This window comes from Gossypium arboreum, chromosome 1 (assembly GCF_025698485.1).
Source record: "Gossypium arboreum isolate Shixiya-1 chromosome 1, ASM2569848v2, whole genome shotgun sequence".
NCBI lineage: Eukaryota > Viridiplantae > Streptophyta > Magnoliopsida > Malvales > Malvaceae > Gossypium > Gossypium arboreum.
In genome coordinates this window covers 24,037,628-24,109,716 of record NC_069070.1, presented here as the reverse complement: position 1 = coordinate 24,109,716, position 72,089 = coordinate 24,037,628, and the positions used below count along the sequence as shown (strand labels likewise).

General features: G+C 35.2%; 2 protein-coding genes across 3 annotated transcripts; both read right to left on the bottom strand.

Annotated features, from left to right (window-relative positions):
- Nucleotides 1-49,967: 49,967 nt before the first annotated feature.
- LOC108465467 (kinesin-like protein KIN-8A) lies at nucleotides 49,968-53,957 on the bottom strand. 2 transcript variants are annotated; one of them, XM_017765787.2, is made up of 8 exons: nucleotides 53,219-53,951; nucleotides 52,767-53,113; nucleotides 52,163-52,436; nucleotides 51,854-51,904; nucleotides 51,672-51,764; nucleotides 51,220-51,585; nucleotides 50,447-51,121; nucleotides 49,968-50,317 (listed from the first exon to the last, which is right to left on the bottom strand). In XM_017765787.2, exons 1-8 carry the CDS (start codon nucleotides 53,612-53,614, stop codon nucleotides 50,279-50,281), a joined length of 2,241 nt encoding a protein of 746 aa, XP_017621276.1. In that variant the 5' UTR covers nucleotides 53,615-53,951; the 3' UTR covers nucleotides 49,968-50,278. The 2 variants fall into 2 exon arrangements, with proteins under 2 accessions (XP_017621276.1, XP_017621275.1); XM_017765786.2 differs by having other exon boundaries at nucleotides 52,767-53,957.
- Nucleotides 53,958-59,063: 5,106 nt separating this feature from the next.
- On the bottom strand, nucleotides 59,064-59,570 carry LOC108465468 (uncharacterized mitochondrial protein AtMg00820-like). Its single transcript, XM_017765788.1, has one exon. The coding sequence runs from the start codon at nucleotides 59,568-59,570 to the stop codon at nucleotides 59,064-59,066; it is 507 nt and encodes a 168-aa protein (XP_017621277.1).
- Nucleotides 59,571-72,089: the final 12,519 nt, after the last annotated feature.

Here is a 72,089-nt window from a genome sequence, read left to right as displayed (position 1 = left end):
AGGTATTAACACTGGATCTGTACTCGGGTATACTTCAATTGCAAATTCTACTTCTCTGTCAGGTGGCAATCTCGGTAACTCTTCAGGGAATACATCTGGAAATTCACATACAGTTCTAATCTGACTACATTGACTTCCGACTGAATCAGAATTAATAATATATGCCAGATATGCTGTACAACCCTGATGAAGCAACTTATTAACTTTAATCGCTGATATGATTCGAGCTAACCCACTGGTACGAATTCCATTTACCTCAACACTATCACCATCTTCAGTCTGAACGCTAAATTTCTTTTTATAACAGTTCAAAATTACCCCATGTTTAGCTAACCAGTCCATACCCAGTATGACATCAAAATTCCCAAAAGGCATTATTAATAAATCCACCGGAAATTTTTTATCATATATCATTAGCGGACATCTCGGGCACACCTGATTAACTAATATTGTTTGCCCCAATAGACTTGATACTTCTATTGAGACTTTAGACATTTCTGTTTTTAATTTCCCCGACTTTACTAAATTTGAATTAATATATGAGTGTGAAGATCCAGGATCAATCAAAGTATAAATAGGCTCAGAATACAGTAAAAATATACCTGTCACCACATCGTGAGCATTGCCTTCTTCCCGGGTTCTGACTACATAAATTCTAGCTGGAGCTCTAGCTTCAGATTGCTGTGTAGCTATATCACTGCTTCTACTAACTCCTTCTCTCCTCGAAACAGAACCTCCTCTGGACATTCCTCTACCTCTGGCAGTCGATACCGATCCCTGAGATGTGGCAGGTGTACTACTCTGAGCTCTCAAACAATTTTTAACAAAGTGTTCAGTAGAGCCACAGCGGAAACATCCTCCTGTTTTCTTCCAGCATTCACCAAAATGTCTTTTCTCACAATAATCGCATTCAGGATTTTCACTTTCCCGGGGTGGAGCTTTTACACTACCGGTAGAGATAATAATCTGTTTTCCTCTGCTTTTGTCACCCCTATCAGACCGAAAGCTTGATCTCCAACCACCTCTTGATTCTTTGAATCTCTTCGGTAATGGATTAGAACTGGTAGTTCCCATATGTTTTCCAGCTGATTTACCAATTTTTGAATTTTTATCCAGGCCCAGTACTTGTTCTATGATTTTTGCTCGCTCAACCAGATCAACAAGTTCAGTAATTCTGAGACTTACCAATTGAATCTTGATTTCATCTCGCAGTCCCCGTAGAAATCGTTTACAACTATTAGCCTTGGTTGGAACATATTCTAAAGCATACCTGCTCAATCTAGATAACTCTCGCTCATAATCCAGTACTGACATATTCTCCTGTTTCAACACTAAAAACTCTTGCTTTTTCTCTTCGATGTACAATTCCCCAATATACTTCTTCTGAAATTCTTTTTGAAACAAGTCCTGTGTTACCCGATCATCCAAGCAAATGTCTAACCACAGATTCCCACCAGAGATACGCTTCTCTTTGTAACAGTGATACAGCACATATCAGATTCTCTCGGGGGGTGCAGTCTAATTGTTGCAAAACTCTTTTTGTTGTTTCCATCCAATTTTCAACAGCGGATGGATCAACTCCTTTTAATCCCTGAAATTCTGTGGCACCATATTTTCGTAGCTCTTTAATCGGGGCCTGTCTAACAGTAGGTACAGATGTAGTAGCAGGTATAGTTCTCACTATATGCTGTAATGCATCAGCTATATCTCTTAACAGTTGTGAGGCATTTCTTTCTCTCCCTACGTTAGGAGGTTGATTATCTAACAGATTCACACTAAGTGTAGCAGATTCAGTTTCTTCTAATTCTCGACTTTCAGTATACATTTCCTGTTCAACATTATCCATTTTTTCATCTGACATTTTATCTATAAAACAAAATCAAAAAATATATTAGCATCCAAAAACCCGACTCAGTTTCGATTTAAATGTGGCATGTACTTCTAGACTCATTTACGAGCTTAATTTAGTCCGAGAATCGGCTAAACTTGGCTCTGATACCAACAATTGTAACACCCCCTAACCCCGAACCGTCGCTAGAACAGAGTTACGAGGCATTACCGGACGTATCAGACAACTTATGAATAATTCACTAATAAAATAACATTCATAGCATAATTTAATTACTAAATCCCTATATTGAACTATTCAAATCTAAATCTTACATTTAAGTGAAACGGGACTCGTTGAAGTATTCCATTTTGTTTTATGAATTTCGACAGCATTTCTGCTTATTTTTACATAAATCCCCCTGCAATTAAAACCATATCCATTTCAAGCATAAGTAATTCAACCAAATTATTTCACACATTCATTTTCTATTCTAAATACCTCTAATCAACTTACTCAACATAATATCAATTTAAATTTATCATTGTACTAATTAAATTGAAATGGATGAACTTTTTTCATTATAATTCTTAGACTTGTAATTCTAATATTTTAAAACATTTATATTCAAAACATAATAACCTTTATACACATCCTATGTACATGCCACATTACCAAAAGAAAATATACATCACCAAAAAGTTTGTGAAGTCGGTTCGGCTTTGGATCTTTGGTTCAAGATTTGACTTCTCCAACTGCAGCATCTAAAACAACCGTCTATTGAGTATGCATATACTCGGTGGTATCACTATAATTCAGTTTATAATTAAATATATTAAATCACACACATACTTTTACATTACAATTATCATCACTTAATGAACAATTCAATCTTTCATGTTATCATTCAATTATATATATATATATATACCATTCTTATTTTTTATTTCAATTCTCAACTTTCACATAGGACATATTATTCAAATATAGTTTTATCAATAGATTTATTTCATTTATCCCTATTAACTTGACTCGGACTCGGTGGATACACGGATTCCAACCAACACACCAGTACGGCACATAGTGCCTCATCTACCAAGCCGAACAAGAAAAGTAACAAGATGGTATACGAGTACCTTATCGGAACAAATCAAACAAGAATAAGAATAAAGATAATAGTAAAGATTCGACACACAAAGTGTCGAATTGGTAACAGTAATGGTAACAGTAACAGTAGTCGGCACATAAATGCCTGATCAGTAAGCCGGCAAAAACCCGTACTCTTCCATATCCTATGGCATGCCAACTTTATCCTATTAGCCCGACTAGTTAATAGGGTATTTAAATCATTTTTTAGTGTAATTTCCGTTTCGATTCAATATTAATTATAATTTATTATTTTGATCAATTTTCACAGTAATACAGTAATTTACTTCATTAGAAAATTTACAGTTCAATGCAATATACGTAACATTATTCAGTAATTTCACAATTTAATTCGGTATTCAATACAATATTCAGAATCCAATAATTTAGTTCAGTATCAATCTCAATTTTAATACCCAATCACAAATTTTATTATTTCATTAAATACTTACCTTAAAATACTTACCACATATTCATATTAAATTAAACACATAATAATTATAAAGCTTGAGTTATAGTGATACAAACCAGAATTCTTTTCGGATTTAATCCTCGACGGTCTTTCCTTTTCCTTTTTGGGCCGATGCTTCAGGCTCGATATTAGCTACGAACAATTAAAAGAATTTCACAATTATTAGCATAACACAATTTAAATGCTGAAATTTTCATCTAACTTTTACTTTAATTCCAATTTAATCCTTTTACTAATTACTCTAAATTAAGCTAAATTTACTTAATTAAAACCTAATTAAACACACTACTAGACTCATAAATATTTTTAATAATTATTTTCGAACTTATTTCACTAAGACGGAGGCCCGATAACACACTTCTGGTGCCCACGGATTTTGGGTCGTTACAAAACTACATTAAGTCTTTATTTTTTATTGATAAAAATGTTGTTATTTAAATAATGTTATTGATAAGGATACTTCATGTATCCATAAAGAGAGATAAACCATCGATATGTATTTTGTCAAGTAAGTGTTTTCCCAAACTATATATGTTGTGAAAAGCATGCTGTGTGATATTGATGCTTATTATTGATTTGAAAAATATATACATCTCATTCTCATGTTATGTGACTATATGGCATACGTAATGTTCGCATGAAAATAAATTGTGAAATTTTGGTACCATGTGTACATATGAGATTTGCATGTTAAACATGCCTATATGATTTGAGTGATTTTGGTCATATCACATGCATGGGGTGGGATATGTAAAAGGTGGAAGTAAGTGGCAGTTTATCTACATTAATGTGACACTGTTCACAATTTTGATTATGTGGCAGTATATCTGTAATGTTGGTGCCTTGTCCACGATATTGATTATTAGCAATTTATCTAAGATTTTGGTGACACTATTCACAATTTGGTGTGTTGGATGGGCAGGTTCTAGGAAACTCAATTTTAGTGTGTAGCGGAGATGGGTATGACCATTTTCATAAAATCTACATCGTTTTACAAAATGTGCATTGACATGATCATGGATAGTATAAGTGTGAAATATTGAGTTATATGAAATTGATATGATTATTATGATTGTATAATATATATATGTTTATATGTATGTGATTGTGCTTATGTTAATCTCACACTAAGCTTTATAGCTCACCCCCTCTTTAGTTTTCTAATTTTACAAATAACCTCAAGGTTAGGATTTGATGACACCATTTGGAGGAGTTTCTTAGAAGCCTTTTTAAATTAAAGTAATGAAATTTTATTTTGATATTTTGGGTTTGTAATAAGTCTGAGTATGGACTGTAGCATCGGACATTATTTTGGGGATTTTTCATTCAGATTTGCATAAATTGCTTGTTTGACATTTAGTTTTAAAAAACTGCATAAATTAGTATTTGATAAGATTTCGCTTGAAACTCGATTTTTAAAATAGAATCTGTCAATAAAACATTTTTCCGCTGCATTTCTAAAAAATGAGTTTTTAAAAAATTAGACTTAGTTTTCAAAATTATTAATGTTTACAAATGAGTTTTCTAAAGACATTTGATTTATGAAGTTAATATTTTTTATTTTCAAAATAATGATGAATAACTAAGTTCTCCAATTTTGAATAGAAAACCAAGTTCTCCAATTTTGAATAAAAAGACAAATGATTTAGAAGTATGATTGAAAATTTGAAATAGTTTTAAATAAAAGATTGAATGTTTACAATTGAAATATTATTTAATTTGATTCTAAATTTGCACGGTTTTTATGAAATTAAAATAAATGGTTTATTTCATTTGTTTTGAATTGAAAAGGCAATAGTTTTAAAATATTTTTTAAATTTCAAAATTTTATTTCAACCATTTTCATGGACAAATGATTTTTAAAATGAAATTGAAAATAAATTTGAACATTTGATTTTACTAGTTTTGAACGAACTAGGCATATGGTTTAAAAAAAGTACGTTTGAAATCAAGAAAAGTTTCTCTAGGTCATTCCGGTAACCAATGTAGCTTTCCGAATTAGGCCATAACGGCTAGGCCGATTTTGGGTGTTACATTTTACCACCAATAAGAGAAACAAAAGCTTGAGAACCCATTGTTGATAGCTTAAGGTTCGAGCGACATTAGATTTATGCATGTAAGTGTATTTTTATTCTGTTTCTTGTAAATTTTATATTTTTGAGATCGTTGTAGCTTAATCTAGCTAACCTAGAGACTATTTCGTAAAACCATTAAAGATTTTGGGATTTTCCATTAATGAATTTTAGTTGTTCTTGAAGTTAGTTGAAAGATGTGTAATCTTGATTGTTTTTTGGACTATTTTGTAAAGGAATTTTTGATAGTTTTGAACCTAAGGATTAATTTGAAATTATGTAAAAATTTAGCATGTGTTTTTGTGAAATTTTGATGTGTTATAGGCTGATTTGAGATATTATTAAATTCAATTGAGAGTATTAGGGGTTAAATACGAAATTTTAAATAGTTTTGGTTTTAAGGACTAAATTGAATAAACTGTAGAAGTTCAAGAAAAAGATATAAAAATAAAATTTAAAGGTCACATGCATAGAAATGAGTTTGATAATGTATGTGAATTTGATAAATTAAATTTAATCATTATATAGATCAAAAATTGAATCGAACAAAGGATAATCGGGAAAAAGAAAAAATCGCAGATTTGTCCCTACGAGTCAACCAATAGCATATCTTAGGTAAGTCCATAGTATAGATGAATATATATGTATATATATTTATAACCACTACAGGAAAACAGACTTTTAGCGGCGCTTTTTTTATCCTTTAGCGGCGCTTTTAGGCGCCACTAAACTTTTAGCCGCGCTCTCTAAAACGCCGCAAAGAACGCTGTTATATGTAACGCCACAAAAATTAGTGGCGTTTATTGGAAAAAAAACGCCGCTAAAGGTCAAGGCTTTTAGCGGCGTTTGTGGGAAAAGCGCCGCTAAAGGTCAAGGCTTTTAGCGGCGTTTGTGGGAAAAGCACCGCTAAACGTCAAGGCTTTTAGCAGCGCTTTTTTACAAACGCCGCTAAATTTGGCAGATTTGTAGTATTTTTTTTCACCAATATCCAGCCCTTCCTACATTAAAATCCAACCAAATACAACAAATATAATATAAAATGCAGCCAAAAACAGCAAATTTAACATAAAAAATACAACCAAAAATATTAATTCTAAATGATACTTCAAATTTAACTAAAGATATATGATATAATTAATAATAAAATATAATTTAAAATATTTTTACAATAATGTTAAACGTGACAAAACTTAAAAACATTCTTACAATAAGAAAACTAATGTCTAAGACGGCGGCTTTTGCGATTGTTGAAACATATGCATCATCTCTGAAGTCAGAGTGGAGGTTATCGTATTTTTGCTCGTTCGCTACCATCGCCGTGCCTCTCGCCTCTCTCGCTGCGTCCGCCTCCCTCTCTGCTACCTCTGCTCTAAGTTGTTCTTGGAGTTCTTCATAGTTGAACCTAGGCAATTTGCTCAACCGTGTTTGCTTGCATCTGAGCTATCTGGTCTCTTAACCTCCGAACTTGACTTGAGCTTGACTTCGGAAAGCATTTATTCTTTGGAGCCGGATCCAAAATATTGGGTCTGGGTAACACAGATCCTTGAAATCGAACCCGACCGTACCTTTCAGACCCAAAACTTCAAAGTGATAATTCATTATCAATGTTCTCAAGATTAACAGAACTATCACTCGAAGCAATCGCTTCATATTCCGCCTTCTTCTCCTTTAGTTTCTCCTAAAAATCAATTAAAGAGTTAGAAACGAAATATATAATAAAAAGAAATGCAACATAACTTAACATTTTTAAAACTACTAATGATGAATTGAATTAAACAATTATAATTAAAGATTATAAATATTTAGAATAAATCAAATATTATTAAGTGAATATACCATAATTTCTCCACTTGGATGTCATAGGAGATCCATCTTTCTTCCTATCGTAATCTCAAAAGTCAAGGCGTCCAACTTTTGTCCGGATTTGACTTCCTACAATATAGTAGTAAGAATATTATTTAATAATAGAAAGTTATTAATATTTGAAAGAATTAATAAATTCATAATACCTCGGCCTCACTCTGAAGCAAAACTTCTAACTCGCTGTATGCGTGAATTTTTGTTTTTGCCTACTTCTTGTTCCAACTCGCTCACGGTCCTACATAATAAAATTATTATTACGTATATAGTAAACACTATATATAAGAGTTTGGAAATACGTAATACCTCTCCTTTCTTTGAATTCCAAAATCTAACCGCATCTTCCTATTGATACCTTAGCATTCCTGGCGGAACATTTCTCAGTTTTTCCTCGAGGCTTATGTCTTTCTTAAAATATTGTTTCTTTAAAGTGCTTTTATTGTCTCTCCATCTTTTACCTAATGCCTTCTTGATATAATCATCAGACACTTCTAAAGCAAATCTCTCCTAAAAAAACATAAGTTTAGAATGTAAATATAAATGAAACTTAAACCAAAGTATTATAAATTGCATTCACATTTTGTTACCTTAATATTAGCGAGAGCCTGGTTTTTGTTGCTATCAGGCATGTGATGCCATGATTCGTAGTTGATGGGCAACATATTTGCATTTCGTGCTAAAATGCCCAAATAGCTCGCTAAAAGTCGAGCTTCAGATCCAACAGTGACCATGAGTATTTCTACTTACTTTAACACGCTCGGCAGGATCTAAGTCGTATAAATCTCTAAGTAGCGACGTCCTCGAACTCTACGCATCCCACCACTTTCAAATTTGAAAAATGATATACTATTATTATAGTAAAATTGACAAATAATTCAATAATAAAAGTCAACACATGTAAAATGAACATAATATTACTTTGAAATTCTTCAGGCTCATCAAGTGTCTCCAAAGACATTCAAGATCCAACAACTATCTGCTGTTCACTATTTCTTTCTTCCGAATTTGGAGTATTCGGACAATACTTAAATCTCGTACTCTTCTTCTACGCATTTTCCTGCAATACACATAAAAGAATTAAAGTTTTAGTAACAAATTACAACAATAGTAGTACATATAAAATAGTTAAATTATATAACATGACAAAGATTAAAATTATAATATTACATATAATTAAAAATTGTAAAATCTTACTACATCATTATTCAGAATATCTTCATCCACATCATGTCGAACCCATTGATGTTGTGTATTAGTACTAGGGATATTTTCATCTAAGTTTTGTTTCGAAAAGGTAATGTTTCGATCTTTCGACGATGTCATCTCTACTTCCATTACCCATGTCAAACAAGTCTCTAGGGTGTTCCGAGTACAACATACCAACCCTCATCAGTTGGATCTTTCGAATAAAAAACTTGTTTCACTTGAGAGGAAAATACATATGGCTCGTCCATCAATTGTTGTCCAATGTGAATCAAGCGAGAGAAATTCACCATTGTAAAACCAAATTGATCTTTTTTAATTCCTCGAGCAGTATTAACATCTGCCCAATCACACCGAAATAAGAAAACTTTCCATCTGCCATAGTAATCCAACTCAATAAAGTCGGTAAGAAGTCTGTAATACTCCACATTACCCTCAACCGGATTACTATCCCTAGCACTAGCATAACTTGTAATTGAAGAATTAACAACAACTCCACAATTTTGAGTTCTCCTCATTCTCTCGCGATACTTTGTATGAAATCAGATCCATTGATGAGGAAGGCACTATATCTTTTATTACTCGTTCGGACCTTGGGAAAGCCATTTAACTTCGTCATTGACGCCCTTCCCACTCCAAACCTATTGAATCGAAAGTAAATTAAATAATTAAAATGTATTATGTAAAAACATTCTTATTTGATTAACTAAATTTAGCGATTATATGTAACTTATTAACTTTAGTTACATACCGTTTGACTTAACCATTCATGAAAAGATTCGTGAGTAACTTATTAATCTCTCGATGTTGTAATCTTCGAGGCGCACGAGATCTCAAAATTTGTTTGTACTCACTATATTAAAAACAAGTTTAATTGGTTAGAAGATAAACAAATCAAAAGCACGAATATGTAAGATAATTTTATAACTTACTTAATAACGGTTCAATTGAATCGTGGTTAAAAAGTACATATCGATGTGCTGTATCCACGATATATCATCTAATTCTACAATTTCAACTTTGCCGATTGGTTCTCCATAACTTTGAAATAAATAAGTTTCGGCCAAGTCATTATCATTGAGCCCAACATTTCTACTTGGTCTATTCAATCGTGTTTCAGTATCTTCTAAATATCTAGAATAGAAGGTCATGCACTTTTCTGCCAAGTAGCCTTCAGCAATTGATCCTTCTGGATAACGCTTATTGCGACAATATGACTTCAATTTGCTTAGGAACCTAAACACGATATACAATATTTATCAAAAGCTGTAACTAAATGTATAGAGGTGAATGAATGAATACTTGAGAAATAAATTAGCACCTTTCTATAGGATACATCCATCGATAAAAAACCGGTCCACCAAGGATTGCTTCGTGAGGGAGATGGATTACCAAGTGCACCATAATAGTGAAGAAGGAAGGTGGAAAGATCTTCTAAATTGCATAAAGTCAAAGCCGCCGATCCTGTACTTTCTCAAGTTCTTCGACATTCAAAACTTTACCACGATAGCTTTCATTATATTGGATAGTTCAATTATACAAGACGTTACATTTTTGACATACTGACACCATAAAGCAATTGGGAGTAAATCTTGCATCAAGATGTGGTAATCATGTGATTTTAATGAATATAATATTCTATCTTTGAAACTCACACATCGAGATATATTTGACGTATACGCATCTGGGACATTTATATCCTTTAACACCATGCAGAAAACTTCTTTCTCTTTCTTTGACATTGAAAAAATAGAAGGCGGCAACCGATATTTCCCATTCGGAAGTACTTGAGGATGAAGATCACGCCGGATTCTCATGTCAACTAAATCAAGTCGGCTCTGAAGATTGTCTTTTGATTTTCCATCGACATTTAAAATTGTCCCAATTATGTTCTCGCAGACATTCTTCTCAATATGCATGACATCAAGATTGTGGCGTAAAATGTTGTGCTCCCAATAAGGCAACTCAAAAAAAATACTCCTTTTCTTCCACAACTCCGCCTCATTAGGATCATCCTCTTCGTCAGATTCATCCCTCGATCTTCTCCTTGTTTGCGTGATAGGTGGTTGATTCATCTTCCCGTAACTAAAGTTGATATCTTTTAACATAAACAAGATTTCAGATCCAATGGTCTGCTCAGGAGCTCCTCTGTACTCTTCAGTACCGTCAAATAGAGTCCTCTGAAATCTAAATTTATGATTTTCATCTAACCACCGACGATGGCCCATGTAAGAGAACTTCTTCCCATTATACAACCACTTCGAACAAGTTTGCACAGCACAACAAGGACAGGCATAACGTCCTTTAGTACTCCAACCCGATAAATTAGCATAAGCCAGGAAATCATTAATTGTCCACAATAAAGCTGCACATAAATTAAAGTTCTCCTTTCTCAATACATCATATGTCTCAACACCCGACCATAATTCTTTTAACTCTTCAATAAATGGCTGCAAATAGATGTCAATATCATTTCCGGGACCTTTCTCTCCAGGGATAATCATTGATAAAATAAATGAAGATTGCTTCATGCAAATCCATGGAGGCAAATTGTAAGGAACAAGCACTACAGGCCAAGTAATCGCATCGAAGTACTCATGATTTTAAATGGATTAAAGCCATCAGCTGCTAGCCCAAGCCTCACATTCCGAGGATCGCTTGCAAAGCTTGGAAATTTACTGTCAAATGATTTCCAAGTTAAAGAATCCGCAGGATGTCTTAATAATCCATCATCGGTCCGTTGATCATTATGCCACGTCATAGATTCTACTGTCTTTGAGGACATGAAAAGCCTTTGAAGTCTTGGTATCGGGGAAAATATCGCAAGACCTTGGTGGCTTCTTTTTAACGTGCCCCACCTTCATCCGTATTCACATCTTCAGACATTATTCATCCAACGAGACTTACAAACAAACATGACAAGATTGTTGGTTTTTGATCACCCCAAGACAACATGTAGTCATTTGGGCAACTATGAATTTTATCGTACCCAAGGCCTAAATCTTTTATTAGTCTCTTCATGTCTTGACAAGACTGGGGAATTTTTGCAAACGGAAACATCTCTCTTAGAAACTCTAGTAGCATTGTAAAAGAGTTTCCGGTCCACCCTCCCAAACATTTTAAATGAAATAGACGAATGTAGAAGGAAAATTCGAATATTTTGATCCCTCGTAAAGTTCTTCATTCATTTCATTAAGTAAATTGTAGAACTTAGCCGCTTCTTCATTTGGCTCCTCATTAGGTGCACTTGTTCCCGTTTCGCAAAAAACATTTCCACCAATATTACAATCCTCAGATATAATAAAGTCAGGTGGAAACGATTGCTCACCATGACTACGCATATTAAATGCATCCTCAACATATCTTCCATGTCATCTTGTCTAACATCTCGATGGTAATCAAGATCGGATAAGTCGGATTAATCGTTGAAGAAGTTCCACTAGATGTACACTCTTCATGGAAAATCCATTTTTTATACCGCCGAATAAAGCCATCAACAATTAGATGTTCGTAGACAACTTCACGAAAATGCCAGTAGATGTTGCCACACTTCTTACACGGGCAAAGAATCATATTCTCTTGGTTTGCATTTTGAAATGCAAAATTTAGAAAAGTTTGTACTCCATTTTGATAGGCATTGCTTACCCTTGACAATTTCATCCAACTCCTATCCATTTTGTAGTTCTTGAAATCTAAAGTTGACAACATATTACAGTTACTTAAATGTTCTCAATTGATTTAAATCATATCATTATACTAAATATCAAGTCTCTAATGGGTATAAACTAATTTAGGCAAGTTGCAGGATTTTCGACTATAGATTTATGTATTATGTAAGTTAAGTAAATTTCAGTAAACTAGTTATGTATGATATGATATATATTTAAGTATTATGTAAGTTATGTAATTTATGATATGATATATATTTATGTAAATTATATATTTATCTAAGTTATATAAGTTATGTAAATTATGATATAAAATATATTTAAGTATTATGTAAGTTATGTAAGTTATATATTTATCTAAGTTATATAAGTTATATAAGTTATGTATGTTATATAAGTTATGTAAGTTATATATGTTATATAAGTTATGTAAATTATGATATCAAATATATTTATGTATTATGTAAGTTTTTATTTCACGATGTGGAAAATCACATGGATAATACATATCAAATATCAAGTATCTACAGGTAAGTAGGGATTAAATAATATTTAATTAAATAATATTTATAAAAATTATTTTAATTAAATAATATACATGTCATTCGCTTTTATTTGACAAATCACATGTGCGATTAAAATAGTCCACACTTAATTTAATTTATGTTTTACAAGTCATCTTTTCTTAAGTACATATTAAAGCTTTGTGTGGACATCCGTATTTAGCTTAAAAGCTATGATTTAGTTTGAATAAAAGTTTAACTTAAATGGTAAAACGGACGATAATATTTGTAATAAAACGGAGAATAATATTTGTGATAAAACGGACGGAATATTTCAATAATAATTTAAATTTAAGTTAAAAACTATATAAAATATTTTATTAAATATTTGTATATTAGATGGGACATATTAAATTGAAACATTTGAATTTTTAAGATTCATCATACGTGGCGTTGTTACACCTAGGGAGGATCCATTATATCTTGCACTCGATATAAGGTAACCCGTCAAAGTTTCAAACCTATATACTTTGAATCTTTAAAATATTTAAAATAAGGTTGGAGAGAAGGTCACTATTGTTGTAATTTTGATAAAAAGTAGTTATAACTTTTAAAGAAATTTAAAATATTAAATATTAAAATAAAACATTATTAATATAAAAAATAGTAATTTGAATATAATAATATCAAAAAGAATCGTAGTTGAATTTTTATAAGTAAATTGGAAATAAATTAAGGTTATATAAATATTCAATAGTAAATGAGCTTGATAGAACTGTTTTCAAGTCTTTTGAATTTTTAAGATTCATCATACGTGGCGTTGTTACACCTAGGAGGATCCATTATATCTTGCACTCGATATAAGGCAACCCGTCAAAGTTTCAACCTATATACTTTGAATCTTTAAAATATTTAAAATAAGGTTGGAGAGAAGGTCACTATTGTTGTAATTTTGATAAAAAGTAGTTATAACTTTTAAAGAAATTTAAAATATTAAATATTAAAATAAAACATTATTAATATAAAAAATAGTAATTTGAATATAATAATATCAAAAAGAATCGTAGTTTAATTTTTATAAGTAAATTGGAAATAAATTAAGGTTATATAAATATTCAATAGTAAATGAGCTCGATAGAACTTTTTCAAGTCTTTTGAATTTTTAAGATTCATCATACGTGGCGTTGTTACACCTAGGAGGATCCATTATATCTTGCAACTCGATATAAGGCAACCCGTCAAGTTTCCAACCTATATACTTTGAATCTTTAAAATATTTAAAATAAGGTTGGAGAGAAAGTCAGCTATTGTTGTAATTTTAATGGACAAGCAAGCTACACGGTAATAAAATTAATTCATACCTATTCATACTTAAGTTGAATCAAATAATAATTAAGTTGAACCAAATATTTAAAATTAATTTGGAAACAAAATAGTTCTACTCCAAAGAACTAGCAATTAAATCTTTACAAAATCGCAACCCCAAAATATTAAATTTTCCAAAATCATCATGATAAAACTATTATTGATTAGAATTTTGAAATAAAGCCTACCTTAATAAAACGTACCTGGTCTACTCCACTCTCACCAGCAAACAGAGGCTGGAGTCAAAAAAGTAATATTTGTTAAGTAATTTAAAGTGAAAATGCATAGAAATAAGGAAAAATTTTAGCAACGAAACTTGTACGTACCTAGAACAAATGCCAATGGCTGTGGTGTATTTAGTTGCACCAAATATTAATTCAGGTGCTCGATAGTACCTAGAACAGATGTAAGATTATAAGAGTAGCACCAAATATATTTCAGTTTAAGCAAATATAGAAACTTTACCTATATCAGTTTTGCAAGTGCCCACTTGTACTAGGATCAAAGACACTGCCAATGAAGCTATACACCTTAGCAAAATATGGCAAAACTGCACAGTAAACACATAAGTTGGATAGAAACATGAAAACAGACCAAAAGAACATCTAAAAAACAAAAATGGAATCACCATTAGTATGTAAACATGAAAATGCACAGCTTTAAACAAACCAACTTTGCATGTGCAGAATCATACTCCACAAAACTCATAAACATTAACTTCTCCTAACCAGAATACCAACTTTATGTTTACAGAGGCCTTGATCAAAACTAACATAATCATTGATTTATAACTTATCTAATAAGAATCATGAATATGCGAAAGTACCGAGCATTTAATTTTAAGAGAACCATGTATTCAAGGAAAAGAGCAGAAAATGATCAATGTATGCAAAACCCGGTCTATATTTCAAAACTGAGTAAAGCTTTCATCTAGTACCAAATACATACATATATAGAGACACAAACACACAGCATACATCTTCCATTACCTAAATCTGTTTCTTGCAAATAAAAGATAAGTACCTAGAACAAATGTAAGATTATAAGAGTAGCACCAAATATATTTCAGTTTAAGCAAATATAGAAACTTTACCTATATCAGTTTTGCAAGTGCCCACTTGTACCAGGATCAAAGACACTACCAATGAAGCTATACACCTTAGCAAAATATGGCAAAACTGCACAGTAAACACAGAAGTTGGATAGAAACATGAAAACAGACCAAAAGAACATCTAAAAAACAAAAATGGAATCACCATTAGTATGTAAACATGAAAATGCATGACTTTAAACAAACCAACTTTGCATGTGCGTAATCATACTCCACAAAACTCATAAACATTAACTTTATGTATTTATTTTCTATCATCAACCAAATATAACATCTCATCACTGCCATTTCCGAAACTAATAAATAAACAAATTACAGTCAAAATGTAATTCAATAATAAACCATACCCAAAACACATCCAACAACCATACTTAATTCACTTGAGACAGAAAAATAACAACCACAAATGCATATCATACCAATTAACAATCTTTCCAAGATGAGCTAATTATAAACCATACTTATCATTACTTCATACCAAATCATATATCTAAGTAAAATGATTTTTTCAAAATCATCATGATGAAACTATTCTTTATATGAATTTTGAACTAAAACGTACCTTAATAATTTCAACAAGTTGGTCTACTTCACTCTCACCAGAAACAGAGGTCGGAGTCGAAAAAATAGTATTTGTTAAGTAATTTAAAGGAAAATGCATAGAAATAAGTTAAGTAATTAAGCAATGAAACATGTACCTAGAACAGATGTCAATGGTCGTGGTGTATTTATTTGCAACAACTATTAATTTAGGTTTGGACAATTACCTAGAACAGATGTAAGAAAAAACAAAAATTGTTTTATGTATTCGGATATTTTCATAAGTTCTAAGAATTAAAGGCTCAAAAGAATCCATAGATTCACAATAATATAGCTAAACATCATGTACCGCATAACTGAATGATGATGAAAGATGAAGCATATGATTGAGTTCCTAAACTTATTGATGCCCACTTGGAGTATCATTAGCTTATTGATTTTTTAAGAAGATTTCTAGAAGATCTTGTGTTTTGAAGTAGTAAAACCACAAAGTGCAACCGATGACTAGAAACCGAGCATAAATAGTAAGGATGGCATAATAACCAATAATGAAACAACATACCGCATATAAATGCTAACAAACGGTTCAAACTTTCTAGTAATATAAATGCAGAAAAGCACACAAAGAATGCTGAATGGACAATTAAGAAGCTATGCTATTTAGACTCAAGTGTAACTATCATATGCATACTATATTAGTTTATTTGAGGTCCATTTTATGACGATTTTATGGACAATAGGCGATTGTTTTACCATTCTGTGATTTCTCTCACCAATACATTAATAGTATTACTTGGAATCTTAGGTTTAAGAGCCAAGTCTTATCGCTAATCTCTGGTTTAATCCTACTATTACTATGAATCTGTTATGATTAGCTCCTAGAAGCTACCAATATAGTACACGGTTAAACTTTTAGAGTCGATGGACTTCTGTCCAATTTGGAAACAGCTTATGATGTGGGATTGACTTCAACTGCTATGCTCAATTGTTTCTTAGAAAGATGGCATGCCTTTTAATTGAAATAATGTTGTTTGTGACAGGTAGTTAACCGGTATATTGATGAAGGTGTTGCATAGCTTGTACCAGAGTTCTATTCATTGATGAGGTCTTGTTCTTTTCTTTAGTTGAGCTGTTTTAGCATACGATATATGTCCTTTAGATGCATGGATGCAATGTATGTTTCTATGCTAATAAGCATGCAAACAAATGTATATCTAAGATACTTCTTAGGTCTTGACCTGCACATGCTCAAAGCATTTTACACATCATGCATGTTTATATTCTCTAAATCATGGTTAGCAGTGCATATGCTTTGGACATGGAGTGCTTTTCATACTTGAATCGTGCTTTAGAGAGCTCACTATCTCCAATAGTAATTTTCGCTACAAATAGAGGCATTTGTAATGTAAGGTAAGTGAAATCGATTTTGTCGAATTTTTGAAATATCGGCAGACTTTTAGAGGGCTAGCTTAGTTTTACATGTTGACTTTCGGGCATGCGATGCAATTTGAGAATCAATATATTAGACCTCTTCGCAAGATGAATTGTAATTATTTTTGTTTTGGGCCTGAGCTATATTTTCTATCATCATAAAAACAGCAACTCAATTCAGTAAAACTAATGTTCCTACTATATTAGTTTATTAGTATAAAATTTTTGGGTAAAACAAACAATTCATAAAATTCACAAACTTCAGAATTTATGTATTTAGAATTATGTATTTATATAAACACACAAACAATTCATATAAGTTCAATCACGAAGACGACATCTAAACCTGACTAAGTTATAGAACACACACACGGATAAATATATATATATATAACTCCTATTAAGCTTTCCAAGAACAAGATTCAAATTTCCAAATTCCAGTTTTCCAGCAGGAGCTATTAAAAGAAAATACAACTCCACTTAGTACAAAACTGAATCAAGCAACACAAACCCAAATAATAAACTTGAATGAACTTAGATTATGTAGCAAATAACAAAAATAACCAGTCAAATTGAAATCTGAAGCAGAAAAGAAATATGCTTTTCCGTTGAACCCAAAAATTATCGAGGAGATGAGCAGAGAAGAACTTACAGGTGTAAACGAAAATGGCAAAAGGGATAGTTAGAAACCTAAATCCAACGCCTACAGGACACCTGACACTTCGAATACCGATCATTAATATAGAAGAAACAAACTTTGAAAATCATTAATCGTTGAACTATTTTCTTACCTTGAACTGTTTTCTTTAACCCTGAAGCCAACTTCTGAAACCTTTCCTTTCTTAATCCAATTTTCTATAGATGGAAAATCAATGGCCAGTGGGAAGGGTGGATTTTAGGGATTTCAAACTAGGGAAGAATGGGCTATTTTCGGATGTCGAATTGGGGAAAAAATGTGATGATTCTTTAGGGATTTGGGAGTAAGGCAGAGAGGGGAGGGGAAATGAACTGGGGAGACTTAGACAAAATTTCTAAGTGTTATCGTCTGTAAAAATGAACACAACAAAAACGACGATGTTTTGACAAACTTAATTTAACATTTGCGGCGTTTTTGCAATAGCGCCGCTAAAAGGGTAAGCTATTGCGGCGTTTCAAATAAACGCCACTAATAAACTAACAAAACGACGACACTTTGATCTGAACAAAATAATATTAGTGGCGTTTATACACTAGCCGCTAAATCTAAACCTATTGCGCGCTTTCACAAAAAACGCCACTAATAAATCCTACAAAACGGCGCCGTTTTGTTTAAAAGATGATGCTCTTTTGCGGCGTTTTTCAATAAGCGCCACTAATTCTATATTTTTTAGTGGCGTTTTTGTAAAAACGCCGCTAATGCCTCTGCACACAAATCATAAAACGACTTCGTTTTGCCTGATTTGAAATTTTTTTGCGGCGTTTTTTACAAAAACGCCACTAATGCATTTAAATTTTAATAGTTTAATTATTTCTTAAATTCCTTTTAAACTAATTTTGTTTACTTTGAACAATATATCTAATTTGAAAAAATTAAATTATATTGAATAATTATTATTTAAATATTTAATATTTAAATTTTAGGTAAATAATTTCTAATAATTATTTAAAACATGAAATGAATTCAAATAAAATATATATATATTCGTACAATACTAAATCCATGCGTAATTATCGGGAATATAAACATATACATCGTAAATACATGTATAAACATGAGATCAAGTATTTAATTAAACCACACTACGAGCACTCCAAAACCTAGATTCAACCAGAACATCATGTAATCAATTAACCCTTAAACCCTAACACTAACCCTTATAACCTTAAACATTAAGACCCTAAACCCTAAATTAATACTTTAAAACAGTACCAAACCCCAAACAACAAACTAATTTAAAACACTATATGTGACAGCCCAAAATTGACCCTAGTCGGGATGTGGTTTCGGGACCACAAAATCGAGGCATAAAAATAATTTAAAATTTATTTTGATGCCTATGATATGTGTTAATTTGTGTGTGGCATTTTTGATGATTCGACTTAGTGTTATAAAGGTGAATTTCACTAGAAAGGACCTAGTAGTAAACTTTGAAAGTATGATGGGGAAATGTGTGATGACTAGTTAATCATGCATGCAAAATTAAGGGATTTGCATGTCAAATTCCCCAAAGATGGCATAGTGGCCAGCCATGACAAGGAGTTATGGGCAAGGAAAAACATGTTATGACATGTCTTGATAATGCATGATGTGATGAAATGATAAAAAAATTTAGTTGTGGGAAGAGAAACAAAAAAAAAATGTGTGTGAGTGTGGTATTCTCCCCATTGTTGCCGTGAGTGAAAGAAAAGCAAAGAAAAATTTTGTTCATCCTTGTTCTCTCCTTTTTGGCCGAAAATACTAAGGAAGAAGATAGGATTTTTGCTCCATTTTTTGGTTTAGAAGAGATCTAGAAGGAGATTTGGCTATACTTGCATCAAGATTAAGGTATGTTTGAGGTTGTGTCATGAGGTTCATGCTTGTTTTGGTTGCTAACTTGATGTGCATGTTAGCCATGGTTCAAATCCTTGTTATGCCATGAAAATGGTATTTGGCCAAGGTTGATATTGTGTTAAAGCCATTGCATGCTAAATGTGAAGCTTGTTGATGATGCATGTAATGATGGATTGACTACTCTTGAAATTTCTTTTAGTATTCTGAGTAGGACATTGAATTCTTTGTTTAACCATGACCAAAGTTAAAAGGGTATGGTTTTGATGTATTCGCCATGGTGCATTCATGAGCATGATTTATGCTTGTTACTTGATTGGTAAAATTTGTGCTTGGATGGGTATGAACCCCTTGAGATTGACCTTGCACCTATATGTGTGTATATGTTTGCACATGATGTTTTGGTTATGAAGTAAGTGATAAATATGTTTGTTTAAAGAAGAAAATGTTGAAGAATGGTTGTGAAATTGCAAGTACATTCGGCCTAGTACACATATGATGTGAAAATCTTGGAATTTATTGTTGATTTGGTGCAAGAATGACTAAGTATAATCGGCCATATGAGTGCTTGATGCTATATTATAAGTATTGAGCTACAATATGTAAAGCATTAGCTAGTAAAATGTGTGCCATTCATGTGTGGTGTTAAACATGTAATTGGCCTCAACATCAAGATGCATAATCGGCCATGAATGAGTACCTAAGAGGTTGTGTTGTTCGGCCATGAGTAAGCATGTTGAAGGCTTTGTGTGTTGAGTCGATTCATGAATTCCGTACTTATGTGACTTTAATGTCTAGTGATTATATGTGGGCTAAGTGCCTTGAGTTCCTCTTTTTGATACTCAAATGATTGAGTCAATTTATTTGTTAAATTAAGCTCAAGAGCAAAGAGGGACCAAATCCGATAAAGGGAAGGAAAAAAAAGTAGTCGAATAGCCATCGGAATCATTCGACAATATCCGAGGTAAGTTTTCGAGTATCGAAACTTAGATTTTGATTCGATTGAATGAAGTAATAAGCAATCGAAATTGTGCCCTTGTATGTGGCCATTGAGCCGAAATGATATTCTTGATTAAGTAAATTATGCACAAAAGTTTGTTATGAAATTGAAACAAAGATGTGTATGAATGTGCGAGTTGTGATATCCGGGCTAAGCCCGAAGGCAATTGTGCGAGCTATGATATCCGGGCTAAGCCCGAAGGCAATTTTGCGAGCTATGATATCCGAGCTAAGCCCGAAGGCAATTGTGCGAGCTATGATATCCGGGCTAAGCCCGAAGGCAATTGTGCGAGTTGTGATATCCGGGTTAAGTCCCGAAGGCATTTGTGCGGGTTATCATAACCGGGCTATGTCCTGAAGGTGTTTTGAACGAGTAGCTATATCCGGATAAACTCTGAAGGTATGTGAATTGAAATTTATAAGCTGCTGGAAAATTTTCAGTTATTGCACTTGTGAAATTCCCAACAACAAGGTATGTTTTGTGTGTGCTTTGCACACTATGAGTAAATGCGCATTTAATATTCGCTCTAATGATAAATGAGCTATCGGCATTAACTAGGCCGTTATTTGTGTATGAATATAAGAGTTGGGATTGTGAAGTAAGCATGTCTTTGAGAAATTGTGCATATGAATTATTGTTTAGCTACTTGAATGCTATGCTTTGGTTGTGTGTATATTATGGCTCGAAACTTACTAAGCATAAAATGCTTACTCCGTTTCTTTGTTTCTCTGTTTATAGATTTTGCTCGTTAGCGATCGGATTCGGGATCATAGAAGTTGAAGTCAACCACACTATCAAAGCCTTTTTTGGTACTCCTTTAGTTGAGTTTTGGATATGGCATGTATAGGACTACCCTCGGTTGTTTTTAAGTACTTTGTGATGTATATGTGTGCGGCCATGCGAAAATGGTTCGTAAAAGTGGAGTATGGAATTTGATCATATGTGGTTTGTAATTATATTTGGTTTCATGATGTGATTATGGTTTGGAATGAGAGAGTTGGTCACATGATCAGCCATTGGAATGGCTAAATATGATCATATGTGGACCTAAGTATGACTAGACTATAGTTGGTCCATGGGAACTACAATATAGGTAAAGCCTACCTTAAAAACAGATGCTGTCAGCTGCAGTGACGTGGATGTGAAAAATCACCAAAATTTGTAGGAATGGTTTTAAATAGTTAATAAATTATTCAATCGAACCTTGACGAGTCTATTTTCATATGAAAGTAACGAAACGATCATATGAACAGTATACTGAGAGATATTAAAGTTCTCGTGAGACAGGACCAGAACAGTTTCTGGGTCCCCTGTCGCGACTTTGAAAATTTTCCATAAATTATCCAGAATTAATTAGAAGTCATGCCTTATATGTGCAGATTCCTTTTTGAGTCTAGTTTCATTGGAAACAAACGGTATCAGTATTGAAACCCTGTACAGAGAGATATTCAAGTTGTAACGCGCGAAGGTCAGTGTAGTCGACCCCTGTAACATGGGCGACTTTAACTAATAAACTGTACCAATTGGCCCAACCAAAAATTATAGAAATAAATCCATGGATGGATATATGAGTCTAAATTCAGGTAAAATTTACGGAATCAGTTTCTGAGTTGTGAAACTCGAGATATGCTTTTTAACGCGACAGCGACGCAGTTTTCCAGCTTGCCTGGGAATGTCAAATTGGTCGGTGCCATAAGTGGTTTTGGCTTGTTAACCCCTCGTGTCCGACACCGGCGACGGTCTCGGGTTCGGGGTGTTACAATTTTATTGGTATCATAGCTACGGTTTAGTCGATCCTAGGACTACCGTGATATGTTTGGGGTCTAGCTATACATGCCATTAAGTGATAAATTGATAGTGTGGTGATTTCTGACATTCTGAATTTGTGATTGTTTATAGCAATGGATCCCGATCCCAACCGAGCAATAGCTGATGATGTGGAGAGTGTGGCCCCTGCTCCCGTGCAAGGGACAGCACCGGCGGACTCTCAACCTATTGCTAGCAATCCGAATGATGAGGCTAAGCAAGCCTTTTATAGCGTGATGAATGATTGGTTCAACCAATACATTCGAACTAACACGGCTGTTCCACAACCTCCATTCCCGACTAACGCAACCCCCACACCTACAATACCTCCCAGAATCGACCAAATAAGGTCAAGTAAGCCCCAATGATGAATTCGTAAACATGGGGCTACTGAATTTAAAGCTACGGATGATGACGATGCCGAGCAAGCTGAATTTTGGATGGACAACACTATCTGGGTGCTCGATGAGCTATCTTGCACACCCGATGAATGCATAAAGTGTACTATCTCCTTGCTACGCGATTCTGCCTATTATTGGTGGAGTACTCTGACTTCTGTTGTGCCTAGAGAGCAAGTAACTTGGGAGTTCTTTCTAACCGAGTTCCGAAAGGAGTATATCAGTCAGAGATTTATGGATCAAAAATGAAAGGAATTCCTTGATCTTAAGCAAGGTTCCATGTCGTTACCGACTACGAACGAAAATTTGTGAGGCTTAGCTGGTATGCTGCTGAAGTGCATTTCTTCGAAGGTGATGATGTAAACGCTCAAGATGGATGAACGATGATATAAGCTGTATGTTGGCATTTTGGAAATCCGAGAGTTTGTGGCTCTTGTCGAGCGAGCGTGTAAAGCCGAGGAGCTCAGTATGGAGAAAAGAAAAGCTGAAGTGGGAGCAAGGGAGTTTCATAAGAGGTCTTCGGGGAAGCCCTCCCCACAGTCATCAAAGAAATTTAGAGATGGCTTAGGCCGGTCTAGAGACATTTCGGCTTTTCTAGACGAGACCGCGATCGACCCCTATGGGCACGCGAGTCACTTGATCGCCAGTGTTGGCAATGATCGTCGAGATGTAACGGAGTGCCAATATTGTGGCAAGTAGCATTCTGGGAGTTGTAGATTCCGTGACCGCTCCTGTTACAAGTGCGGATCAGTTGATCATTTCATTAAGGATTGCCCGAGCTTATCTGGACAAAACGTAAATCAAAGTGGGAACCCGGGTGCTACCACAACTCGAGGTAGGCCGTCTAGAAACACGGGCAATGCTAGTGGCGGTCAGAGAGGATCTAGAGATGCCACCATCAGATCTGAGGCTCGTGCTCCTGCTAGGACTTATGCCATACGCGCACGCGAGGATGCTGCCTCACTAGATGTTATTATCGGTATCCTCACTCTTTTCGATACTAATATGATTGCTTTGATTGACCCTGGTTCTACTCATTCTTATATATGCGAAACCTTAGCATCCAAAGAAGACTTTGCCCATTGAGTCTCGAGTTTGTAATTCGGTGTCAAACCCTTGGGTCATTACGTGCTCGTCAACAAAGTGTGTAAGAAAAATCCCCTAGTATTTTGAGGTTCTTGTTTTCCAGTGGACTTGATGCTTTTGCCATTCGATGAATTCGACGTTATTCTTGGTTTGGATTGGTTGACCATGCACGATGCGGTTGTAAATTGCAAAAGCAAGACCATCGATTTGAGGTGCGCGAATAACGAGATAATTCGGGTTGAGTCTACGGACTTAAAGGGGTTGCCAGCTGTAATATCAGCAATGTTGGCCCAGAAATATGTAAGAAAAGGGTGCGAAGCGTACCTTGCGTATGTGCTCAATGACAAGGAGTCAGAAAAGAAGCCCGAATCTGTGCCAGTGGTTTGTGAATACCCGGATGTTTTCCCTGAAGAATTGCCGGGTTTACCACCTGTTCGGGAAATAGAGTTTGGCATCGAATTGGTACCTGGTACCACTCCAATTTCGATAGCTCCGTATCGTATGGCACCAACAGAATTAAAGGAGTTGAAAGCTCAGTTGCAAGAATTGGTGGATAGAGGTTTTGCTCGTCCGAGTTTTTCACCTTGGGGTGCGCCAGTGTTGTTTGTGAAAAAGAAGGATGGAACCATGAGGTTGCAGATCGACTATCGTCGACTTAATAAAGCGACGATAAAGAACAAATATCCGTTATCACAGACGACGATTTGTTCGATCAACTGAAGGAGCCTCAGATTCTCGAAAATAGATTTGAGATCGCTATTATCGATTCTGTAATTCGAGATTCGGACGTACCCAAGACTGCCTTCAGAACGAGATATGGTCACTACGAGTTCCTAGTGATGCCGTTTGGGCTTACTAATGCCCCTGCGGTATTTATGGATTTGATGAATCGGGTCTTCAGACCATATTTGGATCGGTTCGTAGTTGTCTTCATTGATGACATCTTGGTCTATTCAAGAAATGAGACCGAACATGCTTGAACACTTGAGGTTAGTTTGCAAATTTTACGGATAAGCAATTATATGCTAAGTTCAGCAAGTGTGAGTTCCGTTAAGAGAGGTTAGCTTGGGGCATGTGATATCTGATCGGGTATTCGAGTCGACCGAACAAAATTTTAGCCATACTTAATCGGAAGCCTCCGAGAAATATTACCGAGGTTCGAGCTTTTTAGGGCTGGCGGTTATTACCGACGATTTGTAAAGGTTTCTCAACGATAGCCACGCCAATGACGGTTACTCCAAAAGGATGTAAGGTTCGAATGGTCGGAGAAATGTCGAAAAGTTTCGATTAACCGAAAACTTATTTGACTAAAGCCCCAATTCTAGTGCAACCCGAATCTGGCAAAGAGTTTGGCATCTATAGTGACGCCTCCCTACTTGGGTTAGGTTGCATATTGATGCAAGAAGGTCGAGTTGTGGCCTATGCGTCGAGGCAATTAAAGCCACATGAGAAAAATTATCCCACCCATGGTCTCGAATTGGTCGCCATCGTATTCGCCTTTAAAGATATGGCGACATTACTTATTTGGTGAGAAGTGCCATGTGTATTCGGATCATAAAAGTCTCAAATATTTGATGACTCAAAGAGACTTAAATCTGCGACAAAGATGTTGGCTCGAGTGTTAAAGGATTATGAGTGGTCATTGACTATCACCCGGAAAGGCGAATATGGTTGCGGATGCCTTAAGTCGTAAATCATTATTCGCTTCTGAGCGATGAATGTGCACTTGTCCGCTCGATCCGACAATGTGTTAGTAGCTGAATTGAAAGCCAAACCATTATTGATACATCAAATTCGTGAAGCTCAGAAAGTCGACGACGAGTTGGCTGCAAAACGGGCTGAGTGTGTTCCGAACAAGGACTCGGAGTTTCAAATCGATGATGACGATTGTTTGAGGTTCAAAATCCGTCTGTGTGTTCCAAAGAATTCGGAACTTATTTCGATAATTCTGAACGAAGCCCATTGTAGCCGAATGGCAATCCACCCGGGGAGTACGAAAATGTACAATGATTTGAAACATCGGTTTTGGTGGCATGGTATGAAACGAGACATCTCCGACGTCGTTTCGAGGTGTTTAATATGTCAACAAGTGAAAGCGGAACATCAAGTGCCTTCAGGATTACTTCAGCCGATCACGATACCCGAGTGGAAATGGGATCGAGTCACAATGGACTTTGTATCCGAACTGCCATTGTCAGCGAGTAAGAAAGATGCGATTTGGGTCGTTGTAGATAGATTGACTAAGTCGGCTCACTTTGTCCCCGTACGTACGGACTTTTCAATGGACAAACTAGCCGAACTGTACGTTTCTCAGATTGTGAGATTACACGGGGTGCCTATTTCCATCTTGTCGGATAGAGATCCGAGATTTACCTCGCGATTTTGGAAAAGGTTGCAAGAAGCTTTGGGTACCAAGTTGCATTTCAGCACCGCCTTTCACCCCCAAACCGATGGTCAATCCGAGCGGATAATTCAAATACTTGAGGATATGTTGAGATGTTGCATCCTCGGGTTTAGTGGTTCATGGGAATGGTATTTGCCTTTGATTGAATTCGCTTACAACAATAGTTTTCAATCAAGTATTAAGATGGCACCCTACGAGGCTTTGTACGGTCGTAAATGCCGTACACCATTGTTTTGGACTGAGCTCGGTGAAAGCAAAATTTTCGGGGTGGATTTGATTAGAGATGCTGAACAGAAAGTGAAAGTAATTCGTGAAAGTCTGAAGATAGCCTCCGATCGTCAGAAGTCGTACGCGGGTCTGAAACAAAAAGACATCGAGTATCAGGTGGGAGATAAAGTGTTTCTCAAGGTTTCGCCTTAGAAAAAGATACTCAGATTCGGCTGTAAGGGCAAGTTGAGCCCGAGGTTCATTGGGCCATATGAGATATCCGAGCGAGTCGGTCCAGTTGCATATTGTTTGATTTTGCCCCCTGAACTCGAAAAGATTCACGATGTCCTTCATGTTTCGATGCTTCGACACTATAGATCTGATCCATCGCACGTGATTAGTCCATCAGAGGTTGAAATTCAATCCGATATGAGTTATGAAGAAGAACCGATTCGTATCCTAGCTCGTGAAGTGAAGGAGTTGCGAAACAAAAGGGTTCCGTTAGTAAAAGTGTTATGGCTCAAACACGGGATGGAAGAAGCTACTTGGGAACCCAAGAGCTCTATGAAAGAGCGCTACCCAAACCTATTTACCGATAAGATTTTCGGGGACGAAAATTTCTTAAGTGGGAGGAGTTGTGACAGCCCAAAATTGACCCTAGTCGGGATGTGGTTTCGGGACCACAAAATCGAGGCATAAAAATAATTTAAAATTTATTTTGATGCCTATGATATGTGTTAATTTGTGTGTGGCATTTTTGATGATTCGACTTAGTGTTATAAAGGTGAATTTCACTAGAAAGGACCTAGTAGTAAACTTTGAAAGTATGATGGGGAAATGTGTGATGACTAGTTAATCATGCATGCAAAATTAAGGGATTTGCATGTCAAATTCCCCAAAGATGGCATAGTGGCCGGCCATGACAAGGAGTTATGGGCAAGGAAAAACATGTTATGACATGTCTTGATAATGCATGATGTGATGAAATGATAAAAAAATTTAGTTGTGGGAAGAGAAACAAAAAAAAAATGTATGTGAGTGTGGTATTCTCCCCATTGTTGCCGTGAGTGAAAGAAAAGCAAAGAAAAATTTTGTTCATCCTTGTTCTCTCCTTTTGGCCGAAAATACTAAGGAAGAAGATAGGATTTTGCTCCATTTTTTGGTTTAGAAGAGATCTAGAAGGAGATTTGGCTATACTTGCATCAATATTAAGGTATGTTTGAGGTTGTGTCATGAGGTTCATGCTTGTTTTGGTTGCTAACTTGATGTGCATGTTAGCCATGGTTCAAATCCTTGTTATGCCATGAAAATGGTATTTGGCCAAGGTTGATATTGTGTTAAAGCCATTGCATGCTAAATGTGAAGCTTGTTGATGATGCATGTAATGATGGATTGACTACTCTTGAAATTTCTTTTTAGTATTCTTGAGTAGGACATTGAATTCTTTGTTTAACCATGACCAAAGTTAAAAGGGTATGGTTGTGATGTATTCGCCATGGTGCATTCATGAGCATGATTTATGCTTGTTACTTGATTGGTAAAATTTGTGTTTGGATGGGTATGAACCCCTTGAGATTCGCCTTGCACCTATATGTGTGTATATGTTTGCACATGATGTTTTGGTTATGAAGTAAGTGATAAATATGTTTGTTTAAAGAAGAAAATGTTGAAGAATGGTTGTGAAATTGCAAGTACATTCGCCTAGTACACATATGATGTGAAAATCTTGGAATTTATTGTTGATTTGGTGCAAGAATGACTAAGTATAATCGGCCATATGAGTGCTTGATGCTATATTATAAGTATTGAGCTACAATATGTAAAGCATTAGCTAGTAAAATGTGTGCCATTCATGTGTGGTGTTAAACATGTAATTGGCCTCAACATCAAGATGCATAATCGGCCATGAATGAGTACCTAAGAGGTTGTGTTGTTCGGCCATGAGTAAGCATGTTGAAGGCTTTGTGTGTTGAGTCGATTCATGAATTCCGTACTTATGTGACTTTAATGTCTAGTGATTATATGTGGGCTAAGTGCCTTGAGTTCCTCTTTTTGATACTCAAATGATTGAATCAATTTATTTGTTAAATTAAGCTCAAGAGCAAAGAGGGACCAAATCCGATAAAGGGAAGGAAAAAAAAGTAGTCGAATAGCCATCGGAATCATTCGACAATATCCGAGGTAAGTTTTCGAGTATCGAAACTTAGATTTTGATTCGATTGAATGAAGTAATAAGCAATCGAAATTGTGCCCTTGTATGTGGCCATTGAGCGAAATGATATTCTTGATTAAGTAAATTATGCACAAAAGTTTGTTATGAAATTGAAACAAAGATGTGTATGAATGTGCGAAGTTGTGATATCGGGCTAAGCCCGAAGGCAATTGTGCGAGCTATGATATCGGGCTAAGCCCGAAGGCAATTGTGCGAAGCTATGATATCCGGGCTAAGCCCGAAGGCAATTGTGCGAGTTGTGATATCCGGGTTAAGTCCCGAAGGCATTTGTGCGGGTTATCATAACCGGGCTATGTCCCAAGGTGTTTTGAACGAGTAGCTATATCCGGATAAACTCTGAAGGTATGTGAATTGAAATTTATAAGCTGCTGGAAAATTTTCAGTTATTGCACTTGTGAAATTCCCAACAACAAGGTATGTTTTGTGTGCTTTGCACACTATGAGTAAATGCGTACGAATATTCGCTCTAATGATAAATGAGCTATCGGCATTAACTAGGCCGTTATTTGTGTATGAATATAAGAGTTGGGATTGTGAAGTAAGCATGTCTTTGAGAAATTGTGCATATGAATTATTGTTTAGCTACTTGAATGCTATGCTTTGGTTGTGTGTATATTATGGCTCAAACTTACTAAGCATAAATTGCTTACTCCGCTTTCTTTGTTTCTCTGCTTATAGATTTTGCTTGTTAGCGATCGGATTCGGGATCATAGAAGTTGAAGTCAACCACACTATCAAAGCCTTTTTGGTACTCCTTTAGTTGAGTTTTGGATATGGCATGTATAGGACTACCCTCGGTTGTTTTAAGTACTTTGTGATGTATATGTGTGCGGCCATGCGAAAATGGTTCGTAAAAGTGGAGTATGGAATTTGATCATATGTGGTTTGTAATTATATTTGGTTTCATGATGTGATTATGGTTTGAATGAGAGAGTTGGTCACATGATCAGCCATTGGAATGGCTAAATATGATCATATGTGGACCTAAGTATGACTAGACTATAGTTGGTCCATGGGAACTACAATATAGGTAAAGCCTACCTTAAAAACAGATGCTGCCAGCTGCAGTGATGTGGATGTGAAAAATCACCAAAATTTGTAGGAATGGTGTTAAATAGTGAATAAATTATGCAATCGAACCTTGACGAGTCTATTTTCATATGAAAGTAACGAAACGATCATATGAACAGTATACCGAGAGATATTAAAGTTCTCGTGAGACAGGACCAGAACAGTTTCTGGGTCCCCTGTCGCGACTTTGAAAATTTTCCATAAATTATCCAGAATGAATTAGAAGTCATGCCTTATATGTGAAGATTCCTTTTTGAGTCTAGTTTCATTGGAAACAAACGGTATCAGTATTGAAACCCTGTACAGAGAGATATTCAAGTTGTAACGCGCGAAGGTCAGTGTAGTCGACCCCTGTAACATGGGCGACTTTAACTAATAAACTGTACCAATTGGCCCAACCAAAAATTATAGAAATAAATCCATGGATGGATATATGAGTCTAAATTCAGGTAAAATTTACGGAATCAGTTTCCGAGTTGTGAAACTCGAGATATGCTTTTTAACGCGACAGCGACGCAGTTTTCCAGCTTGCCTGGGAATGTCAAATTGGTCGGTGCCATAAGTGGTTTTGGCTTGTTAACCCCTCGTGTCCGACACCGGCGATGGTCTCGGGTTCGGGGTGTTACACTATACCCCAAATCCAAGATAACAAACCCGGCCCATACCATTAACTTAATATATATACTATACCATTGAACCGGCCTAAACCATAAACTTAAAATATATATATTAATTCTACCATTGAACCCTAAACCATAGGCTTTAAACCTTAAATCCTAAACCCTAAATCTAAAAATAAATTTAATCAATATTAAGTACTTCTTCCACAATTTATTATAAACATAAGCTTTTACATTAATATCTATATATACACATCAACATGATCCATATGATTTTTTGTGGGGGGGTTTAGGGTTTTGGAGTTTATAGATTAGTGTTTATGTTTTATGATTTAAAATTTAGGGTTTAGGGTTTAATGTTTAAGATTTAAGGGTTTACAGAAAGCCATAAAACGTCGATTTTAACAGCTTGGTAACTTAAATAAAAATTTGTAAATAGTTTAGTTATCAATTTGTAACTTTTCATAATTAAGTAACAAAAATGAAACTTTCTCATAGCTAAGTGATGAATAGTGTAGTTCCCATTTTTTTATAAAGTTAGCTTTAAATACAAAAATAATTAAATCAAATTCAAAATAAAAATAAGAAAATAATATGAAAATTAAATCAGATCAAATCAAAACGAGTGTCGGTTACCCTACTAAAAAATGCCTGCTAAACTTTTTGCGGCGTTTGGACCAAAAACACCGCTATTAATCAGTTTTTAGTGGCGTTTTGGATAAAAACGCCACAATTGATCAGTTTTTTGTGGCGTTTAGGACAAAAACACCGCAATTTAGTGGCGTTTGAGATTAAAACGCCGCTATTGATCAGCTTTTAGTGGCGTTTTGATAAAAACGCCGCTATTGACCAGTTTTTAGTGGCGTTTTTGGCAAAAACGCCGCTATAGTTTAGCTTTTAGTGGCGTTTCGGACAAACGCCGCTAATGTATATTATTTGCGGCGTTTTTTGTTAAAACGCCACTAAAAGCGCCGCTAAAAGTCTATTTTCCTGTAGTGAACTTGTGATATTATGATTTGGTTAAATTTTATTCTAGTTGAATTTTGATATTAAATTGAAACTATAAAATGTTTACAATTAAGTACAGGTGAGAAAGTGATATTTGGTTGTTATTGAATATTTGGGAAATGTGGTTATATGATATTGGAATGAATTTAGTTGATTATCAGCATGTGTACAAGAATATTTCGGAAAGTGCCTCTAAATTTTAAATGTGATAAGTATGTTAAAATGCCCGTTTGAGCTTAGTAAACGATTAGGATACGATTGGCATGCCAATAGGGTTAGAACACATGCTTATACATGATTGCACTTCAAAGCCTCTTTTAGCATTTTGATGCTCTTTGGTGTATTTTGGGAAACCCGAGCATCCAAGTCCTATTACTATAGTTCATTGAGCTATGAAAATATGTATCTAATGTTAAAATGATGATGTATAACTGTTTAAATATTTGTATCAAGAATGACCATGTAAATATGTTTCATTATAGTATTAATGTGATGAAAAGTAGATATATATACACATATATGAATTGGTTTGGATTGAATCATTATGGAACATAAAGCATATGATAAATCATTTTCAGTACTAATTTTATGTGTTTTCGTAAATGATGGCCAGGTTTAATTAATCTAAGTTATTTAGTTTTCAAATTGTTTAATTGAGGTAAGTAATTTGAATTTCATCTATGGACTTACTAAGCTACTTAAGCTTAGTCTGTTTATTTTTGTTTTTTGTAGTTAACATTTTGTAGAATTGGTTGAACGGATCAACTTCGAGGCTCACACTATCCAGCTTTTGCTTTGATAGTATGTTAATTTGTTATTTCGGTTTTATGGCATGTATAAGGTTTGAAGTAGTTGAACTTAAAGTTCTTGTTGAATGTGCAAGCTTGGTTAAAGTTGTTATAAAATGTTAAGTTTATGTTTTATAGTAAACTTGTGATGAATATAGAGTAGCTAGTTGAAATGTCATATTAACCCTATTCGGTGAGATGATGATTGGTGCTATTTGAATGGCAAGCATGAGTTGACTTTTTAATGTATTGAACTGGTAGTTAGTTTTGGTGTTTTATTTGGAGAATAAATGCAGAAATGGTCATTTTGGTTTTGGTATCTTATGGTTTTTAGGTTCACTATGTTTGCCTTTGAAAAGTTGGTATAAATCGTATATTTTGGCATGTTTTAGCACATTTTGAATATGTTTGGATGTTGGTTAATGTATGACTTGGAACCTAACAAAGGTTGTGTGAAATTGCTTATGATTGAAGGTATTTTTGGGTACACATGGCCTGTGAACACAATCTGCCACATGGTCGTGTGCCCTATTTAATTTTAGTGATTTTAGGCTCATATGGTCCCATAGAGTTACACAACCTAACGACATGGCCGTATGACCTTGAGTTACACAGGCTTAGGTTACTACACGACTTGGCCACATGGCCATATCTCTGTTCTACATGGGCCGAGTCTTGTCACATGGTCGTGTGACCTTAGTTTTTAGTTTTTACACTATTTTCATAATTTGATTCAATTTAATCCTTGGTTGCCTCTCAATCATTTTTAATGCTTTGTAGACTCAATTTAAGTCTCATTAGTTTGAATGACATGTTTATTAAATGAAATTATTGATGATTGATTTTAAAAGTAAATTTTTTAATTGAAATAATCTATGATTGTTCTGTTAATTTTTGTAACTTTTTGTAACCCTAATCCGGTGACGGAGATGGTTAAGGGTTGTTAACATTTAGTTTTAGGAAACCAGGAAATTAGATCAAGTTAAAAATCACACTATCCAACTATCTTTCAGAAGCTTTTTTGAAAACGTTTATTTAAGATATGTGGCATGTAATAGGAGTGAAGTTATGTATATAAGTGTTTGATGTTTTTAGAGTATGATTAAGACTTTCTAGCCATGTAAACTTGTTAATGTAACGATATGGTTGATTATGGTTAATGTGGTATGTGATGATAAACTGGTGGAAATGGTTTTGAAAGTTAAATTGCATGGTTGATGGATTATTGAATGCCATATATGTATAGTTGGTCTTTGATTACTTGTTAAATAATTAATAGATATGACATGGTACTTTAATTGTTGACTTGGGATTTTTTTTGATTAGGTGAATTGGTATAGCTATTATTGAATGCATGCCTATTTATATACTTTGATATATGGTTTGTTGGATGTGAATGAATTGGTGTCATTAACACTTTATATAACATTGTTAAGCAAGCTTGAATTGATTAGGAAATAACTTTGGATGTTAGTTGGGATTGTTGTTTGTGATGGTGCTCTATGGTATATTGGTTAAAGCTAGGCAAATGGCATGTTTTGGTATGTTTTTAGTGTAATTTGAATAGGTTGAATGATTGTAAATGGCATACTTGTAGCTTAAGTAAGCATGAAATGTTTGACTTGCTATTGAAGGTACATTTTAGGTCTCACTGTAACACCCCGAACCCGAGACCGTCGCCGGAGTCGAACGCGAGGTGTTAACAGACTTCAACCCACTTATTGACAATTTTCAGACAAGCTGCCAATCTGAGTACTAGTCGCTCCAAAATTCATAACTTGAGTTTTACAACTCGAAAATCAGTTCCGTAAATTTTTCCTGAAACTAGACTCATATGTCCATCTACATATTTTTTCTAGAATTTTGGTCGAGCCAATTAGTACAGTTTATTAGTTAAAGTCTCGCCTGTTGTAGGGATCGACTACACTGACCTTTGTGCGTTACGAATTGGATATCTCCTGTACAGGGCTTCAATACTAATGCCGTTTGTTTCTATAGAAACTAGACTCAGAGAGGAATCTACACATATATGGAATGACTCCTAATTATCTCTGGTTAATTTACAATGATTTTCCAAAGTTGGAACAGGGGATCCAGAAACCGTTCTGGCCCTATTTCACAAGAACTTTAAAATCTGTTAACTTATAACTCATATGACCATTTCGTTTCTTCCATATGAAAGTAGATTCATCAAGGTACACTTACATAATTTATTTGCTATTTAATACCATTCCTACTATTTTTAGTGATTTTTCACATCCACGTCACTGCTGCTGTCAGCATCTGCCTTTAGTAGGCTTTACCTATTTCATACTTTCCATGATTCAATTGGCCCTTTTTACATACATAGCACAAAGCGTGATCATGATTAACCATTCCAATGGCTAATCGTTTCAAAATAATTCCATACCTCATAAGGATCAACATACAAACGATTATAGTTCTATGCTAAAACGTATATAAGCCATTTTCGCATGGCTATCCAAGTTTACACAAACCGGAAGGTACATGACCTTCAACAAAGGATGGTCCTATACATGCCATTTCAAAGTTCAACCAAAATTTGTACCAAAATGGGGCTTCGATAGTGTGGATGACTTCGACTTCTTTGATCCCGAATCCGATAGCTAACGAGCGAAACCTATAAAACAGAGAGCCAAAGCAACGGGTAAGCATTTTAATGCTTAGTAAGTCTCAAGCAATGAAATCAGCTTTGACTAAGGTATTTTATTCACATGGCTAATTAAACCACTTTACTAATTCACATTCCCATACTCATACTTAGTTCACATCACCGACCCTTATGTTCATACACAAAAGAACAACTTAGCCCAAGGCCGGTAGCTCGCTTATCAACTTAGCGATACTTACTTGTAAGAATTCAATTAGTACAAGCACATACAAACATACCTCATTGCTGGAATTTTCACAAGCGTATAAGCTGAAATTTTCACAGCAAGATTGCTCACTTCCGAATCACATACTTTCGGGATTTAACCGGATATAGCGATCAGACGATTGCCTTCGGTCATAACCCGGATTTGGTGACTTGCACAAAGGCCTTCGGTCTTAGCCCGGATATATCAACTCGCACGAATGCCTTCGGTCTTAGCCGGATATATCAACTCGCACGAATGCCTTCGGGTCTTAGCCCGGATATATCAACTCGCACGAATGCCTTCGGGTCTTAGCCCGGATATATTTCCAATGTTCACTTACATATATATCAATATTCAAGACACGTCCATAGTTCATTTTCGTTACTAAAGCTCTAACACAAAATATCTATCAACCTTTACTATTTCGCTCAATGGCCACACAAACAAGGAGCATAATTTTGATATAATTCAAGTAGGGTCATCACTCAAGACTTACCTTGGATGTTGTCGAGCGATTTCGACGGCTATTCAACTACTTTTTCCTTCCCTTTATCGGATTTAGCTCCCTTTGCTCTTGAGCTAATTCACACAAATTTAACTTATTAAAATCTCATCATGATAGCTTATGGCGAATATGACAAGGAGTGTAAATGGTCATATGGCCATCCTTTAACTCAAATACACAATGGTCATGCACATTTTACATCACAACAAGCAATTCAATACATTCAAACATCAACGTGAAGTTCAAAGTACTTGGCCCTTATATACATTAGGCATCAAAGTTGTATATGTACGAAATCATAAATCGAACTCAACACATTAGTTAATATTCCTCTTAGTCAATTTTCTAAGCCAAGAATAGGCATCAATATGCTTGCCTCAAACCGAATGCATGCACACTAATTACCCCTCATGTGGCGAATATACACTTAATACCACACAAAAAACAGCATACATTTTACTACTAACACATTACATATCGTAATTCATTGCACATCTCTTATTTACTTCATAATCAACACATCATCACAAGCAAATATACACTTTGAATTAGTATATATGTCATACCAATCCATCATGTGCAAACATATATTCATGTAGGTGCAAGGGCCAATTCTCAAGTGGCTTATATCCAAATATATACACATTTCCAAAGCTTAAATCTTACTTACCATGCAACATGCATGAATTATACTTATGGATATATCATGGCGAATACCACAACACCACACCATTTCAATTTGGTCATGGTGAAACAAAGAACTTAGTATCTCATTCAAAAAAAATGCTAAAAGAAAATCTAAGAATCTTCAATCCTCCATCACATGTATCACTTTCAAGCTTGTCATTTAACATGCAATGGCATTAACACCACCTTCACTTTGGCCGAATTTCATTCCCATGACATAACAAGGATTTGAACCATGGGCTAACAAGAACATTAAGCTAGCAACTAAAAACATGCATGAACCTCAAAAATACCTTAATCTTGGTGCAAGTTTAGCCAACCTCTTCCTAATCCTCTTCCAAACCAAGTATGAAGCAAAACTCCTTCCTTAACCTTAGTATTTTCGGCCAACAAGAGAGTGAAAAGAGATGAACAAAATTTTTTCTTTCTTCCTTTAGGACATTCGGCCAAGCTATGGAGGAAGATGGACACTTTTTTTTTTGTTTCTCATCTACTAACATTAATTGTTTATTCCATACCCTTATTTTATTCTTTCCATCATAACCCATTTACTAAACATGTTTCATGACATGATTTTTGCCCATAAATCCTTGTCATGGCCGGCCACTAGCTATGGGGGAAATTTGACATGCAAGTCCATTGTTTTGCATGCATCCTTTAATTAGTCATCACACATTTCCCTCATACTTTCAAAGTTTATTACTAGGTCCTTTCTAGTGAAATTCACATCTATAATTCTAAATCAAAGCATAAAAATATCACACATGAGTTAACACACATTATAGGCAATAAAATAAATATCAAATTATTTTTATGCCTTGGTTTTGTGGTCCCGAAACCACATTTCGACTAGGGTCGTTTTAAGGGTCACAACTCTCCCCACTTTAGAAATTTTCGTCCCGAAAATCTTACCGTAAATAGGTTTGGATATTGCTCTTTCATAGAGTTCTCGGTTCCCAAGTAGCTTCTTCTATCCCGTGTTTGAGCCATAACACTTTCACTAGCGGAACCCTTTTGTTTCAAGAACTCTTTCATTTCACGAGCTAGGATACGAATCGGTTCTTCTCCATAACTCATATCGGCTTGAATTTCAACCTCGATGGACTAATTACGTGCGACGGATCGATCTATAGCGTCAAGCATTGAAACATGGAAGACGCTAGAATCTTTTCAAGTTCAGGGGCAAGATCAAACGATACGCGAATCGGGCCAACTCGTTCGGAGATTTCAGACGGCCCAATGAATCTGGCTCAACTTGCCCTTACTACCGAATCTGAGTATCTTTTCCACGCGAAACTTTAAGAAACACTTTATCTCCCACCGATACTCAATGTCCTTTCGCTTCAAATCCGCGATACGATTTTCGACGATCGGAGGCTATCTTCGATTTTCACGGATTACTTTTACTTCTGCTCAAAGATCTTTAATCAAATCCACTCCAAAAATTTTGTTCTCACCGAGCTCGGTCCAAAACAATGGTGTACGGCATTTACGCTCGCATAAAGCCTCGTAAGGCGCCATCTTAATACTTGATTGAAAACTATTGTTGTAAGCGAATTCAATCAAAGGTAGGTACCGTTCCCACGAACCATCGAACTCGAGGATACAACATCTCAACATATCCTCAAGTATCCGAATTATACGCCGGATTGACCATCGGTTTGGGGGTGAAAGGCGGTGCTGAAATGCAACTTGGTGCCCAATGCTTCTTGTAATTTCTTCCAAAATCGCGAGGTGAACCTCGGATCTCTATCCGACACAATGTAAATCGGTACCCGTGTAATCTCACAATCGAGAAACGTACAATTCAGCTAGTTTATCCAATGAAAATCCATACGCACAGGATAAAGTGAGCCGACTTAGTTAGTCTATCAATAATAACCCAAATTGCATCCTTCTTACTTGTCGACAACGGCAATCCGGACACAAAGTCCATTGTGACTCGATCCCATTTCCACTCGGGTATCGTGATCGGTCAAGTAACCTCAAGGCACTTGATGCTCCGCTTTCACTTGTTGACATATTAAACATCTTGCCACAAAGTCGGAGATGTCTCGCTTCATACCATGCCACCAAAACCGACGTTTCAACTCATTGTACATCTTCGTACTTCCGTGGATTGCCATTCGGCTACAATGAGCTTCGCTCGTAATTATCGAAATAAGTTCAATTCTTTGGAACACACAAACGACTTCGAACCTCAAACAATCGTCATCATCAATTTGAAACTCCGATTCCTTGTTCGTAACACACTCAACTTGTTTTGCACGCAACTCCTCATCAACTTTCTCGAGCTTCACGAATTTGATGAGTCAACAATGGTTTGGCCTTTAATTCGCTACTAACACATTGTCGGGTAGGATAGACAAGTGTACATTCATCGTCAGAAGCAAACAAAGGATTTCCGCTTAAGGCATCCGCAACCACATTAGCCTTTCCGGTGATAGTCAATGACCAGCTCATAATCCTTTAACACTCGAGCCAACGTCTTTGTCGCAGATTTAAGTCTCTTTGAGTCATCAAATATTTGAGACTTTTGTGATCCGAATACACATGGCACTTCTCACCAAATAAGTAATGTCGCCATATCTTTAAGGCGAATACGATAGCGACCAATTCGAGATCATGGGTCGGATAATTTTTCTCATGTGGCTTTAATTGTCTCGACGATAGGCCACAACTCGACCTTCTTGCATCAATACGCAACCTAACCCAAGTAGGGAGGCGTCACTATAGATGACAAACTCTTTGCCGATTCGGTCAGTATTAGTCTTCGAGCTTCCGTCAAATGAATTTTCAATTGGTCAAAACTTTTCGACACTTTTCCGTCCATTCAAACTTGACATCTTTCTCAAGCGGTTTCGTCATGGGTGTGGCTATCATCGAGAATCCTTTTACAAACCGTCGGTAGTAACCGCAAGTCCCAAAAGCTCGAACCTCAAGAATATTTCTTGGAGGTTTCGATTAAGTATGGCTGAAATTTTGCTTGGGTCGACTCGAATACCCGATGCAGATACCACGTGACCCAAGAAGCTAACCTCTCTTAACCGTAACTCACACTTGCTAAACTTAGCATATAACCGCTATCCCGTATAATTTGCAACACTAATCTCGGTGCTCGCATGTTCGGTCTCATCTCTTGAATAGACCAAGATGTCGTCGATGAACACAACTACGAACCGATCCAAATATGATCTCAAGATCCGATTCATCAAATCCATAAATACCGCAGGGCATTAGTGAGCCCAAACGGCATCACTAAGAACTCGTAGTGACCATATCTCGCTCAAGGCGGTTTTGGGTATGTCCGAATCTCGGATTCAAGAATCGATAATAGCCCGATCTCAAATCTATTTTTGAGAACACCGAGGCTCCTTCAATTGATCGAACAAATCATCGATACGTGGTAACGGATACTTGTTCTTTATTGTCACTTTATTAAGTCGACGATAGTCGATGCACAACCTCATGGTTCCGCCCTTCTTTTCACAAACAACACCGGTGCACCCCAAGGTGAAAAACTCAGGCGAGCAAAACCTCTATCCATCAACTCTTGCAACCGAGCTTTCAACTCCTTTAATTCCGTTGGTGCCATACGATATGGAGCTATCGAAATCGGTGTGGTCCTGTACAAGCTCAATGCCAAACTCTATCTCCGAACAGTGGCAAACCCGCAATTCTTCGAAAACGTCCGGTATTCACAAACCACCGCATGATTTGGGTTCTATTCCTAACTCCTTATCATCAAGTACATACGCAAGGTATGCTTCACACCCTTTTCTTACATATTTCGGGCCAACATTGATGATATTACAGTGGCAACCCTTCAAGTTCGTAGACTCAACTCGGATCATCTCGTTGTTTATGATCTCAAATCAATAGTCTTGCTTTTGCAATTCACAACCGCATCATGCACGGTCAACCAATCCAACCCAAGAATAACATCAAATTCATCGAACGGCAAAAGCATCAAGTCCGCGGGAAGCGGTACCTCGAATTACTAGGGGCATTTCTTACACACTTTGTCGACCAGCACATAACGACCCAAAGGATTTGACACCGAATTACGAACTCAAGAGACTCAATAGGCAAAGTCTTCTGGATGCTAAGGTTTCGATATATAAGAATGAGTAGAACCGTGGTCAATCAAAGCAATCACATTAGTATCAAAGAGAGTGAAAGTACCAGTAATAACATCTGGCGAGGAGGCATCCTCGCGCGGCAGATAGCATAAGTCCTAGCTGGAGCGCGAGCCTCGGATCTGGTCGCAGATCTCTAGATCCTCTCGACCACCACTAGCCTTGCCCGTATTTCCAGATGGTCTACCTCGAGCGGTGGTAGTACCCGCTTCCCACTCCGATCTACATTCTGCTCGCATAACCTCGGGCAATCTTTAATGAAGTGGTCAACTGATCCACACTTGTAACAGAGCGGTCACGGAATCTACAGACTTCCAAAATGCCATTTGCCACAATATCGCACTCCGTCCTCTCTCGTCGATCATTCCCACTCATCTGGCGATCAAGTGATTCGTGGTCACAGGGGTCGATCGCGATCTCGTCTAGAAAAGCCCGAAGTGTCTCTAGATCGGCCTAAGCCATCTCTAAGTTTCTTTGATGACTGTTGGAAGGGCTTCCCCGAATACCTCTTACGAAACTCCCTTGCTCCCGCTTCCGCTTTCCTTTTCTCCATACTAAACTCCTCGGCTTTGCCGCTCGCTCGACGAGAGTCACAAACTCTGATTTCCAAAATGCCAACATACAGCCTTTATCTCATCATTCAGTCCATCTTGAGCGTTTACACATCACGACTTCGAAGAAATGCATTCTCGCGCGTCTGGCTAAGCCTCACGAATTTTCGCTCATAGTCGGTGAACCGACATGGAACCTTGTTTAAGTTCGAGAAATTCCTTTCGCTTTTGGTCCATAAATCTCGATCGATATACTTTTTCCAAACTCGGTTTGGAAGAACTCCCAAGTTACTTGTTCGGGCACAACTGAAGTCGAGTACTCCACCAATAGTAGGCGTAATCACGTAGCAAGGAGATGGTACACTTTAGGCATTCATCGGTGTACAAGATAGCTCATCGAAAGTGCGGATCGTGTTGTCCAACCAAAATTCGCTTGCTCGGCATCATCACTATCCGTAGCTTTAAATTCAGAGCCCCATGTTTTCGGATTCTATCAACTGGGGCTTATTCGACCTTATTTGGTCAATTACGGAGGCATTGTAGGTCTGGGGTGTGTTTGTTGGGAATGGAGGTTGTGGAACAGTAGTATTAGTTCGAATGTATTGGTTGAACCAATCATTCATCACGCTTATAAAAGGCTTGTCTAGCCTCGTCATTCGGATTGCTAGCAACAGGTTGAGAGTCCGCCGGCGCTGTCCCTTGTGCGGGAGCAGCGCCACACTCTCCACATCATCAGCTATCGCTTCGGTTGGGATCGGGATCCATTACTATAAATAAACACAAGTTCAAACGTCGTAAATCACCACACTATCATATAATCACATAAAATGGCATGTATAGCTAGACCCCAAACGCATTACGGTAGTCCTAGAATCGACTAAACCGTAGCTCTGATACCAATAAAATTGTAACACCCCGAACCCGAGACCGTCACGAGTCGAACGCGAGGTGTTAACTGAACTTCAACCCACTTATTGACAATTTTCAGACAAGCTGCCAATCTGAGTACTAGTCGCTCCAAAATTCATAACTTGAGTTTTACAACTCGAAAATCAGTTCCGTAAATTTTTCCTGAAACTAGACTCATATGTCCATCTACATATTTTTTCTAGAATTTTGGTCGAGCCAATTAGTACAGTTTATTAGTTAAAGTCTCGCCTGTTGTAGGGATCGACTACACTGACCTTTGTGCGTTACGAATTGGATATCTCCCTGTACAGGGCTTCAATACTAATGCCGTTTGTTTCTATAGAAACTAGACTCAGAGAGGAATCTACACATATATGGAATGACTCCTAATTATCTCTGGTTAATTTACAATGATTTTCCAAAGTTGGAACAGGGATCCAGAAACCGTTCTGGCCCTATTTCACAAGAACTTTAAAATCTGTTAACTTATAACTCATATGACCATTTCGTTTCTTCCATATGAAAGTAGATTCATCAAGGTACACTTACATAATTTATTTGCTATTTAATACCATTCCTACTATTTTTAGTGATTTTTCACATCCACGTCACTGCTGCTGCCAGCATCTGCCTTTAGTAGGCTTTACCTATTTCATACTTTCCATGATTCAATTGGCCCTTTTTACATACATAGCACAAAGCGTGATCATGATTAACCATTCCAATGGCTAATCGTTTCAAAATAATTCCATACCTCATAAGGATCAACATACAAACGATTATAGTTCTATGCTAAAACGTATATAAGCCATTTTCGCATGGCTATCCAAGTTTACACAAACCGGAAGGTACATGACCTTCAACAAAGGATGGTCCTATACATGCCATTTCAAAGTTCAACCAAAATTTGTACCAAAATGGGGCTTCGATAGTGTGGATGACTTCGACTTCTTTGATCCCGAATCCGATAGCTAACGAGCGAAACCTATAAAACAGAGAGCCAAAGCAACGGGGTAAGCATTTTAATGCTTAGTAAGTCTCAAGAAATGAAATCAGCTTTGACTAAGGTATTTTATTCACATGGCTAATTAAACCACTTTACTAATTCACATTCCCATACTCATACTTAGTTCACATCACCGACCCTTATGTTCATACACAAAAGAACAACTTAGCCCAAGGCCGGTAGCTCGTTTATCAACTTAGCGCATACTTACTTGTAAGAATTCAATTAGTACAAGCACATACAAACATACCTCATTGCTGGAATTTTCAAGCGTATAAGCTGAAATTTTCACAGCAAGATTGCTCACTTCCGAATCACATACTTTCGGGATTTAACCGGATATAGCGACTCGCACGATTGCCTTCGGGTCATAACCCGGATTTGGTGACTTGCACAAAGGCCTTCGGGTCTTAGCCCGGATATATCAACTCGCACGAATGCCTTCGGGTCTTAGCCCGGATATATCAACTCGCACGAATGCCTTCGGGTCTTAGCCCGGATATATCAACTCGCACGAATGCCTTCGGGTCTTAGCCCGGATATATTTCCAATGTTCACTTACATATATATCAATATTCAAGACACGTCCATAGTTCATTTTCGTTACTAAAGCTCTAACACAAAATATCTATCAACCTTTACTATTTCGCTCAATGGCCACACAAACAAGGAGCATAATTTTGATATAATTCAAGTAGGGTCATCACTCAAGACTTACCTTGGATGTTGTCGAGCGATTTCGACGGCTATTCAACTACTTTTTCCTTCCCTTTATCGGATTTAGCTCCCCTTTGCTCTTGAGCTAATTCACACAAATTTAACTTATTAAAATCTCATCATGATAGCTTATGGCCGAATATGACAAGGAGTGTAAATGGTCATATGGCCATCCTTTAACTCAAATACACAATGGTCATGCACATTTTTACATCACAACAAGCAATTCAATACATTCAAACATCAACGTGAAGTTCAAAGTACTTGGCCCTTATATACATTAGGCATCAAAGTTGTATATGTACGAAATCATAAATCGAACTCAACACATTAGTTAATATTCCTCTTAGCGAATTTTCTAAGCCAAGAATAGGCATCAATATGCTTGCCTCAAACCGAATGCATGCACACTAATTACCCCTCATGTGGCCGAATATACACTTAATACCACACAAAAAACAGCATACATTTTACTACTAACACATTACATATCGTAATTCATTGCACATCTCTTATTTACTTCATAATCAACACATCATCACAAGCAAATATACACTTTGAATTAGTATATATGTCATACCAATCCATCATGTGCAAACATATATTCATGTAGGTGCAAGGGCCAATTCTCAAGTGGCTTATATCCAAATATATACACATTTCCAAAGCTTAAATCTTACTTACCATGCAACATGCATGAATTATACTTATGGATATATCATGGCGAATACCACAACACCACACCATTTCAATTTGGTCATGGTGAAACAAAGAACTTAGTATCTCATTCAAAAAAAAAATGCTAAAAGAAAATCTAAGAATCTTCAATCCTCCATCACATGTATCACTTTCAAGCTTGTCATTTAACATGCAATGGCATTAACACCACCTTCACTTTGGCCGAATTTCATTCCCATGACATAACAAGGATTTGAACCATGGGCTAACAAGAACATTAAGCTAGCAACTAAAAACATGCATGAACCTCAAAAATACCTTAATCTTGGTGCAAGTTTAGCCAACCTCTTCCTAATCCTCTTCCAAACCAAGTATGAAGCAAAACTCCTTCCTTAACCTTAGTATTTTCTACCAACAAGAGAGTGAAAAGAGATGAACAAAATTTTTCTTTCTTCCTTTAGGACATTCGCCAAGCTATGGAGGAAGATGGACACTTTTTTTTTTGTTTCTCATCTACTAACATTAATTGTTTATTCCATACCCTTATTTTATTCTTTCCATCATAACCCATTTACCAAACATGTTTCATGACATGATTTTTGCCCATAAATCCTTGTCATGGCCGGCCACTAGCTATGGGGAAATTTGACATGCAAGTCCATTGTTTTGCATGCATCCTTTAATTAGTCATCACACATTTCCCTCATACTTTCAAAGTTTATTACTAGGTCCTTTCTAGTGAAATTCACATCTATAATTCTAAATCAAAGCATAAAAAATATCACACATGAGTTAACACACATTATAGGCAATAAAATAAATATCAAATTATTTTTATGCCTTGGTTTTGTGGTCCCGAAACCACATTTCGACTAGGGTCGTTTTAAGGCTGTCACACTCACGGGCTGAGACATAGCCTGACAGAGGGTCGTGTACCATACATGGGTTCTTGGCACAGCCGTGTGGTCTGTGTAATTGCTTGTTTTCATTTTGCACACACGTCCACAATTAGCTGCACAGTCAGAAGACAGAGCCATATGTCTCCTTTCACATGGTTTTAGTCCTCACACATGGTTGAACAACACAGTCATATCCCATAGCACACACAGTCGTGTGGCCCTTTTTTTTACCTTACTTTTTATTTTGTTTCGAATTATTCCCTTCTTGTTTCCAAATTGATTTTAGAGTTTCAGAACCTCAATTTAAGTCTCATTTTGTATTAATTGTATGATTATTGAATATTTATCTATTAATGAATGATTAAATTGAATTTTTGGATTGAAATTGCATATTATTGACTGTTTATTTGTTGTAGCATCCGTAACCCTAATCTGATAACGAAGATGGGCGAGGGGTGTTACAATTAGCTTATGGAATTGGATTCAATTACCTAGAACTATACTTCCCTTACCATACAGTTTGAATATGCTTAGAAACTTGTGTGTTGCATAGTTTGGCACTTAGCTCTATTCACTTGTTGTCTGACAAGATGAGTTCTAAATGTTTTTTACTATTGAGACCATTGTAACCTAGTCTTTATCTATTGGCTAGCATTATACAGACTAAGTTAATGGTTCGAGCATCTTGGATCAGTAGTTGCATAGTCTATTACAATGGTTTAATGATGCTTTTGGGGAGGCAATAGAGTTGCCACCTTTTAGGTTTCAGGACCATAAGATTCCTTTGACGGATGAGTCTCAAGTAGTGAAATTAGGCCATATGTATCTTACTATCCAAAAGAATGAGATTTAGAAAATGGTTTTTAAAATGTTGGAGGCGAGGATAATTAGGCATAGTTGCAACTCATTTTTCCTTCAATTGTTATGGTAAAAAAGAGAGATGGTTCTTGGAGATTGTGTGTAGATTACATATAATTAAATCATCTCACTATCAAGGACAAATTCCTCATCCCTATTATTGAAGAACTTCTAGATAAGCTAGCTAATGTTGTGTATTTTTCTAAGCTAGATCTCAGGTCTGGTTATCACCAAATTAGGATGTAGGAAGATGACATTCACAATATAACATTCAGGAATTATAAGGGCCATTATGAGTTTTTGTTGATGCCTTTTGGCCTCACCAATGCACTAGCCAACTTTTAGGCCATGATGACCATAATTTTTAGGTCTTTGCTTAGAAAAACAGTTTTGATTTTCTTTGATGATATTCTAGCCCATTCCAAGGACTGGTCCAATCATTTTGAACATTTGAGTGAGGCGTTGAAGTTGTTGATGTTGGAAAAATCCCTGTTTGAAAACAATTTTCTTGCACAATTGAAAATTAATATTTTGAAAACTGACCCGGTTTATGATATTATAGCAATAAACCTTAACCAAATTCATACATGTGTTTTTGGCTTAACGAACGCTCGTTGTTCCCATCTTTCAACCAAACGATCATCTCTACTATTCTCGTACCATGAACTACTTCGAGTGTGGGCTCGAACCAATTGAATAGAAACAAATAACTAGAAAAAGTTCTCTCTCTTTTATTTTGAGTGAAAATGGAAATTCTTCTTTAATAGAAACCTGTATAATTGTTATTCTAGAAAACTATATTTTATAGTTTAGAATAAATTCTCTCTATTTTCCAGTAAAGTAACAATCTCTGAAAATTATGTAAATAGCTCTACCGGTGTCATCTATTTGTAGGAAGAGAAGGTAAAACCCTTGTTAAGTTGTAGTGATTTATTTCAAATAGAAAAACAACTTCCTATTCAGAGTAGGAGTGGGGTGGATGATACACCCTTGTATTCCTAGTAGGGTTGTCATCCCTTCATGTTATATGAGGGGTTTTGGGTCTCTCTTAGATCGAGTCCAATTACGAGTACTTCCTGGCCCATTTGACCTAGTACTCTGTAATATGATCCAACTCAATTCAGTTTTTCTATTTCCCAAATAAACTTTAATATTCTATATTAAACAATTTTGACAATTTTGAAGTTTATTTTGGGAAATAGAAAACAGAATCGGGTTGGATTAAATTATAAAGTACTTGGTCAAAAAGTTCAAGAAGTATAGTAATTGGGCCCATTGTGAGAGAGGTCCAAAAATCTTATCGTGTAATAAGGTGGGACGACAAAACCCTAGTATTATTAACTAGGGTTGTTGCCCCCTAGGATATCATTTTTCTAATGGAAATAAACTTCTACAAGTCTACAAGGGTTCTACTTTCTCTTCCTATAAATAGATGGCACCGATAAAGCTATTAATAGATCTTTGAGAGATTGTTATTCTGCCAAAAAATAGAGAAAAATTATTCTCAGCTGTTACATATATTTTTTCAGAAAAAAATTCTACCGGTTTCTATTAAGAAGAGAGAATTTCTATTTTCACTCCCCCCCAAAAAAAGAGAAAACTTTTTCTAGTTTTTTGTTTCAATTCAATTGGTTCGAGCTCACACTCGAAGTGGTTTGTGGTATAAGAATAGCGAAAAAGATTATTTGGTTGAAAGTTGGGAACAATGAATGTCAACTAAGCTGAAAACACAGGTATGAATTCGGTTAGGGTTTATTACTATAAATATCACAAATTGAGTCGGTTTTCAAAATTTTAATTTTTCGCTATGCAAGAAAACTGTTTTCAAACCAGATTTTTGCAACATAAATATCATAAACTGACTTAATTTTCAAAATTTTAATTTTTTGTTGTAATAAAAAACTATTTTTAAATCGGATTTATCGAACAAATGCCCTCTATCCTAGTTCATTACAGCCTTTACGAGAGAGTTTGGATTGAGATCAGCCTTGATTTCATCGAGGGACTCCTTGTGTCAAAAGGGAAGCATACCATTTTAATGGTGGTAGGTCGAATCACCAAGTATGACCACTTATTGGGCTTGTCATATCCCTATAATGCTTTCACAGTGGCTCAAGAATACTTAAACCATGTTTTTAAGTTGCATGGGGCTCCTAATTCTATTGTTTTTGGCAGAGATAGGATATTGTGAGCATTTTTTGAAGGGAACTCTTTAAGTTGCTAGGAACCAAGCTCAAGTATTCTATTGTTTATCGTCCTTAGACTAATAGGCAAACTGATGTGCTTAATCAATGTTTGGAAGGGTACCATCAATGTATGGTTGGAAAGAAACCTGGTGATTGGTATTGTTGGTTGCCCTTGGCTGAGTGGTGGCACAACACAACAACACATTTTATCACTTAGCCATTTGCACTACTCCTTATGAGGCATTATATGGTCAGTTCCCTCCATTACATTTTCCATATTTGGTTTGCACTTTAGTGGTTGCTACAATGGATCATAGTATTTAGTATTAAGAAGTTGCTTTTCAGATGCTTAAGTTCTATTTACATTGTTCTCGAAATCGTATGAAGAACTTAGCTGATAAAAAAAGGAGTGGTTGTGAATTCAGTGTTGGGGATTTGGTTTACTTGAAGCTTCAACCTTATAGGTAGGATACTGTTCATAGGAGGGGTAATCAAAAGCTTGCTTCATGGTGCTTTGGTCCTTATCTAGTGCTAGCTTAGGTTGGCAAAATGGCTTTTCAGTTGCAACTACCAATAAGGTCTTGAGTTCATTCAAACTTCCATGTTCATCAGCTGAAGAAGCCCATTGGAAATGCACCTTATCAAATTGCTTTACCAGTGGTGGGTTCAGATGGGGCAATGGTGAAGGAACCAACTACAGTGGTGGATAGACGAGTTGGCAAGAGGGGAAATCGAGCCATCACTGAAGTCTTGGTTCAATGGACTTATTCCTTCCCTAAGGACGCAACTTTGGAGAATCTTTATGACTTGCAACAACAATTTCTTTCCTTAATCGTTAAGGTCAAGGATTGTTCGACCAGGGGAGAAGTTGATATGAGCTAAATAATTGAATAATTGAAAAAGTAGTGTTTTGTTCCTTTTTTTCATTTTTTGTTAATTATGTTATTTTTCTATTAAGGAAATGTTTATGTGAAACGGTGCATTTCACTTTAGTAAGTAGTTGTAATAATCTTAATAAACCTGAATTGTGGTGATTGCCTATTAATGGTAAGGAGCAGTTTCTTACTCGATTCTTTTCTTTTCTCTCTTCTTCCTTTTTTTTCTTCTTCCTTTTCTTTTCTGTAAATTGTTTTGGGCATCATCAGTTTAAGATGGAAAATCGAACTAAAGTGTAATTCACTCACCGTCAAGTCGTCAAATCCATCAAGGTGCAACAGATAAGGACTGAAATTGGTCTTTCGAAAGACGATTTTGTGGTTACGAAGGCTGGTAGCTTCAATCGACATGATTGGATTGTTGTTGATTTGACGTTTGATTGAATTGGTGTTGATTTGATTGTTCATTAATCTTTAATCATTCTGACCGTGATATTAGATTTTTTTTTTAAATTTTTTATGCTTGAATCGAGAAATGCTCTTTAGGAATGAAATTGATGTTGTATGACAAATAAAATTGACGATAACAACATTGGAAATGAGAATTAATGTTGATTGGAGAGTGAAGAATGGAGAAATCAGTTTACAAAAAATCGATTTTGCTTTCCGATACAAAAATTTGTTTTATTTTGGTAATTAATGAGGTTGTAAAAAAAATAAACATTAGTCGATTTTTGAAAATTATGAATAAAAACAACTTAAATATACATGAATATTTGGGTCTCCAAATGCTCCAAGAGCTTCAACTTGAGAAAAATAAACACATCAATGGAGTAATTGCTGGTGACCTTAATGAGAAGAAATCAAATGAGGAAAAAAAAAAAAGGGGGACATATTAGTAAAAAATCAATACACCACTTAGCAAGCAATAACTTGTGCTTCATTGTTGAGCAATCAGTTTGTGTAAAGAATGAAATGGGAAGGTTTGACAATGCTACACTCTCAAACCACAATTTCCTTTTCTGTTTCTTTCCCTTCCTCGTTACTTGTGAACATCAGGTCTCTGTCGAGCAAATCCCGGCTGCGTAGCCAGCCATGCACATTAAACACAAATCAGAAACATGGACTCATATAAGCACATATATCTTCTTAAAGGTGAAATAAACTTGCTCAAAAGAAAAGAAAGGATTAGGGTGAAAAATCAGTGTACCTGAGGTAGCATAGAGGGAGCTGCAACAGGTTCTGAAATGATATGGCTTCTAGTTTTTCTTCCATGGAGTGTGGTGACTGAAGGGCTGTTAGCTGTTGTTATATCCCAGAAACTTCTTTTTTTGGCTGTCGGAACTGGTGATCTAAAGCGATGACTTGGGCTCTTCAGTTCCCCAGGGTTTGGTTCCTTCGGCCGCAAGCTAGCTCTTGTGACACCCTTCTTCACACCCACTTCTGCTGTTTTTTCATTCTTTCTTGAAAGCTCGCGAATAATATCATCTTTCTGCTTTAACTGAGTGGCATGGTCTTTCTTCATTCTTGCCATTTCTAGTTCCAATGCCTTTACAATCAGTCTAAGCTCTTTAACTACTGCTTCTTCTGCTCCCCTCTTTTTGGATTCTGGTGTGAAACAGGTTCTGGTTAAGAAGGTGGATCTAGGTTTGCTTTTCTCTTTTGGCTGGGCCGTAGATGGAGTTTCGAGAGACATAACCGAAGAGGGGGTTGGAGGTGAAGCATTTGCAGCTAAAGATTGTGCTTGAAGGGTTAGCAACTTTTGCTGTTGGCATGTCAGTTGTACTCGCAATTCGCGATTTTCCTTCTGCAGTTCAAGCAAAAGCTTTGCCTGATCAGTTCCGGTTTCAGATATTTCAATTACCTCCTCGTTTGTGTCACTTGTCTGCATGTTCAAGGAACGGTGTTAAAAAACATTGAAAGATTCAACTCAGAAAACACAAGGTTTAAGTAGTATACCATGAAACTGAGATTACTACTAACCTTGGTTCGGATTTCCTTTGCCCGGTAAGCCCAGTGCAGGGTATTTTGTGTTTCACCAAATGAGAGATTGCTAGGACTGATATTAGCAATCATTACAGTGTTACAAGCTCCACCTAACGAGTCTTTCAAGAGTTGAGTGAGTTTCGAGTTTCTGTATGGTATGTGTTTCTTACCCTCAACGAGGGCATTGATGCAGCTGCTCAGTGCTAGAAGTGACCGATTAATGTTTGCTCCCTCCAATGATCTAAGTGTTCTCTGATCCGTCGCAAGGGCTCTTTCAGAACCGGCAAGATCTATGAGTGAGAGCTTTCCAACTCTATTAAAGATATTCATTGAAGCATCTTTGACTCTATATTCAACTACAACCTATAGGAAAAGCAACTCATATACATAAGAATATCTTAAAATTATAAGATCAAGGCAAGTAACCAGTACCGGATCGTTACTGGTACCTGAAGAATTGCATGGGACCGTGAAGATGTTTCATTCGCCCGAGTTGGTTCGGTGGTTCGGTTTTGGTTTCCTCTTTGAAGCAATGCCATCACCTGCCATAACCAAGTACAACTGTTATACCCCTACCATTCAATCAATAATCTAACCCTCAAAGGTATGATAATGGAAGCTCGAAATTTACTTCATCCGTGGAATAAGCCCTGTATTGTGTAATACCAGCTGCAACAATTCCCTGCATTACATGTCAGCAAACATTTTTTATGAGGTGAAATCAAGGCATTTAAAATCAGAATTTAAACAATATATGGAAGACCGTTACTGATCCACTTTGATGACCTTAGGATAAAACATTACCGCTATAGTGGGCAACATATGACGTTTCCGAAAACAACGATATGATATTAGTGTACTAATACGAGAAACGAAAGTATTTTCAGCTAATCTCATTTAACAAGAGCAATCAAATATGTCAAGGCAGTATAAAGCAAACCTGCTTATCTTCTCTAAGGACTAGAGGTCTTCCGGGTGAGAGTAAATCCCGAACGGTTTCGTTGTAGACCTCGAGATAGGAGAGTTGAACTACATGGTTTCCATCAAAGCTCCTTTGCCTAATACTTGTAAACAGATCTTTTATTGCCAAAACCATCACCCCTGGATTTTCTAAGGTGCCTAGCATTGTATAAGTTTTACCAGCTCCTGTCGCGCCATAGCAGAACACCGAGCCATTCCGTCCCTGCAGAACTTCTTCCACAAGCTCTGCTGTCCTGAAAAATCAAAATTGGTTGGTTCTTATGAAATTTATTCATTGAAAATTCAAAATGTTTACATTTTTTAAAAAGATTCCATGTATTTTGGAGAGTCGTAACTCGTATCCTTACACCTATATCCAAATATGTGTCAGCAATATACAAAAAATATAAACTAAGAATTGAAACAAGGATCATAATATCAGATTCACAATCAAGAGATTCCATATATAACTTGGATGAAAATTTTCCTAGCTCCCAAACAGTTAAAACACACCAAATTAAAACGATGTCAAGGGTTAAAACTGGCTTCAGCTGATATCAAAATTGATTAATGGCTAAACTTACGTGGTTGTATAAACTTCATGTTGAGTAGTGGAATCTGGGAATGAAGCATCAAAACTAAAATGTCTACCTTTAAGCCTCTTCAGTCTAAGATAATCATTTTCATTAGCAAACTCAGTCAAGTAAACATCTTTCTTGTTCACGATCTTGACACAGCATCTTGAACCAGCTTCCTTTTCTTTCTTAGCCATAGGCCTAAGCCTCACAAACACATGGATCCTACTTTCATCTCCACCAATTCTCCCATTTTTCTCTGTCTTGGCATAGGTCTCCCTTTTCTCCTGTTCTTGAACATTCCTAGTCCCCACCATTGACAGCTTCCGCACCACCGTAGTCTTTGCGGTCTCCGCCTTTCTTGCACAAGAAGGAAACCCAATAATCTTATCAGTACCAATCAAAAGATTCTCCTTTCCATCATCCAAAAGTGGTTCAGGCAACACGAAAGTTGTACTCACTGTAGGGTTAGCCATCGTAGGCAATAGTGGCACAGTTTTTTCCCTCATAACATTGTTGAATTTGGGATCCTTTTGCTCTTGTCTTTGGCAAGAAGTGAGAAGATCAGCGCTTGGGTGAGATGTAAAACGCTTCTCTTGATCAGGCTTTGGGGATGATGATGGGTTATTAATATTATTGTTCCTAAGAATGGCAGAAGCTTTCTTTTGTTGCTCATATAAAAGAGTTAAAGCTCTCATTTTCTCCTTCAACCCATGATGTGGATTCCTGAATGTGAAATTGTTAGTAACATTGCTCATCTGGGTTTCTTCTTCTGTTTCTTCATTTGATCTTCTGCTTCTACTTCTTTGCTGCTCATCTTGGGTGCTAATGATCTGAGACCTTGTTGATACTGGCATTCTATGATTTTTCTCACTATCCAAACATACCCAAAGATGGGTTTTTTAAACACCCAATTGAGAAAAAAAAACTGCTGAAAATGTAAGAATGTAGGAAGGAAACTATTATCCTGGAAAAGAAAAATGGAAGATTTGGAAATGGAGAAGAGAAAGCTAAAAGAGAGGGAAAGAATAGGGAATATAACAAAGGCGATGGGTTGATGGTGATGATATCAACGGTTGGTCGTAAAGCTTGGAACATCAATTCTTTTGAATTGAAAACGCTATCCCCACTCCATCCTTTTCAATATTTAATTCCACCTCCCTCAATTTTTATTTTTTAAAATTCCAACTCTTTAACTACACTTAAATTGCTTCACCAATCTACTAAAATCGCTTCTATTCCAAGTTTGACGCCACTTAGAAATTAAAATATCTATTCAAAATCAATAATCTCACTAATTTAATCTAATTTCAAAAACATTTTTAAAATAAAAATCCTTAAGTTTATAAGCTACTCGAGAAAAAATATTAAAATACTTAAATTCAAATTATTCAAGAAATTAATAATTATTCTCATAATACATCTTCAAAATGTAAGCTAATGTTTAGTCTGCTTATTATATATATATATATATACATTTAAATCTCCCAATTATTTAGGTTAAACCCGAGTTCTGGTATCAACAAATATTTAAATAATAGCTTGAAAAAAAAAACTAATATTTTCCTTATGATTCAAAGTCAAAATGCATCTTGGAGAAAAATATTTAGGTCTCAAGTGGAGTGGAAGAGGCAAAAAGTGGAGGGTAGGTTATTAGAACAATTTTGAAAAGGTGAAGGGGCCATGGGCTATAACGGTCAAAAATATTTTGTCAGAAGGGGCCAAACGGTTATATAAGTTATAAAAATTGTAGGGTCCATTTTTGCAAATTTTCTAATGCGAAAGATATAAAATAGTTTTAAAAATCAAAAGTAGCAAAGTAAGTTCTCTCAGCTACATCAATTTCCATGTGCTAGCGTTCCTTAACACCGTTTATTTTTTGTATAGGTAATATAATCAATAGTTGTGATATTTCGTAGATCAAGTGGCTGTGATTGATGATTGACCACACATAGTCCAGTAAATCAAAGGTGTAGATTCAGTTCTTTAATTTCAGTGACCAACTCGTGTGAATGATGACGGACGTTAACTCTATCATCACCCAACGTAAAACACTTTTTCTTTAACTTCTTCCCTCAAAAGAATACCCATTTGTCAATATTAATTTCATTTTTATTGGATTTTGTTAATAAATACAATTTTTTTATGAAAAGATATTAAAAGGAAAAGAAAACTTTTAAGTGTAATGTCACCATAAAATTCGTTAAATCTTATAAATATGAATTATTATATAAAAACTATAAAATATACACGCTTTCGAAAGACGTTAAAATCATTATCCTCTTATTTAAAGTTTAAAAGAGATTATGAGTGATTTTAGGTATTGTATAAAAAATAATAAAATTTATAATGAAATTAATGTTAAAATTGGTATCATAAGTAAAAACAACAACAACAACTAAATTGAGAAATTTGATAAAAAAACTTAAATAAAAATAGTTTAATATATATAAAATTAAAGGTATTTGTGTTTTACATTATAAAAAAATCATAATTATTTTAGTTTGAAAGTGAAATAGTAAATGGTCTGGATTAACGACCTAACAATAAAGAAAATGGTTAGGAAGAAATGAGATTGATTTGCTCAAGGCTGAAGCAAAATTTCATTTATTTGGTTGTTATGGGGATATGATTTGAAAGGTACATTTAATTTGTCTTACATTCTAAGCAAAGATTTTACAATTTAAAATGATTTTCTTTAATAACTTACTATTATTCTTTTGTTTTTCGAAGAAGACACAAAATTAATTAATGAGATTTGTGAATTTTGCAAATTTAATTTAAGTTGAATTTTGTTGATTATATATGGATTTATTTAATAATATTATAATTTCTCTTGTATTTAAAATATTATATAAGCAATTTGTAAATTTTTTGCAAGTGTAGTATTTTAAGGAAATATATTGTTTTGTCACTTTTGATGTGACAATAATATATTTATTTTATTTTGAATTGGGAAATCTAACTTTAGGATTTAAATAATAACTATACGGTTTCGTATAATATATATCTCTTTAAATATAATTGATGGGACAAATATATAAATTTAGCTAAATATATTTTATAAAAATTTGAAATATAATTAAAATAATAATTATTTATGAAGTATAATGCCTAAAATGCTGAAATTTCAAATAATTTGTTAAACGTTATTTTTTTAAAAAAATCATTATAGGAAGCAATTGGGTTTTATTTCACAATTCAAATAAGTATTTTATTAAATTACATATACTTAAAAAACATTTCAAATTATAACTGCAAATGTAATAATAATAATAATAATAATAATAATAATAATAATAATAATAATAATAATAATGAGAAGCTATAAATGTCATGATCATAATTTTAGTTTTAAATCGTTTTCATTTCTTTTTAATTATCAAGAAAATTTGTTTGTCATTTAGATTAGGTTCATCTTGTTATTTAAGTATTGAGTTATTTGTTGGAAATTTTACTATCTTGAATAGGAGATAAAATTATAGTGTTTATTTTTTTGTGTGTGTAATCAAGGTTTTTTGAGTTGATATATTTGACTTTTTTAATGATTTGGATTGTGTTTTAATCTTATTATGTAGCAATTGTTTATTATTAATATTGTATACATCTAAAACAATTATTCTATTAAAAGAAAAGAAAGCTGTGAATGAAACCTTCCCTTTTGGAAGTCATGAATGGCCAGGGTATTCTACTTCGTTGGAGTTTGAAGGGCTACGAAGAAGGTGAGAAACAAGGAGCAATGTGACCTTTTCAGATTCTGAAGTGATGGAAGGCGGAGGTTTGGAAAAGTAGAAAACTTTATACAAGGATATGTTAATGAGGACAAAGGACAGACAAAAGGCCGAAAACCAATTTGAGGAAGTGGATATTGTGTTACAAGAGGTGGACTACAAAATATCTTATGAGGGTCGATAACCATCAATCAATTTTTCTGAGAAAGTGCATGAACAAATTGACAGTAATATGGCCAACACGTTGGTGATTCGATTGTTGGGTAGGAGCATTGGTTACAGGGCTCTGTTCAATAGAGTAAAGGCAATGCGGCAACCGATAGGTGATCTTCAACTGATTGACTTAGATAATGATTACTTTTTGGTCCGACTGAATCAACTTTACTTTCATTTATAGTGAAAAATAATTGAGAAACAGTGTTTATATTTTAGCATTAGTATATTTCAATTAAACAAATTAAACCATAGCTATCGTTATCACTAACTGTTAAATGAGTAACCAAACATTCTGTCAAATGAGTTGGATGAATTTTATCATCATTGTGTGAGATTCCAGTGAGTAATGCATCATCAACATAAACTATAATATAGGTGACATCCGACCCATGTCGAAGAATGAATAGGGATGAATCAGCTTTGGAGGAGACAAAGCCAAGGTTTTAAAGGAATTGTTGAAGCTTGAAAAACCAATTTCGAGGTGCTTGTCTCAGACCATAGATAGGTTTGTTGAGTTTGCAAACAAGAGGAGTCCCATCCACCTAGTGTTGCTCGAAACATAGAGGTTGGATCATATATATTATAGAATGAGAGAAACAGAAAGTAATTTAGAGAAGAAGGTTTTTATTCATATCCCACTTGTCAAACAATACCAACCTATATATACATAGAGGAATAACAAACTATTTAACAATAATATATTTAAACTTTAAATGATGGACAATAAAGCTGATAATATTACTAAAGCAAATGAAGAATCCCAACAACAAGATCAAGGTAAGAAGAAGGCAAGAATTCTAAGCATTGTTCAATTTGCAAAATTGAGACACGGAAATTAAATTGCGTTTCATATTAAGAGCACATAGGATATTAGGTAAAGTAAATGAGTGAAAAGGAATGGGAAGAATGGTAGAACCAGAGTGAGTAATAGCAACGCTAGAGCCATCACCAATCATTACTTCATTCGAGCCAGTGTAAGGATTGTGAACAAACAAATTTTAGAGATCGGTTGTAATATGGTGTGTAGCACCACTGTCTAATAGCTAGGGATCAGAAGATGATGAATTAGAGGTAGCTACATGAGCTTGAGGTTGCCATGGTGGAGGCATACGAGATGTAGATGAATTGACCTGACGTGGAAGTGCAGCTGCATTCGGGAATTGTTGACGAAAGAGAGAGCACTGAGTCACAAGATGCCCCTGAGTTCGGCACCACTAACATTTGCCTAAAAAAAACGCATAGGTTTATTGTACTATTGAGATGCAGATGGCATAGAAGATAGGTGAAACCGCTAATTGGAGTGTTGAATGTGAGTTAAGTAGACGGTGACTGATACACTTGAAGAGGAGTTGTGTAAAGTGAGCTTTCTATTAATCAGTTTCTCATGTAACTCATCAAAGGTGATAGCAGTATTGCAACTATTGACAGCATCGATAACTGGTTGAAAAGTGTCATCAAGACCTTCTAGGACTTTTTCAATAAGACCCTCTGCATCTAACAGTTTACCAAGAGTAGCAAGCTCATCAGCTTTGATTTTAATAGCTTGCATAGTCGATGATAGTTTGGGAGCCTTTGGAAATGTTTTTTAGATTATCTTTGATTTGTTTGATATGACTACAAGATGGATGAGCATAAGTGTTGGCGAGGACTGTCCAAGTTTTAGCTGAGGTTGTGCACCGTAAGACTAGAGGTACAAGGTTTTGGGAGATGGTGCCAACTAATGCACCAAACAAGAGTTTACCTTGTCGTATCCATGTTTGATATGTTGAATTGATGGAGGTTGTGTTATTGGTAGTGATTTTTTTTTGTGGACAGGGATGTGTGCCATCAATGAATTTGAAGAGGTCATAGCCTATGAGGATGGATTCAATTTGGGCTTTCTAGAAAAGATAATTGGTAGAGTTGAATTTGATAGAGTTCTGAATTGTGACTATGGTGAGGGGATTGTTGGGGTCAAGAGGGTTGGAAAGGGAATTGTCAATAGCCATCGGAATCGAAACCTAACCTTGTTTGAGGTAGGCAACTAATACCATATAGGACGAGAAAAATAGAAAGTAATTTAGAGAAGAAGGTTTTTATTCATATCCCACTTGTCAAAAAATGTAATTTAGAGAAGAAGGTTTTTATTCATATCCCACTTGTCAAACAATACCAACCTATATATACATAGAGGAATAACAAACTATTTAACAATAATATATTTGAACTTTAAATGATGGATAATAAAGCCGATAATATTACTAAAGAAAAGGAAGAATCCCAACAACAAGATCAAGGCAGTTGAAGAATCATATCATATACATCCTCGAATATTTCACCTTCCAAGAATGCATTCTTTGATATTTATTTGCCGAAGGTTCTATCCATAGTTGGTAGCAAGTGAGAGGAAGACATTGACTGTTGAAAACTTCACAATTGGGTTGTAAGGATCATGATAGTCATGTCTTAGTATTTGAGAAATACCTATACCCACAAGTCTAGTTTTCAATTTGGCCACAGTTTCATCCGGATTCTTTTTCACTGTGAAGAGCCATTTACATCCAATTAGCTTACACTTGGGTGGCATCTCAACTAGATTCCATGTATTGTTGGTCAAGAGAGCATCATGCTCAGCTAGGACGACTTCCCTCAAATTTGGATCAGCAAGAGTTGCTTGTATGTCAATTGTCTCTTGAACTTGGAGTGTAGTGAGATATAGCTTAGGTTTGTAAATACCAGCCTTGCCTCGAGTGATCATTGGGTGAATATTCATAGTTTGTTCATTACTTTGAGGTTCATGGGGGTTGTCCAAACTCGAAGCAGGTGCTACAATTGATGAGAAAGCATCAACAAGAGAATTCCTGGAAAAGCCTGATGATGTAACCATAGGTGTTGCAGTGGAAGAGTGAAGAGACAACAAAGGTAAGGTACCAATTTAGATTTGAAGAGGAGCCTACCGAGATGATGACACCACTTGAAGAGGCAAGGGCGAAGCCAGAACAATTTTTTAAGGAGGCCGAATGAAATTTTAAATTTTTTATATTCTATATCTTTATAATTTTTAAAGTATTAAATCGAATTTTTATAATTTTAGGGGGCCAAAGTGCAGTTTTACCTTTACTAATTTAAAATTTAAAAAAAATTATAGGGCCTAAATAAAAATTTTTCATTTTAAGGGGGCTGGGGCCCATGCCAGCCCCCCTAAGAATCGCCTCTGTATAAAGGTGGAGACTGAAACTCATTTGAAGTAGAAGTTGATTGAGGTCCAGTTGTAGCCACAAAGGGAAAGATGTGCTCATTAAATAGAACATGGCGAGAAATGTATATTTTGTTGTGAAATTAAAATATTCAACACTTTATATATATAATAAGTGGAAACGTGATAGCATGTTCTTCAATATAATCACAAGGTTTGTAAAATAAATTTAAAGTTATAGAGAAAATATTAGCACAATTTAAAAGTATAAATATTTTTCTCATTGCAAAGTTATTTAATTTTTATGGGTTTTATTTTACTAAAACTCTGTAAATCTTTAATTTAATCTAGTTTAAATAAATGACATATATAACAAGTAAGCCAAACTAGAGTAAAGTCTTAAATATTATTTATTAAAATAACACATATAAAATTATAAGTTACTATATTTTAATAAAAATATTCAAGATATGTTTAATCTCAAATAAAACTATTGCAAATTTTGAATCTCCTTAAGTTGTAGTGTTGTGGAACTAAAAGAGGAAGTAACCAATAAGCTAAAGCTAGAGGTGGATACTTTCGAAATCAAGTATTTGGATGATGATAATGAATAGGTGTTGATAGCATGTGATTTTGATCTTGACGAATGTATAGATGTTTCAAGATCATCAGGCAACAATATTATTAGATTGTCTAGTCATGACACCACAGTCATCTAGAGAGTTTTTGTAAGAACATTGGAGAGTTATAATTGTAACTTGAACCATCCAATTCATTCTTAATATATGAAAGCTAATATTAAAGCATTTCCCAGGACCAAAGCATTACTAAAAACTTCAAAATAAGAACTTTAACTGAAGATGTTTTGAATTGTAACATTGAGTTTTGGAGGCCTCTGATGGACTCACCATTACATCTTATTAATGCTAACTTAGAAATAAGGTTTAAGAGATGCAAAACTTCAAAATGCGTGGCAAAGATTTGTATGAGAGATGCAACAGCAGGAAGTCTTGTTCCCCAAGAGAACCATCACAAGTCCACACAACCCTAATTATATCTTTCAAAACTAAATCACGTTATTAAGCCTTTTGAAAAGTTTATTTAAATTTTTTTTGGATGAATGATGAAATCCATTAATCCAAGAATACAATTAAACTACTACAAAAGAACAAAAAACATTGTACAGTAACTTTAAGTTATATAAACAAATTAACCAGGGATACCCCAAGAAGCACAAAGTGAAGCATTAACCGGATAAGTTCTATTGATTAATCTTCCTCCTAAGCGAGCCCGCACAATTTCTTCAATTTGCACCAGGACAACATCTTCAGTCAAGAAAGATGTACCAAAATACCTTTTGTTCCTCTATCTCCATATCACATAAAAATATGCACTCCACGCAAGCTTGAGTATAGCAATAAGAAATGACTTTCCTTTAAGTTTCAATATTGCCTAAGCTAACTCTTGCCTTTAAATTTCGACAACTCTATGAATGGAGCAAAAATGCAAAACTGACTACCACACCTTCCTTGAAAAAATGCATTCAAACAAAATGTGATCCTGTCTCTCTACAACATCCATACAAAAAAAACAACAAGTATCAACCGAAATCCCAAAAGCAAGTAAAAGATCTCGGGCTGGGAGTCTATTAAGAATGACTATCTAAGCAATAAGAAAATGCTTGGGAATATGTAAAGGGAACCATAGAAAACGGTATTATTCGACCTTCATATCACGAGTTCTAATTGCCTCCTACAATCGAGAAGTACTCACTTTAGCATTAGCAAATTGTTGAGAAGTGACAGCAACCAAAGGCTTCAACTTAAGCATCCTTCGCCAATTCCAGCTACTCATTGAAGTATGAGCCACATCCAGAAAACTCCTACCCTTTAACATATATTCACTAACCCATGCGATCTAAAGAAACCTCTCTTCTGCAAGCAAGGCACGAATAAACTGCAAAATAAAAGCTTGATTCCATTCTACCATATTTTTTAATCCCAAGCCCCACTCAGATTTAGGTAAACAAATCTCCTTCCGACATATACAAGCCCCTTGACCCGAGCCAACCTTCCATTTCCAAAAGAAACTAAGACAATATTGATAAACCTTCTTAAGAACACACTTAGGCATTAGATATTGACAGCTCCAATAGGCTTGTAAACTAAATATCACAGCCTTAATGAGTTACAATCTACCATCATAACTCAAGTACTTAGTAGACCACCGTTGAATCTTGTCTAGAATCCTATTAGTTAAAGCAACACAGTTAGATCGAGACAGCTTTCGAGAAATAAGAAGAGCACCAAGGTACCGTACTGGTACCCTACCAACTTTAAACCCTGTGCAAGCAGTCATGAGAGCCAACTCATTTTGAGGCACCCTAGCAACAAACAATTCACTTTTGGAGGCATTGAGTTACAACCCATAAAGTAAGTAAAACTATTGAAGAACATAATAAACACCAACCACCAAATCAGCAGTACCCTTAGAAAAAATAAGAAGATCATCGGCAAACATTAGATAAGTCAACCACACTTAAAGGCGCTTAGAATGATACTTAAAGAGAGCATTTATGGCAACAACATCCAATAACCCAGATAACGCATCCATTTTAAGCACAAAGAGGTAATGAGAGAGAGGATCTGCCTGCCTAATACTTTTCCTCCCTTGAAAGAACCCTACAAGGCTTCCATTAAAGGAGATAGAGAATTGATGAGTAGTTAAACAAACTTTAATCCACTTCAAGAAATTTTTTGGGAACCATTGAGCTCTAAGTACTGAAAGCAAAAATCCCCAGTGCAAAGAATCAAATGTCTTTTGAAGATCAACCTTCAAGGCACATCTAGGAGAAATATGTCTTCTACAATATCCTCGTATTAGCTCATAAGCCAACATGGTATTATCAGTGATACTACGCCCTCTAACAAAGGCACTCTAACTATTAGAAATCAAAGCAGGTAGAAAAAAGAGTCATTCTATTAACCAAAATCTTGGTTATGCACTTATAAACTGCACTGCAATAAGAAAAAGGCTGAAAATCCTTTACATAGCTAAGATTATCACACTTGGGAACCAAGGAAATTGATGTAGTATTAAACGTAGCCAAGAGAGTGAAGAATGCAAAAAAAATACTTAACAACCTCAAGAAAAACAAGCCCCACTATACCCAATGCAGATTTGAAGAAGAAAGCTGTGAAACAGTTAAGACCAAGGGTTTTCTCATTCCCCTACCCAAAAATAGTTGCCTTTATCTCATTAAATTTCTTACTACTACTTTAATGAAGCTAAAATTACCTATTTAAATTGCATTCACACTCGAACAAAGATAAAGTAAGATGGGTACAAATATGGAATGGACAATGAAGCACTAAGTAACATCCGATAAGGCAGAAAGTAGAGGTAACTTACAGGGTAGGTAAATTTAAATTGATCGCATACCTTAAAAATAAGGTGGCTGCTAAGCTTTGAAAGATTAAGAATTGAGGCTTGAAAACTCAGTTATGTAATCAAGTTTGACTTTGAAATTTGTAATGATCCCCAATGAACACTACCCATGAGAAAAAAAACAAATTTATATAATTTATTGATGCGGTCGTTGAGAGCACCAAAAATATCCTATTCCCTGTAAAATAAAAAAAAGAAATAGTAAAGGGGAAGTAGGGTCGAATCCTCAGGGACCGGATTATACGAATGCTTGTCTCTAGAAATCCTGGGCAGAATCGTGCCCAAGAAAACCTGCGTTCCTGGAAAAAAAATAAAAAACAGAATTTAAGAATTGATTTTGGAAGCGAAAATAAAATAAAAACAGAATTTAAAGTTTACTGAAATTATGATTACGAAAATAATAAAAATAATAAAGAGAGTTTTAAGGGAAAAGAAATTCTTATGGGAAAGTTCAGCCTCCGGTTGTCTCATTCCGCCTTGGGGTCAATCATTGGCTTTTGGATGATCCTTCTCGACTCAAGTAAGCCAGTTATAGTGGAAGAAGACGCCTACGACCACCAGCTCCAAAGATTAGATTTACGATTTTTAGGGAACCTGACTCTAGCCAGTAATCTATGCTAGATCAACGCTTCTCAATGGCGAATCCCACGCCATTTTTTGTCTATTTGGCTCGCCAACCTTTGACGCAGTAAGTTAACGAACCGACTATGCAGTCCTTCCAAAACATACAAAGCGGCCGCCTTTGCATATGCTGAAAAGCTTACTTCTTAAGGGCCATGGACGGAAGCGTCAGCCCGTAGTGCGGAGAAACGATGAATACTTGGCGAGAAGGCTAAGTACGGATTCTAGGCCTGAAGAACCCTTTTTGGGGAAATGTTGACAACTTTTGGCTAGAAGGGTTTTTTAGTGGCTCATGATAATGGAGGGAAAGCAAATAAATAAAAATATGGAAAAAGAAATTTTATTGAAAAGAAATGTGAAAGAACAAAAGACTTTTGGGGGAGAGTGTTTACAGAAAAAGATGCCCCTAAATAGAGTCACTTCACCTCTTATTTATAGTGCTAGGGAGATAGTCTAATTGAACTTAAATTCTAAAAAGATAAATACATTTAATTAAAAATAAACAAAGATAATTAAAATAAAATCCTAAATTTGAATAATCTTAATAATTATCTTAATATTAATTATCCTAATAGAATAAAATAAAATAGAGTCTTCCAAAATAAAATCTCTTCTATTTGCTTTTAAGTCCTTGTGCCTTCCATGTTCGCACTTTTGGCACCATATTTGTCCCACGTTGCATATTGGCCCATTTAATCTCCAAATTGACGCTTTTTCCCTTGAATTTACTTTTCGCCTCCAATTTAGTCCCTAAAAGATAAAAAGACATAAATAGCTCAAATTAGTAGGCTCAAGCTCAAAATAAACACATGATTAATATATAAAAACACATCATTTTAGAGTATTATCATTTATATAAAACCCACAACAACAAAGTACTAAATTAAGGTAGATATTTAAGCAGCAATATGGCTCACTTTGAAAGTAGTTTTTTTTATAGTATTTTTAGTATTTTATCGAGTAAATTTGTGATCTTTCTTTTTAGGTATTATTCGAAGATGTTTATTGATTATATTGTAAGGTATTTGGTTGAATGATTTATAACAATTGAGGTTAGTGTTGGGGTTGCAATTACTTTTTTGGGTTTGTTGAATAAAATCATTCACTGAGCATTGAGTGAGGTTCTGCAGAATAGGTTTAGTGAATCCACACTGCGTTAACAAATATTGTGTATTAACTCTCTTCTGTTTTGCTCCTTTTATTGTTTTTCATTTAATTTGTCTAGTTCGATTTTATTGTAACAATAATTAGAACAAAATTATTTTTCAAGTGCAAGTCAAAGAGTTTTTCATTATGTTCTTAAGTTTTAAAATTAAAGATGGAGCTATTTGTCCAAATTTTAAATTTTATTTAATATTAGAGAAAATTGAAATAAAAATATACACTAAAAGGAGGAGTTTTGGCAAAAAATAAAGTAAAGTCTATTTTGAAAAATGTACCAAATGTTTTACTTCAATAATTAAAAATTGAACTTAATTTACTATGATTTTCCATTGTAATATATTACCATCATATCTACGGATATTTGAATCGGATTATATTGAAAATAGTTTGGGTACCGATTTAGAGGGAGGCATCAAATCGATTAACTCACGAATTGATACGGATCAGTTGAATCGAACTAAAAAAAAATGATTGAATAGTGGTTGAACGAATTTTTTTTTATTTTTATGAAATTTTAGTGATTTATTTAATCAAACTAACGTCTTGACCGATTTGACTAATTTAAACACTGATCTAGTTCTGAAAACTTTTATCACAATTACAACCAGACTGAAAGAACCTAAATATATTTGGAACTCAAAGATTTATACACAATAAAATTTGTGAACTCAAAGTTTCCATAAACTTACTCGTAAATCAAATCCTTATAATTTAAACATAATAAGATTTGTGAACTAAAATTTTCATAGATTTACCATTAAAACATAACTTAAGTAAATAATACAAAATATTTTATGCTTAAAAGTTACAATAAAAACTCCATATATAATTGCTGAAAATTAAATAAAATATTTTATAAATATGGATAAATAAATAAAAATTGGGACTTGAGTGAAAATAATGAAAGACATGATAGTTGAGGAACAATTATTCAAGTTAATCATTACCATTAAGGTTTTATGCATATACAAATGTGAATTGTCTTGAAAGTGAGGTCAAAATATAGCAACCCAATCATAAGAATTCATGAATATTTCTTTTAAATGGAGAATCCCATTATTTTGTTTATAAAGTATGATAGCACAATATTAAAAAAAATTGATGTCGCATGATAAAATTATCAACACTTAATAATTCATTTATTTTAATAATGATATAGTTGCTGGTCCTTTCATGGATATTCAGTATTTCTTTTAATTTAGGAATAATATATATAGGTGGATAAATTTAATCAATGTAAAATTTAAGTGGTATTATATTATTTCGTAATTTTTATATTTTAGTATTTTAACAATTGAACCATTGAATTTATTAAAATATTTATATTTATTATGCATGTAAAATTTTGAATTAATTCAATCATATTGATTTAAAATATTGTCTATATTAATATATATTTAACTAATTAAAGTTCTTTTTATACATAAAACAAATAGTTAAAAAATTTGAACTTATGTAAAATTTAACATGTATAATCTACATAATTGGAGAATAAAATATGATCAGTAAATTATTAAAATATTTTAAAAAATGTTATAATAAGTAGACACTTTACACGTTATTCATTATAATATTAATATAATTGTTGAACTCACATCCTAATCAATATTTAATACTTTATTTAAATTAGAAATAAATATTAATATTTTTGTATATTTAAAATCAATTCTCTTAGCCGATTGAGTTTTACTCGATTGGCATGGATGTTGTTGTCAATGCAGGAGGACGTAGGTTCGAGTGCATGCATTATCCTCTTAATTATAAGTTAGCGAGAGACTATGAGTAATTCTAACCATTGTGTAAAAAAACGAATAGAACCTCTAATGAAATTGTTAAAAAATCAATTATCTTAAATTTGAAAAAATTTTAATTTTCGTTTAAACTTTTAATAAACATAAAACTCTATTTCTTAGAATAAATTTTTTGACATAATTTTTTTTTTGAATATATTGTTTTTCACTTATTATTTTTAATTTTCACTATTTACAAATCCAGTTTTTAAAATATAAAATAATACATGGTTTTGATCTCCCAAGGTCATTGTTGAGTTGGGTAGTTGAAGAGGTTAATTTAAGTATCTTAGTAATTAACTTGAGTAATTTGCAAATCTAATCGAAAATGATCTCTTTAATATAATTTTTATTTCAATTATTATTAACAAGATCTAAAGTAAGAAAAATAACGGAGCTTATTTTTATTAGGTAAACAAGACAAATTGAGGGTTAATTTACATAAATAATATAAAATAAAATAAATTTATGAAATGGGTTGTAATGGGATTAATTATGAAAATGGTATGTTTTTTGGGTTGAGCCTTTCTCATAGGCACCACCACATTTTTTTATAATATATATATATTTTTTTGTTTTTTTTAAATTATTTTTTTATTGGTGGTGCCCTTCTCATAGGTGCCGCCACTTGTATTATTTTTTTCGGGTTCAGTATAGGACCCATGTATACATACAAAAGTGGCATGGGATAGGTGATGCTTGTGTGGTAGGCGCCACTGATGACTCATACCTGATAGGCAGCACCAATGCTTAATTTTTCTCTTATTTATACTCAACTGAAAATCAAATGAGCAAAAGATATCCAAAAATTTTAGCAGAACAGACGTAAGAAGATAGGGAGTAGAAAGAAAGATAGGAAAGAAAACAAAAAGAAGGATAAGGTATTTTAGTTTATTTCTTTTTAAATGGAATAGATAGTTTTGTTAGTAATTTTGTTATTTGAAAGTTATTTTGTTAGGTTATTAATTTTGTTAGCTTCTGAATGAAAAATTTTGCATTAAAAATTTAATGTAACTTTTTTGCTATTTGAAACTGTTTTGAGAATTTTGATTTTTTTTTAACAGATCTAGTATTGAAGATGGAAAATCAGTTTTTCTTATGTGTTTATTTCGATGGAGAAATTTTGTCAACAACCGTGGGATGTATATTTGAATGTTGCAAACAAGTAGCAATGAGATTTAATAGAAATATCTCGTTTGATGATATAAAGGAAATAATTAGTGCAAAAATTGATAGACATTGTGGGATAAGGATTTCGAAACTTTTCTACAAGTTTCCAGTTTTGACGAATCTCATAAAATTCATCGAAATGGAACTTGTAGACGATGAAGATGTGGAGACAATAGTCGCTCTTTATTGTGGGACTCGGAGCAACCAAAATGCACCGATTCAGTTATTTGTTGAGTTAGCTTGTGTGGAGCCAACTGAAGATCCCACTCCATTAGGTGAAGAACATGAAGCTCAAGAGCCATGTATGGTGGTTCTGATAATGTATATTGATAGTCAGTCAACTATAAGCGGGATCAACATTGATCTTAATGCTGCCCTAGAGACTGATGTGGTTGGTGATGATGTATACCATAGTAGTGATCCTTCTGATCACGAGGTCAATAGTGATAGTGATCCCGATGTGGAAGAGGTCCTGGATGATATAGATGACAAATGTGTGAATGACGATGGAAACATTAACGCGTCTTCAGTCAGGAACCAGATTTATCGTATTGTGATACACAATAATCCTAGGGCACACATGTCGTGGATAGACCCCAATGCATCACGCGCGGCCGAGTTCCTAGAGTACCCTAAAATACTACCTGCTCACTGGCTGGCTGTAGATTTCGATCCTGAGGAGTTGTTTATGGGCCAAAGATTCGAAAGTAAGAAAGAGTGCGTATTTTCCATTAAACAGTATAGCATGAATATATCAGTAGACTACAAAGTTGCCGTGTCTAAACCGACATTATATATTGAGGAGTGTTGCAGGTCGACGGAAAGCTGCAATTGACGAATATGAGCTGCATTTATCCAGAAGTCGCAGATGTGAGAGATACGAAAATTTGTTGGGCCTCACACATTCACTTCAACACGTATGATAGAAGATCTAAAACTTGATTCCAAAACTATCTTTACGTGCATCATGCCAATGGTGAAAGGCATGCCGACTATTAGAGTTTCGGTACTGATTGCCGAAATGCAGGCACGATTTCAGTATCGAGTATCATACCGGAAGACATGGATAGCTAAACAGATGGCAATGGAGCAACTGTACGGAGATTTTGATGCATCATATAATGAGTTATAGGGATGGATAGTCGCTATGCAGGAGTTCGTGTCGAGGATTATCATTGAGTTGCAGACACGACCTTATTACGGCCCAAATCACCAACTACAACTAGGAAAAGAATTTTCCAACAGATGTTCTGGACGTTTGATCCATGCATGCATGCATTTCCCCACTACAAGCCATTTGTGCAAGTAGATGGGATATGGCTATACGGTAAATATACACAGATTGTACTGTTTGCGGTTGCTTATTACGGGAACAAGAACGTGCTCCCGATAGCATTTTCCATAGTAGATAAGGAGAACATGAAGTCATGGGAATTCTTCCTTACAAACCTACGGAGGTATGTTATTAGTAACTATAATATTTACACTATCTCCGATAGAGGGAAAGGATTAATTGCCACCATTAGACATTCCGGTATGCCATGGAGATCCGTTTACTACATCCAACATATCGCGACTAACTTCCACCGAGACTATAAGAATGCAGACTAGCGGAGACAAGTTGTGGGAATGGGTAAAAAATAACCTTATCCTTTCAATATAAAACCTAATGTTTTAGGGCGAGTGTAACACCCCTTACCTGTACCCAAGACCGGGACCAGGTACGAGGCATTACCAGACACATACTTGGACATTTTCTAAAAATACGGGTTATAAAATTTTGTTCCAATTTAAAACCCATCAAACAACATATTAATGTCCCTACTGTGGGCCTACGAGGCCCAAAACATACAATGGGAATGGTCCGGGACTAAACCAAGAACTTAAGAAAATTTTTTAGGTTAAGTCTCACACGCTCGTGTGGAGACAATGCATACACCCGTGTGGTCGCCCGTGTCCAAAAACTCGAGCATTCTGTTTATTACTTCAGCTTGCATTTAAGGGCACACGGCCAAGGTACACGCCCGTGTGCTGGGCCGTGTCCTCCACACGATTGAGACACATGGCCGTGTATCTACTCGTATGTTTACTACCATGCATTCTGACTTAAAAATTTTAGATGCAGGGGACACACGGCCATACCCCATGCCTATGGGGGTATCTGTGTGTCATACACGGCCTAGACATATGCCCGTGTGTTTACCCGTGTGAACCTTGTTGGGCTATTTTCCAAGCCTTTGGTCATCCTCTAATAGTCATACCCACTTATAGTTTTCAATAACCCTTAACATGGTCTGATTATACTCTTAAATGACCTTGATATATCTTATTACATGTAAACCTCTTCTCATCGGTTTTATAAATGCTAGGTCATCCCCTTTATATTCATGATTTCTATGACTTGCAACTCAATTAAGCTTGGCTCATTAACTTAACTCATTGCCAAATTGTGGCCTAACCACCCCATGTGATTTGGTCATATTGCATATGTCTAATTGCGGTACATCAATTTCAATCATCACAAGAACATTTGAACAAAACCATGCACAATTTGTATGTCATAACCTACATCAAGATTAGCCATATCCTATGGCCTTATACAAGTGAATATGAACACCTTTATAAGCCTTCATATTGGCAAACCAAATGACATATATGACAAAATAAACAAAAGCCCTATACATGCCATTGAACAAAATAAAAGTATCTATATACCAAATTTGGACAAGATGATAGTGTGTTGATTCTCCAACCGTCTTCCAATCTCTATGAGTCCTCAAGCTTTGTAAGACAGGAAAAAAGAGGGGTAAGCATTTACATGCTTAGTAAGCCCAAATAATTGGAAAGTAAACTTACCAAGTAATTAGCATACAACCATGTTAGACAACCCATCCAATAAATATAGGATATCCTCCTATTACATGCACTCAAACATCAAGTTAGTCCATAACAATTTATCATGTAATTTATCTTAGATGAGCTCATCATCTAATATTTTCATTTCTATATCTCATGTTAATCCCGTTGAGTACCTCGAAAATCTTGATGGATTATCCATTTACCGTCAAGTCATAAGAGTGATCTTCTCAAGTATGTACTCTCGTGATCCTCACATCTTACAGTGGGATTACCAATCCAGGCTAAATCCCTTATAGCGACAAACACCCTTAGTGCACACATATTCTTCGGGAGGTTCGATCACTCAAGGAACACCCGTCCGGGCTAGATTCTTTGTATATTTGAGATCAACAGATTACCCGTCCGGGCTAAATCCTTTTTTGTAACACATGCAGAATCTTAAGTCATGTAGGCTATGGTTTTTCCATCAAATTTCCCTTTTTAACTCCAACCAAGACATTTATCATCTTATCATTGTTATTAACACATTTCATGGATTTTCATGCCATCATTATATACAATCATGATACATTCATAAGACATATACCTAGGCATATTAGGAGTTCATATATCTAGGCATATTAGGAGTTTACTTTGAGTTATTCGAACTTACCTGGTATTCGTTTTGGTTTCGCGTTTCAGTTATTTCAAAACCTTCCGTTTTCCCAGGTCGACCTCCGAAATTTGTTTTTCGGGTCTATAACAATAAAAATAAATCATCAATATCTCACATTATTCTTTTCGGGCCTAAATTTCACCCTCGAACAAAATGACCATTTTGCCCCTAACCTTTCACATTATTTACAATTTAGTTCCTAGGCTCGTATATTGAAATGCATGAAATTTCTTGGTTACCCAAGCCTAGCCAAATATTTTTCATTCTTATGGCAGCCCATATTTTCCTTTATTTCACATATTTCTACCCACTTTTTACAACTTTTTCAATCTAGTCCTTTAAGCCATTTCCATGAAAAACCACTTGGTAAAAGTTGTTTATCATCCTTTAAGCTCTTATATTCCTCCACAAAACATCAAAATACAAGTATCTCATGCATGAGTAAATTTCTAAACATGAATCCTAGCATGAAATATGGGTAGAAATGAAGAGAGTAAGTTACCG

What these genes read in the sequence shown, in the direction of transcription:
- LOC108465468 (XM_017765788.1), bottom strand. Translation starts at nt 59,570, where the DNA reads ATGGTTACATCATCAGGCTTTTCCAGGAATTCTCTTGTTGATGCTTTC.
- LOC108465467 (XM_017765786.2), bottom strand. Translation starts at nt 53,614, where the DNA reads ATGCCAGTATCAACAAGGTCTCAGATCATTAGCACCCAAGATGAGCAG. An exon ending in TCCTTAGAGAAGATAAGCAG is followed by an intron (nt 51,905 to 52,162) that starts GTTTGCTTTATA and finishes CATGTAATGCAG; the next exon opens with GGAATTGTTGCAGCTGGTAT. An exon ending in GGTCCCATGCAATTCTTCAG is followed by an intron (nt 51,586 to 51,671) that starts GTACCAGTAACG and finishes CTTTTCCTATAG; the next exon opens with GTTGTAGTTGAATATAGAGT.